Source organism: Nicotiana tabacum, chromosome 8, assembly GCF_000715075.1.
Source record: "Nicotiana tabacum cultivar K326 chromosome 8, ASM71507v2, whole genome shotgun sequence".
In the NCBI taxonomy this organism is placed as follows: domain Eukaryota; kingdom Viridiplantae; phylum Streptophyta; class Magnoliopsida; order Solanales; family Solanaceae; genus Nicotiana; species Nicotiana tabacum.
This window is the reverse complement of record NC_134087.1, coordinates 167,910,149-167,982,237: the sequence shown is the minus strand read 5'-3', so window position 1 is coordinate 167,982,237 and position 72,089 is coordinate 167,910,149. Positions and strand designations below refer to the sequence as shown.

General features: G+C 37.6%; 3 protein-coding genes and 1 long non-coding RNA gene across 4 annotated transcripts; all 4 read right to left on the bottom strand.

The window, feature by feature from the left end:
- Positions 1–15,099: 15,099 nt before the first annotated feature.
- LOC107770601 (putative anthocyanidin reductase) lies at positions 15,100–23,932 on the bottom strand. Its single transcript, XM_016589923.2, has 7 exons — positions 23,727–23,932; positions 17,287–17,454; positions 16,961–17,178; positions 16,532–16,691; positions 16,119–16,329; positions 15,874–16,029; positions 15,100–15,376 (listed from the first exon to the last, which is right to left on the bottom strand). Exons 1-7 carry the CDS (start codon positions 23,845–23,847, stop codon positions 15,313–15,315), a joined length of 1,098 nt encoding a protein of 365 aa, XP_016445409.2. The 5' UTR covers positions 23,848–23,932; the 3' UTR covers positions 15,100–15,312.
- A 7,988-nt stretch (positions 23,933–31,920) lies between these two features.
- Positions 31,921–37,243, bottom strand: LOC107825928 (uncharacterized). Its single transcript, XM_075220676.1, has 12 exons — positions 36,794–37,243; positions 36,445–36,660; positions 34,775–35,581; positions 34,211–34,510; positions 34,031–34,061; positions 33,725–33,934; positions 33,552–33,614; positions 33,040–33,460; positions 32,828–32,948; positions 32,442–32,739; positions 32,230–32,353; positions 31,921–32,131 (listed from the first exon to the last, which is right to left on the bottom strand). Exons 1-12 carry the CDS (start codon positions 37,241–37,243, stop codon positions 31,921–31,923), a joined length of 3,252 nt encoding a protein of 1,083 aa, XP_075076777.1.
- Positions 37,244–43,170: 5,927 nt separating this feature from the next.
- Positions 43,171–43,718, bottom strand: LOC142162591 (uncharacterized). The gene is made up of 3 exons (XM_075218847.1): positions 43,561–43,718; positions 43,422–43,475; positions 43,171–43,353 (listed from the first exon to the last, which is right to left on the bottom strand). The coding sequence occupies exons 1-3, from the start codon at positions 43,690–43,692 to the stop codon at positions 43,189–43,191; spliced, it is 351 nt and encodes a 116-aa protein (XP_075074948.1). The 5' UTR covers positions 43,693–43,718; the 3' UTR covers positions 43,171–43,188.
- Positions 43,719–44,489: 771 nt separating this feature from the next.
- On the bottom strand, positions 44,490–45,011 carry LOC142162590 (uncharacterized). Its single transcript, XR_012693821.1, has 3 exons — positions 44,972–45,011; positions 44,703–44,888; positions 44,490–44,623 (listed from the first exon to the last, which is right to left on the bottom strand). It is a non-coding gene; the product is annotated as an uncharacterized LOC142162590 (long non-coding RNA).
- Between the last annotated feature and the right edge of the window lie 27,078 nt (positions 45,012–72,089).

Genomic DNA, 72,089 nt, shown 5'->3' with positions numbered 1-72,089 from the left:
TTTGCTTGGTTACTATACATGAACTATAAATGCATTCTTGTTAATTCTAATTCCATAGGAATATATGCGTTAGATTAACTTGAATAGGCGAATTGTACTTCGGGAAAAGGCTACGAGCAATATTAACCCTGTCAACCAATAAACCAGATAAATTAATTAGACGATTTAAGTGAAAAATTCAACGGTATTGTTAGCTAACCCATAGCTCTAGAATATTCACTCACATTGAATTCGTCTCTATAATTCGCCAACTTGTTTTCTTTAATCTCTTAATTTACTACTCTAGATTAATTTTAGTTAAATATTTATACGTTAGGATTCGCTTGAATAAATTTAATTGTTTGGTTTAATTTAGTTGATAGTTAATCACAAGTCCCTGTGGGTACGATATCTGGACTTACAATCCTATATTACTTGTCGACCACGTATACTTGCGTGTGCGTTTGGGAGCAACAAGTTTTTGGCGCCGTTGCTGGGGACTTAGAAATTAACTATTCTACTAAATTAGACTTTTACTATTATCTTTGCAATTTTTTTTCTTTGTAAATATTTTTAATTTTATAACTATTTGATTGATTTTTCTCTTAGTGTGTTTCTAGTTCTCTCAGCATGACATTTGGAGATTAAGCATACAGAGATAAGGTTATTGATGAAGACGCATGGTTGACGGAAGATTTTTATGGCCCGTATTTTTAGGCTTGTCATGACCTAACATCTTGGAAGTCTGAATTTGAATATGGGAGTAAGGGTTGGTATTGTGATGAACATTACCGATTAAGAGAATATGCGCAACGACGTTGTTTGCTAACAACGTTGTTAAATGATTGGTCTAAGGAGAGAGTTGATCTTGCATAAGAAATTGACAGGTTTAGCTTGACTGTGCGGAACTTGGATGCAGATATGAGTGCAAAGGTTGATGCATGTAATGCCCAACAATTTAGTGATAAATTGTGTGAAGCTGAAAAAGATCTTCTAGACCAAATTGAGGAGCTAAAACGAAAATACCAATTATTAAACCAAAATATTATTAATGATGCCAAGGTTGACGAAGAGTGCAAAATTGAGGATATCAAAAATAATGCAATTTTGGAGTTAGGTAATATAGGACCTCATTCTAAACACTTTTCAACATTGTGTTTGGTTGGTGACATGGGAATTGATCCAGCCGAGCATATGGAGGACTCAATGGATGAGGAACACAGTGTTTATATTCTGAAATTTGCCACACTAAGAAAACAAAATGGCATTCCTCACTTAATGGCCAAGAAGTGCAAGATGCGATATCTATTTCTTGTTTCCTTTATTTTTACACCACCTCCCCAGGAATGTGACAGAAAAACTGATGCAAAATTGGGGGCACAATTCATATCTTCACAGCAGAAGGAAAAGTGGTGAAAGTGATGGCGTCGTGCTGCGACGTAAAATCAAGCGCTTGTTGAGAGACAACCCAATTTATTTTTATTTTTACTTTTATTTTTATTGTGTTATTATTTGTAGTGTTATTTTTTTTATTTTGTAGGAGTACGAGCATGAAGTCAAAACCAATAGGCATGTACAAAAGCGAGCAGGTGGTTGTAATTAAGTGTGAGATACCCGCACAAAGGATCATACCTGTGAGAAGTCTGAGTATCCCGTGAGCTGCTAATTCTTCGGCCTTTGGCCTACTAGGGAGTCTCTTTTACCCTGTTGTTATTTTCAGTGAGCATTGAGGACATTGCACAATTTTAAGTGTGGGGTGAGGAGATTGTCTAGGTGATTTTCTGTGCTATCTTAGCTTAATTGTAATACCCGTTCTTAGTATAGTAGTTTTTGTTAAAAAAATAAAAATAAAATCAGAAAATTGAGACTTTTCCTAATGATGGATTTTGTGGGCAGCTTTCTTAAGAGATTAAGGTCCAATAAAATAAAATAAATTCAAAACTATTTTCTTTTTTGTTCTAGTTAGTTTTAGTTAGTTAATAACCCCCCTTGTTTTTTCTTTGTGCATCGGTTCTTTACCAGGGGATATAACTTGAACCGGATTTTTTTTTTAGGATTAATTTTTTTTAGGAGTAGAAAAAGAGAGAGGAGAAAAACCTTTATGACTTGTTCGATACTAGCATATTTAGGCCCGAGCTTAAGTAGTTTTTTCCTCTGAGTGCTTAAGTAATGAATAAAATAGTAGACCTTCTCACCCCTAGGCTTAGTGTTGTGACTCTGTATATAACTTATGCTTATTTTGTTGTTCGCTATGACCATGTATGTCATAGAGTAGAATTGATCCATCTTGATTGATACATGTGCCATGTGTGGTGAGGATTTCTTACATATATTCCATGTTTTGCATCTTAGTCTAGAACTTGCCCTGCATGTTATTAAAGCGAAAAAAAGTGTTGCTCTATTTAGAAGATGATAATAGGCTTTCTTTGGTATGTCTTGTGAATTTAGCCTTTTCAGATATTGTACCACTAGTAAGCCCTTTGAGCCTGTAACCTTTTGTTTGGAAACCGTATTTTCGCCTTGATCCTTTTATTGAATCCCTAGTTTTTGCACCCTGCTTCCTTGAGCATTGTTTCTTAGACCGCGATATTAATTGATAAATTTGAAGAATGAGATGGTTAAGTGAAAAATGGTGACTAAAGATGGCTGAAAGGTAATGAAAAGGCTTTCTTGAGAAGGAATGTCACATAAAAAAAGAAAGAAAAAAGAGAACGAAAAACAATTGCTTTGAAAAAAAATGAAACGTTCTTGATGTGACGAAAATACTAGTGAAACAATTGACGAAGAGAGGGCTGAAAAATAATGTGAAGAGTTGAAAATAATGGGTGATGAAGTCTAAAAGTGCAAAATGCTTAGAGAAGTGTAAGTCACTATTATATAGTTCTCCTACCCGTCCCATAGCCAATATTACAACCCGTTAAAGTCCTATTTGATTCTATTCGAGCACACTTAATTAGTAGAGATGTACATAATGGGCAAGCCTATGGTTCTTTGTGCATACATGTGAATTTCTTTGTAAGTGCGAGAGTTGTTCTCTGATGCAAAGTCCTTAAATTATATTCATTCTTTGATTTGAGTGTATGGACTATTATTCTTGTGAGGGCACTTGTTTCATGATAGATAGGTGATGTTATTAGATTTATTTGATAGAATAGGTGAGCGAACTTAAATTTGGTAAGTTGGAGTCCCTCTCTGAAGTTAGGAGGTTACAAGTTTGTTGTTTGTTTGTGACTTGTATATCTTGCACGATGATGAGGAAGTGTATATCTAATGGTTTGAGTTGCTATAGGGCCTAATTGTTAATACCAATCGAAGTGGTGATATTTCTAGGCTTGATTTATTGAGAGTGGTTTTAATGTTTACTCGAGGACGAGCAAGAGTCTAAGTGTCGGGTGTTGATGTTCGGTCAAAAATGCATATATTTACCCATTGTTATCTCATATTCTAGTACTTTTAATCGTCATTTGAGTATTAGTTATATTATTCTGTGCTAAATATTATATTTTAACTGTATAGAAATAAAATGGTATGAAGATCAAGAAACTTGAAGCAAAATTAGATAAAACACAAAAGAAAAAGAAAGACAATTAAATGAATATAAAAAGGGGGGGACACCCTTTGGTCTTTCTCCCCCCAAGTGGAGACAACAAAGAGAATTTATAATTCAAGAGAAAGAACCAACGGAATTGAACGTGAAAACATTCTGTTTTCAGCGCTAGGACTGGCATTTGGCGCTGGCCTGGACGCTGGAGGCGAAAACTTTTCCTATTTCATTCGGGACAAGGTTATTTCGGCCCTAAACGGTCCCATTCGTATAAAAGGGGTTCTAAACCTAATTTGGAGCATATCGAACATGCTTTGAAGGAGAATTCACATGGGGCAACACACACCACGCTTGGAGGAGGCTTCTAACTAGTTTTTCTTCTCTTCTCTTCCTTTAATTTCATAGTTTCTTAGTTCTAGAGTTTTGGGTGCTACATGAATATTGTGGTTTGAAGCTTGAATTGTTTTTATTATTTTATCATATTGGTTTATTTATTCAATCTTGCGCTTAATTATTTGATTGTTTGATCACCAATTGAATACTATCTACGAATCTAGGATTGAACTCCGGAGAGAGAATTCTAGATTGCATATAAGATTGAGTAGAGCAAGATCTTAATTCTTATGGAGGGCAGATTTGCAGTTAGGATAGGAATATACCTAATCGCTTTGCTTGGTTACTATACATGAATTATCAATGCGTTCTTGTTAATTCTAATTCCATAGGAATATATGCGTTAGATTAGCTTGAATAGGGGAGTTGTACTTTGAGAGAAGGCTATGAGCAATATCAACCCTATCAACCAATAAACCAGATAAATTAATTAGACGATTTAAGTGGAAAAATCAACGGAATTGTTAGCTAACCCATAGCTCTAGAATATTCACTCACATTGAATTTGTCTCTATAATTCACCAACTTGTTTTCTTTAATCTCTTAATTTACTACTCTAGATTAATTTTAGTTAAATATTCATACGTTAGGATTCGCTTGAATAGATTAATTGTTTGGTTTAATTTAGTTGATAGTTAATCACAAGTCCCTGTGGGTACGATATCTGGACTTACAATCCTATATTACTTGTTGTCCACATATATTTGCATGTGTGAATGGGAGCAATAAAAAATCAGACACAAAAAAAGCCGCTAGAGTTTGGATGTGGTGCTTCGCCGCAATGTTACTACCATGGTGAACATCGGAGCTACGCCAGAACTCAAAAGAAGGTTACCGAAACTCGTTTTCTTATCAAATCTGGAACAAATCAAGGTTCACATGGAATTTTGGGTAATTGGATTTGGTATTACAAAGTGATAGTATTACATGGGACCCACTTACAAAATTTAATTTAGTTATGAAAATAAGAAAGAAGAAGTCTGATAAAAACCTCACGCGCCCAAATGTAACTAAATACGCGTAACTTGCCATGTCCCTGTACCACCCATGCCAGTTGGACCAGATCAGGTCCTAGAGGGGTTCATTGCCACCCTACTACTTCAAGATTCCCTAGTCCACATGGTTGCCCTTATGGAGAGTGTGGCCTAGTTCGGTGTGTTTCTTGTAGCACCGGCTGTCTCTCAGACTGGGGGAAGAGCCAGACTCCCACTACTCACACTCTGGAGTAGGTGGCTGACAGATATTAGACTCTAGCAGTTCCAACAGTTGGAGCAATTCAGCCCGTTATTGCTACATAGTCCGATGAGGGACTAGCTATGTCGATAGAGGGGTTAAAGAGGTTGGACAGGTTCACCAAGATATTTCCTATTCATTTTGGTGGTACACCTTCTATGGACCCCAGGATTTGTTGGACCGTTGCCATGAGGTATTGCACAATATTGGTTTAGTTGAGTCCAATGGAGTTGACTTTGCAGTATTTTAGATAACTGGTTTTGCCAAGAGATGGTGGCAGGAGTATGTTCGGGGTAGGACAACAGGTTCACCTTCTCTCACTTGGGCTCAGTTTTCACAGTTGTTCTTGGAGAAGTTCATTCATTTTACTTAGAGAGAGGATCTATGCAGCCAGTTTGAGCACCTACAGCATGGTAACATGACCGTCACCAGTACGAAACTAGATTTGTGGATCTATCATGCCATGGAGCTATCCCGATTCCTACTAAGAGGGAGAAGAAGAGGAGTTTTATAGATGGCCTTACTTTTGACATCATGCTACAGGTGACTAGAGAGACTGAGGATGATATTTCTTTCATACAAGTTATAGAGATTGCTAGGCGGATCGAGAGGATTCGTGGTCAGAATAGAGAGGCCGCATTAGAGAAGAGGCCTTGTCATTTCGGTGGTTTTAGTAGTGCCTCATCTGGAGGCAGAGATTCATTTGCAGAGGCCATTCTATTACCCGTTTAGTCAGCACTCTAGGTGTTCTCTTATTCCTTCAGATGGTCACGACGCGTATGGGTCTCGTTCAGAGCAGCCAATATTCAGCACACTTTCAGCTCCTATTAGTGCGCCATCGCTACAAAGTTACTACGATGGCCATTCGAGTCATCAAAGATCATCTCAGACTCAACAGTTACGCCAGCCGATGGGTTGTTTTGAGTGTAGTGACACAAGTCATATCAGGAGGTACTATCCTAGATTGAGGAGCAACAGAACACAACAATGTGAGTGTACCATGATTCCGGCATCGGTTGTTCCACCACATGCTTAGCCAGCTTTAGGCGGGGGCCAGGTAGTCGGATGTGGTGGTCAGGCTATTAGAGGTGAGGGCCAGCCAGTAAGAGGTCGTCCGAGAGGTAAAGGTCAGATTGGTGGGGCCTAGCCTTGTTGCTATACATTCCCAGTTAGTTCTGAGGTAGAGTCTTCTGATGCGGTCATCACATGTATTATTTCAGTTTGCCATAGAGATCCATCAATTTTATTTGATCCGAGATTTATTTATTCACATGTGTCATCCTATTTTGTTTCATATTTTGATATGTCTCATAATTTTTGAGTGCTCATGTTTATGTGTCTACTCTTGTTGTGGATTATCTTATAGTGGACCGGGTCTATCGTGCTTGTTTGGTCACTAGCGGGAGCTGTGAGACTAAGGTTGACCTTCTATTACTTAATAAGGTAGATTTTGATATGACTTTGGGCATGGATTAGTTGTCATTATACCACACTATCTTGGATTGTCATGCCAAAACTGTGATGTTGGCCATGCCGGGGTTGCCTCGATTGGAGTAGAGAGGAATCTTAGTCGCTCCATTAGTAGGGCCATTTCATATGTGAAGGCTCGTCATATGGTCGAGAAGGGGTATTCGGCGTACTTGGCTTATATCTATGATTGTAGTACTGAGGTGCTTTCCATGGATTCAGTACCGATTGTGCGAGAGTTACCAGAGGTGTCTCCAACAGATTTGTTGAGTATGCCACTCGACAGAGATATCGACTTTTGCATTGACTTAATTTCGGGCACTCAACCTATTTTAATTTCACTATACCATATGGCCCCAGCTGAGTTGAAAGAATAGAAGGAGCAGTTGTAAGATTTGCTTGATAAGAGATTCATTAGACATAATGTCTCTTATTGGGGTGCACCAGTTTTGTTTGTGAAGAAAAAATACGGATCAATGAGGATGTCCATAGATTATTGGCAATTAAACAAGGTCACTATCAAGAACAAATATCTATTGTCGAGGATTGATGACTTATTTGATCAACTTCAGGGTGCCAAAGTGTTTTCCAAGATTGACTTGATATTTGGCTACCATAAGGTGAAGATTAGGGCATTGGATGTCCCTAAGAGAACTTTACACACTCAGTATGGTCACTACGAGTTCTTGGTGATGTCATTTGGCTTGACTAATGCCCCACCAGCCTTTATGGATTTCATGAACCGGGTGTTCAAGCCTTATTTGGATTCCTTCGTGATTATCTTCATTAATGATATTTTGGTTTACTCCCGCAGTCGATAGGAGCATGAGCAACATCTCTAGATTGTGCTTCAGACTTTGAAGGATCGTCAATTATATGCCAAGTTTTCGAAGTGTGAGTTCTGGTTAGACTCAGTTGCCTTTTTGAGCCATGTAGTATCATTTGAGGGCATTAAGGTAGATCCTAAGAAGATGAGGCGGTGAGGATTTAGCCTAGACCTACTTCAACTATAGAGATTCGAAGTTTCTTGGGTTTGGCAGGTTATTAGCGCCGGTTCATGGAGGGATTTTCATCTATCTTAGCCCTATTGACCAAGTTGACCCAGAAGGATGCTCTTTTCAGATGGTCTGATGAGTGTGAGGTGAGCTTTTCTGAAGCTTAAGACTGCATTGATTACAACCCTAGTATTGGTCATTCCTACAGGTTCGAGATCTTATACTGTGTATTGTGATACATCGCATATTAGACTTGGTGCGGTGGTGAAATTAGGATAGTAGGGTGATTGCCTACATGTCTCATCAGTTGAAGGTTCATGATAAGAATTACCCGGTGCATGGTTTAGATTTGACAGACATTGTTCACATACTGAGGATTTTGAGGTACTATCAATAACGCGTTCCATGTGAGGTCTATACCGACCATCGGAGTCTCCAGCACCTGTTCAAGCAGAAAAACCTTAATTTGCGGCAGCGGAGATGGTTAGAGTTGTTGAATGTCTATGGTATCACCATATTATATCATCGGGGGAAGGCCAATGTGGTGACTGATGCATTGAGTAGGGAGGCTGAGAGCATGGGCATTTTGGCATATTTGCCGATAGTGGAGAGGCCACTAGCCATAGATGTTCAGGATTTGGCCAATTGGCTCGTGAGGTTGGATCTTTCGGAGCCTAGCCGAGTTCTTTCTTATGTTGTGTCCAATCATCATTGTTGGAGCGTATCAAGACTCACCAGTTTGATGATCCTCACTTGTTGGAGTTGAAAGACACAGTTCAGCAAGGTGGTGCCAAGAAGGTTGTATTGGCGATGATGGTGTTATCTGGCTTCAAGGCCGGATTTGTGTTCCGAATGTTGATGGGTTAAGAGAATTGATCCTTGAGGAGGCTCACAGTTCGCGCTATTCCATTCACCTAGGTGTCACGAAGATGTACTACGACTTGAAACAGAACTATTGGTGGCGGAGGATAAAGAAAGATATTATTGATCATGTCTACAATGTTTGAATTGTCAACATGTGAAGTACGCGTATCAAAAACTGGGTGGGTTGACTCAGAGATTAGAGATACCGGAGTGGAAGTGGGAGTGTATCACTATTTATATCCGGGAGATTATCCGCCTGCACGATGTGACTGTTTCCATCATTTCTAGCCGAGGCACGGAGCTCACATTGCAATTTTGGATAGCTGGCGTGAGTTGTGCATGCGGGTTGAGTACCATGTTTCATCCTCAAATAGACGGACAATCTGAGTGCACTAATCAAATATTGGAGGACATGTTGCGGGCATGCTCCATGGATTTCAGGGGTTAGTAGGACTAGTTTTTACCTTTAGTGGAGTTTGCCTACAACAACAACTATCAGTTGAGCATCCATATGGAGTCGTACGAGGCCTTATATGGGAGGCGATGTCGTTCGCTGATTGGTTGGTTTGAGTCTGGTGAGGCTAGATTGTTGGGCAATAATTTAGTCTGTGATGCTTTAGAGAATGTTAAGGTGATTTAGGAGCAACTTCGTACAGCTTAGTCCAAGTAAAAGAGTTATGCAGACTGGAAGGTTCGAGATGTGGCTTACATGGCAGACGAGAATCTTCTTCTCCGAGTGTTGGCTATGAAGGGCGTCATGCAGTTTGGGAAAAAGGGCAAGTTGATCCCGAGGTTTATTGGCCTGTATAAGATCTTGGAGATAGTTGGAGAGGTGCTTATAGGCTTTCATTGCCTCTTAGACTAGTAGGGCTACATCCGGTATTACACGTTTTCATGCTTCAGAAGTACCATGAGGATAGGTCACATATTTTGGACTTCAGCACTGTTCAACTTGATGGAAATATGACCTATGAGGAAGAGCCAGTAGCTATTCTAGACCGGTAGGTTCGTAAGCTGAGATCTAACAGTTTTCCTTCTATGAAAGTGTAATGGAGAGGTTAGCCGATTGAGGAGGCTACGTGGGAGTCCGAGTTCGATATTCGAAGTAGATACCCCCACATTTTTACCAGTTAAGGTACACTTTTATGTCTGTTCAAGGATGAACGTTTCTTTTAGAGATGGAGAATGTGACGATCCGATATGTCATTTGGAGTACTAGTCTTAATTTATGTGTTTCAAGACCTCTCATAGCTTCATATGATATTTATTGATTTGCATGAGTTGTCAATGTCACTTTTCAAAAAGCCTTTATGTGAATCATTGAAGAAAATATGATTTTTGACTTAAAATTAAGCTAGAGTTGACCATTGTCAATATTTTTGGTAAACAATATCAGATCAGTATTTTGACGTTTCTGGTAGGTTCGTATGATATTTTCGGACGTGTACGCATGTTTAGTTGGGGTCCCAAGTGACCCAAACGCATTTCGGCACATTATGTGAAAGTTGGCAAAAAAATGAGTTTTAAGTTGAAATCTTAAGTTTTGATGATCGATTCTTGTTATTTGATGTTATTTTGATGATTTGAGGTAGCGAGCAAGTTTGTATTATGTTATTACACTTGCGTGCATTCTCGGTTTAGAGCCCGAGGGGCTCGGGTTAGTTTTGGATGCTTTACGAACTGATTTAGAATTTGCTGGTGCCTAGCCATTTCTGGTGTCTAGTTGCTGGTATCGCATTTGCGAAAACCTGATCGCAATTGTGAGCCTAGCATTTGCAATGTCAGGCTCGCAAATGCAAAGTGGGAAATTGGGGGTTGGGTACGCATTTGCGAACAATTATTCGTTTTTGCGATCTTATTTGGGATCTCTTTTGCGGTCCTCGAGTCGTATTTGTGATATTGTTCTAGGTAGAGCAGCTTCGCATTTGCGAGGACGTGTCCTTCAGCAAATGCGAAGGTTTTGTCGCATTTGCAACTTATGTTTGTCTGATACACTGATCGTATTTGCGATCAGTATTTCACATTTGCGGACATCGTAATTATGAAAATAGTTCGCAATTGCGACATCTGCAGCTAGGTAAAAGATGGAAAAATCGAGGCTTAGCTTATTTTGTACTCGTTTCAATCCTAAGCTCTCTAAAGGCGATTTTTGAAGGACTTTTTCTTCCCAAATTCATTGGTAAACATCTTTAACTAGTTTTCAATCAATTTTAGTTAATTTCATGAATTTGTAACATCAAATCTATGAATTTCAAGATAGAAATTCGGGATTTTAGTTAGAATTTAAGAATTTTATAAAATTGAGATTTAGACCTCAAATTAAGTCGGATTTCGAAACAAATCACATATCCGGGCTTGGGATTGAATGAACAATCGCGATTTGGTCTGGATCTCAGATTTTCACAAAGCGAGACCGTGATTGACTTTGTTGACCTTTTTAATTTCATCAAAGATTGAACCTTTTTCATTCGTGGGTAGTATCTAAAGCTTAATTTAGATTGTTTGAATGATGTTTGACTAGATTTGGTTGGTTTGGCGGCTCTTTCTAAAGGAAAAACCGTTGTTGATTATTGATTTGGTTGCGAAAAGAAGTAAATATCGTGTTTAACTTGAATTAGAGGGAATTAGGACTTGTTGATCTATTTTCTACATGAACTTTTTGTGGGGACGACGTATATGACGAGTATATATGCGTTGTCATGGGTTAAAATATACGAGTTGAGCTATTTACCTTTATGTCATTATTTATACCATGTTATATCTCATTATTTGCCTTGATTTCTACATGTCATTACCCGTTATTTATGCCTTACTTGTTATTTATCATTTAACTCTTACTTGTTCCTGTTATTCATTCCATGATCAATATTTGCTTACCCGCTATATGCTTCTACCTGTATGAATAGGATATTTTCATTGTTTCATGCCTTTATTACCTTTATTTTAATTTTTGCACTTTATCATATTATACCCAATTGTGTGAGTCCCTTGCCTATTCTTGCGTTAATGACTTATCGAGTTTTGTGAATATGAGATATTGGTTGTTCTCTGTTGCACTCGTAGCTCCTTGGTGTTTTGTACGTGTTAGTACCATTTCCTGTTGGGATTTCGTAATTGGTTATATTGAGTTGTTTATGATAATGAATTGACATTGGAAATGGGTTGCGTGCCGCAACACCATGGAAATAAATTTATAATGGGAACGGGTTGCACTTCGCAAAAGATATTATGGTAATACTGGGATCAGGTTATGCGCCGCAATGGAATAGGATGTGTTGTAAAGTTTGTAGTTGTGGTGTTCTATTTCTGTACTGTGGCATGAAGATTTTGAGACATTATTCTGGGCCCTCTGTTAGTTGACCTTCGAGTCCCGTTCTTATGAGTTTATTAGTTTTCTCTATATTCCTGTTGCCTTATATTTATTACTTGTATAGGTTTTTAGTGAGTATTTTGTCATAGCCTCGTCACTATTTTGTCGAGGTTAGGCTCGACACTTACAGAGTACATGTGATCGATTGTACTCATACTATATTTTTGCACTTCTTGTGCAGATTCCGGTGTTGGTCCTAGTGGCGCATAGAGGAGATTGCTCGGATTCGACTCATTCAGGATACTTGAGGTAGAGCTGCACGACATTCACAATCCTTGAAGTCTCCTTCTACCATGTTTTACTGTTTATCTAGTTTCAGATAATTCTATTTCTTTTCAAACTATATTTGTAGTATTCTAGTCGCTCATGCACTTGTGACTGCAGATTTTTGGGATTAGTATAGACTGCGATACTTATGTATTTATTTCATGTATTTTTGAGTTTATCAATCGTTAATTATGATTATTCTTCTTTTGAATTATTAAAATAGGTTATTCTTTAGCTAACGTTGGCTTGCCCAGCAAGTGGATGTTAGATGCCATCACGACCCTGTGATTCAGATTTTGGGTTGTGATAATAAATTAGTCTAGGGATTATAATCCCAGGACTATAATCCCGGAATAATTTAGTCCTTGTACCAAATGACCCCTAAAAGTACATTTTCACTTTGATTTATCTATTTTAGCAGATTAAGAAAAATATGATCTCTTTTTCTTATTTTACCCTTATTATTAACAACTCATTCCCTAAATTATTTTTCAAGACTTTTTGAAATACCATCATTATTATGGATAAAATTGTAAAATATATACTTTTATTAATTTTTTCTTAAAGGGAGTGCAAAGTCACAAGTGGACAACTAAAATAAACGGAGGGAGTACAGAATATTGTAACTTAAATAATCATTTTCATAGTATTTTTCTTGATTTGATGTTTGTGATTGTTGCCCTAAAATACTCATGCAAGTATACATAATCGGCAAGTAATAAAGAGTGAGCATAACATCATTCCTATGAGGATTTGTGATCAACTATCAACTAAATTAAACTAAAACAATTATTCTATTCAAGTGATTTTTTTTAAAATGTGGTTATTTAACTAAAACAAATCTAGAGTAGTAAACTAACAAGTCAAAAATAATATTTCGGTAAGCTTAAAGACGAATTCAATGAAAGAAAATATTCTAGGGTTATGGGTCAGCTAACAATCCCATTGAGTTTCAGTTAATTTAACTAATTAACTTATCGGATATATTGATTGACAAGGTTAACATTACTTGTAATATTCTTCCGAAATACTACTCGTCTATTCAAGCTAAACTAACTAATCCTATATTTCTATGGAGTTAGAGTTATTAACAAAACATTAATAATTCATGTATAGTAATCAAGTAAGGCAATTAGGTATATTTCTATTCTAACCACGAATTCACTCCGGTGTCCATGTTCAAGAACTTGCTCTACTCATTCTTATATGCAATCTAGAATTCTCACTTTCAATCTTAGATTCGTAGATAGTATTTAATTGGTGATAAAAAAATCAAATACTTAAGCACATGATTGAATAAACAAACCAATGTAATAAAATAATAAGAATAATTTAAGTTTTATCTACAACATTCATGTAGTACCCACCCTAGAACTATAAACTATAAAACTAAAAGAAAGAGGAGAAAAAAAAACTAGTTGAAGACTTTCTCCAAGTGTGGTCTACATTCTTAATTAGGTTTAGAAATTCTTTTATACAAGTTAGGAGCGTATAGAACCAAAAAGATCTTCTCCAAACTGAAATGGGATAATTTCTAGAAGTCGGTGCCCCGGAGCCGCACCGCGCTAGCCTGGGCACTAGCCTCTTGAAAGTTCTGTCTCCAGTGCCACAGGTGGCGCCAAGCGTTTGTCTGGATGCTAAAATTCTACTTTGTCCATTTTTCTTTTTTCTTTTTTGCTTAAACTTGCACACGTATACTTTGCTTCACTCCCGGTTGATTCCTACACATTTGAAACACCCTAAATAAGATCAACTCATTGCAATACACATAAAACCTAAGTAGAATAAAATATGAGGCGATTTGCGTACAAAAAAAACATATACTTTTAGCCGAACATTAACACCACACACTTAACTTCTTGCATGTCCTCAAATAACTTAAAACTTCATCCATTGCCCTATGACTATAGTTGATACCAATAATAAATTCATTGCATACGCATTTCACACACACTTTCCAACTTTAACATGCCAAAGTGTAGTTAAACAATTTCAAAGCATTCAAACAACCTGCCTTTAACCACCACCTTACCTTAAAGACCAACTCATTGTCACTAAGCACTTTTGCTTTGTACACTCACCCTAACAAGAGAAATTTGATAACGTCACTTATTTGTCATGAGATCATGTGCCATTCACTCGCTTTCTCAAAGAATTCATGTGCCTTCAGAGGTCGTAACATAGATTTGCCTATAATGTAGGACTTGATTAATTTAAGCTCGCTCAAATCTAGGATCAAATAGAATTTTATGGGTTGTAATGTAACCTAAAGGATATGTAGGATAACATTGGGTAAAAATGACTAACCCTCCTAATCACTTTAAGAATATAACAATTAATTTGCGCACATACTTATCATAACCCACTTTAAACGTCATACTACAACACGTATCAAGGGTTGTCCTTTTTCTTTAAGAACTTCACATATCCGTAACTCAGCATCAAGAATAAAATATGATTGGAAAATGTGTTGTCTTTTTTTTTTCCTCTCTTTGTTTTTTTTTAAATTTAAATTTTGCTTTGTTGTGTCTCCGCCTTTTCTTTTTCCTTTTTTTTCTCTAACACTCTCCATATGATTGTAATTTTCACTGATGGTTCTTTGCTTGCACATGTGCAACTTTCTTCCTTTTTATGGTTTCAACTTAGAGCTACCCAGTCTCCTCCTTATTTTTCTAGCGCTTAGTCTTATAATTTAAGTGCTTTCAAAGATAAAAGTTTCACAAAATCAATTAAGAACAAAGAGAATAGGTTTGTAATGCGATTGTCAAAAGAAAATGTTTACATGCTCAAAAAGGCTACTATAGAAAATATTAACAATGGTAGGCAATTAAAGCTCAATGGGCTAATAAAAGAAATACCTACATCATCTCCTATGCTCAAGAAGACTTACTTATTTCGCTTCGTCCCACACACGAAAAAAGTTCTAGACTAGCGCAGAATAACACATAATACAACTTTAAACCTCTCAAACACATGTTGCACATGACTCAATTAGAACGATGTCATTCTAACTCTCAAGTCTAAGCAAGTAATAGTCACATAACGAAGTATTAAGCAACAAGTACTAGATGAACATACGAGTCAAGAATTGAGAGAATGTGTCACAAAAAATAACTATTCAAATTCCTAAGGCATCAGTGGTTTAAGGGGTTGTTTTAGTTAAATGAATATCAACCATTAGATTTAAAAGTCGGCAGGTGTCACGAAATTAAAGGTGCACCGCATGAACTGGACGGACGGTGTACTGGAGGCGAACTTGTTCCCCTGCAAATGGTTATGACAAAAAATTTACATGAGTATTAAATCTAAAAAAAAAAAGGTTTATCATAAATCACAAGTTTTTGTACTTAAAAATATAATATAAAATGTTTGAGAGATCGTTGCCGAAGTAAATACAGAATGATTTCCCAAATAATGATAGTGTCTATTAACACCAAAATTTGAACCAGGGCTTATAAGTAGCCACAGCGATAATCCTATACAACATGGCCACAGGAAGGGATTTTGTGCAAACAAACTACTTAAGATTACAATAAACTAGTGCATAAAGTTATTCATTTGCCAATCTGGCATTTTCAACAACTAGACAACAATTTTTAAGTTCTTAAGAATACAATATCTGTTGCTATATAGTAGTGTTGATAAGTGAAGTTTTAAATTTGAAGGAGTCGCGCTTTTACTGTTGTCTACAAGCAATCACGCAAAAACATCTAGATTACTTCAGGGTTAAATTCTCTGCTCTACAATGAAAAAATACTTACTTTTGAATAGAAGGTAAGAAGCCATTATCCATACAGCTACTAATTGTATCTCTTATGATATCGTCGATATTATACTTGAAAGAAAATCCCAGATCTCTCAATTTCTTTGAAGATATCTCGGAAGGCATCACCAAATCATGTCCTCCTCTTGCTTGCCTGAAACATTGAGAATTAGACAGTTACTTTAATGCAAAATCATTCACATTAACTGTAACTTTAATTTTCGGAAGAAATGGATAGATAACCTGTCTAAAGCAGGACTAGGATACTCTTTTGTAAGGTGATCGATAACTTGAGACATAGCCCAACTCCGGGCACAGCATATATATCGTCCTTCTGCTTTTGTGTTCTCCATCAGAAATATGTGAGCGCAACATATGTCCTCGATATGAGCTAATGCAATTGATCCCATTCTTGAGTTCACACCACTTAGTATAGCTAACAATTCAGGATCACCTATAAAAGTAAAAGGACTGAAAGCTAAGTGACAAAAATATATACATTAATGTTGAAGGGGTGTTTTTATCTGCATCTATTTGGTTTAATGTGAAAATGTATAAAGCAATTGTAAAGTTTATGTTGGACAAATGTAACCTGAACCAAAGATGTGACAAAATTCGTTTTAAATTAAAACAGGAAGAAAGGAGAGAAAGCAAACCTGTTATTGGTGACAAGAGAACTTGAATGCTTGAAGGAACTGTAGGAGTGAGGAACGGACCAGCTACAGTTGGTGTTATTATTGAAACCAAATCAATGCCATTTTCCTTTGCAAATTGGAATGCTGCCTCCTCCGTTAAAACCTTTACTAGTACATAAACCTACCAAAGACATTTTCCCATTACGAGCTACGATCGAAGTGCACTTAGTGTCATGATAAATAATTTAAACTAGTACTCCATCTGTTCCATTTTATATGATATCGTTTCCTTTTTAGTCTGACAAGAAAGAACATTATTTTTCTTTTAAACTTTCTGTTTTACTCTTAATGACATGCTCATAAAAACATAATGCTAGCACAAATTCTAAGAATACTCAGAAGTCTTTCTTTTATTTCTTAGTAGTCCGAGTATAGGGGAAAAAGAATTACCCAACCACTAGGTTTTGTGTGCTTAACATGTTGGACAGGTATCTTGCAAGATTCATCCACAAGAGGTGTCCAGTTTCCATAGCTGTCTCTGGCAGTCACTGTACTGATTGATGATGTGAAAACAACTCTTTTTATAGAGTTGGATTTCAAGCAGGATTTCAGAACATTCAAGGTACCCTGGATTGCTGGCTCTACGACATTTTCTTGAACATAGCTGTCTTCAAATTGAAACAAGCCAAGAAATTGAATACTTGTGTAGGCTTCAATTGATTTTGAACTACTTTGGGACTTACCAAAACAAATGATTTAGACAAGCATGTATTTACCAACATTTTCTGTGGCTTGTACTCCGAATTCCATGGGTGCAGCAACATGGAATAGACCACTGCAACCTCTCACTGCTTCGTCGAAGCTCCCTTCTTCTCTTAAATCAGCTTTGAACAATCTCAGCCGGTCATTGGCCCCGGGCAGCTTCATCAGATGTAATGACTTCTCTGAAAAGGTCAAGACCGAGGATTAATTTGCGATACTGGTTCCGAATGAACTCATATCAAACAAAGGCGAGCAGTTCATAATACAATTCTCTCTAACCCATGTTATCTAAATGGGGTTATTGCTCATTCAAATAAATGAATCATGAAATTTGAATGGCAACTTGGAATTGAAGAAATCTACAGGATATATCAGTTTTGAGAATTTAAGAGACAAAATACATTGTACTTTTTAAATTATGAGTTCAGAATTCAATATTTGTTAGTAAAATATTTTTAACGATTTTTCATATATTTATATTTTGTGTCGAGAATATTGAATTTAGTTGAACCATTAAGTGTAATCTGCATCCACCCAGATAGCTCTAACACATGTTTAGAGCTATCTTCGCACGCTACACGTACTATAGAATTTACAGGTCTCACGAATATGTCGTACACCATATTCTCATTTCTGTGAAGCAGTAAATTCCGTTTCACGAGTGTACTAAGAATGCTAAAATAAAGTGTCACACAGTTTGAGAAAAAACTACGAGCTGTTACGATCAGACCTTCATAATCATATTTAATACTCTTTCCATATTTTCTTTGTTAATTTAATTTGAATCAAATCTCACTATAGGTGGATCACGGCTTTTTAAGCCTTAGAGGTAGGTACTACACATTTTTGCCTTTCCAACCCAAAAGTTTGGCTTTCTGGCTTTGTTAAATCAAAGGGTTAATTTCAGGTATGATTACCTTAAATAATATAATTTGATGTAACAATAAAGTTAGATTTTTTTTTTTTTGGTCATATTAGTGTATGTGAACTTATCCACTATAAATCAATGTTTTTTTTTGTCTCTCACTCTCTCTCTCACACACACACATATATAACTAATAAAATTTTAACAAGTATCAAGTACAATGATTTAACGGCTAAAAGTTCTAAAGGCTGAACCCATCGGGTTTAAATCCATTATCCACCTCTAGTCATATTAAAGTAACTGAATTTTACAATGACAGTAAAGTCTCAATATTGATGCATAGTTGATTTTCGTTATATCAATGACAATAAAGTCTCAATAATCTTGTGCTTAATTATTTGATTGCTTGATCACCAATTAAATACTATCTACGAATCTAGAGTTGAACTCGAAAGTGGGAATTCCATATTGCTTATAGGATTGAGTATAGCAAGTTCTTGAACCTGGGAATCGGGGAATGGATTCGCGGTTAGGATAAACATATACCTAATTGCCTTGCTTGGTTGATTTACATGATAAATGCGTTCTTATTAGTTCTAATTCCACAGACATATAAGCGTTAGGTTAGCTTGAATAGGCGAGTAAGAACTCAACAGATTCTTATGAGCAGTATTAACCCTGTCAACCAGTAAACCAGATAAATTAATTAGTCAATTCAGTTTAAGAATACAATATGATTGTTAGATAGCCCATAACCCTAGATCGTTTTCATCACATTGATAACATAAAAATCTGTTATCCTTTTGTTCACTATTTGTTTTTCTTTATTTTAATTAGTTTAGATTCAAATACTTCTAGGTTTAATTCTTGTCTAGATAAGTAGGATAGTCTAATTTAGTTAATAGTTAATCACAAGTCCTCGTGTGTTCGACATCCGACTTTTAGTCACTTTATTACTTGACGACCGCGTATACTTGCGTGTGCGTTTGGCCGCAACAAGTTTTTGGCGTCGTTGCCGGTGACTTAGAAATTAACTATTTTTCTATATTAGACTTTTACTTTTATCTTTACAAATTTTGATTTTTTTTCTTCTCTTTTTGTAAATATTTTTTTTATAACAATTTTGATCTTTCTCTTAGTGTGTTCTAGTTCTCTCAACATGACATCTGGGGATGAAATATCCGGAGGTAAGGTTATTGATGAAGTTGCTTGGTTGACGGAAGACTTAGCTTTTATGGTTCGTCTTTTTGGGCTTGTCATGACCTGAACTCTGGGAGGTCTGAATTTGAATATAGGAGTAAGGGTTGGTATTGGGAGAATATTCACGATTAAGTGAATACGAGGAACGACATTATCTTCTAACAAAATTGGTGAGTGACTGGTCTAAGGAGAGAGTTGAACTTGCACAAGAAATTGACAGGTTTGTCTTGGCTGTGCGTAATTTAGATGCAGATTTGAGTGCAAAGGTTGATGCGTATAACACCCAACAATTTAATGATGAGTTGTGTGAAGCTAAAAAAAATTTCTAGACCAAATTGAGGAGCTAAAACGAGAATATCAATTATTAGACCATATTTTTCTTAAGGATGTCAATGTTTGGAAGAGCATTTTAGAGTCATATGAGGGAGTAGATAATGTTATATTTGAAAACTCTAGTGCATGTAAATATGAGGATATAAATAGTAATACAATTCCAATGTTGTGACGTGTTGGTCCTCATTCTAAACATTTTTCGACAATGTGTTTGGTTGATGACATGGAAATCGAGTCATCTGCGCCTTTGGAGGAGCCAATGGAAGAGGAACATGCTGCTTACATTCTTGGATTTGTTGTGCCAGAGAGAAAAAATTATATTCCTCATATAAAGGCCAAGAATTATAGACTGAAAAATTTATTACTTGACCTATTTATTTTTGTGTCCCCACCAAAGGAGCATAGACACAGACTGGATGCCATGTTAGAGGTACAATTCATAAGTTCGAGGTGGAGGCAGAAAGTGGTTCAAGTCGTGCCGCGACGTTAAATTAGGCACTTGTTAGGAGACAACCCAACTTTACTGCCTTATTTTATTTTTATCTTTATTATATTATTTTTGTAGTGTTTGTTTTGATTTTGTAGGATTATGAGCATAGGAAGCATAGCCATTGGAAGAGTGCAAAAGCGAGCTTGATGGTAAGAACTAAGTGTGGGCTGCCCACACAAAGGACCATGCCTGGGGGAAGTCTGAGTACCCCATGAGCCGCTATTGTTTCGGCCTTTGGCCCTTCAGGGAGTTTCTTGTCCACCTTCGTTATTATTTAGCTTTATTTGTGCACTGAGGACACTGTACTCTTTCAAGTGTGGGGTGAGAGAATTTCTCTATATAATTAGTAGTAGTATGTTAGAAAATATTAACTTCTTATTTTGATTTTAGCTTCTTATTTTTATTTTCGTAGTTGTGTAGTATTTTAGTAGCTTAATTTATTTTTTTATATTGTGGTAAAAAAATTTAGAAAAAATTTGGACTTTTCCAGACAATGGATCTGTTGGACAATTTTTTTGAGGGATTTAAGTCCGATTAAAAATACCAAAACGATTTTCTTTTATTTTTTTAAGTAGTTAGGTAGTATCTCGTAGTTTTTCTTTCGACACCAGTTCTTTTCCAAGGGTGTAGCTCAAATCGGGTATTCTAGTTTAGTGTTTCTTCTTTCTTAGGAGTAGGATAAGGGAGAAAACTGAGATTGCTCTGAGGTACCTATTGACATGTTTGGTGTTGGCAAGTTAAGTTATGGCGTGCACTCTGTCTTCCTGCATATATGATTTAAATTGTAATGCCCAAGTAAATTAAGTAGCCTACTCTTTGACGCCTTTTTCTCAGTTGATTGACTTGTATGCCACCGAGTGCATTGTTGCTTAAAAATTCTCAACTTGCTATGCTTGCCTGACTTAAGAGTCGCACAAAACCGTCTTGAGTGAGTCAAGTGCCATGTGTGTATAATGATTGTTGATATTCTGTGCTATCCTGTATAGTCTAGAACTTGCCCCGTGTGTTAATCAACGCGAAATCATTAAGTTATGCTAGTCTAGGATATGACATAGGTGTTTCTTGCTTGACCATAAAGGTGCTTGGCATTGACAAATAAAATCTTTCCATTGCTAGCTCATTTGAGCCTATAGACCATTTTCTTGGCGCCCACATTACAAGCCGTACTCCTACTTTGTTCTTAATTCAAGATTGTTGAACCTTTACCTCCTAAGACACTTAGTCGCTAAAAGAAGTAAGGTGAGAGATTGAGGAGCGGTGTTTGAGTGGAACCATGGAAGGGCTTTTATGGTGAACTAAAATTAGGAAAGAAGGGCACTAGTTTATGAACTTCAATGTATGGAGTGTGTGAAGAAAAAGAAAAAGAAAGTAAAAAAAAAAAGGAAATTTTTTGCAAGGAAAAGCAAATAAAAGTTCAAATAATGTAGAAAGATACACACCTCCTAATCCTTCTCACTCATGTTAGTGAATCCATAGAGGTGCTTGATTGCAAAGAGGGCTATGTTATATATGGTGTATGACAAGTGAATAAGTTGAAAAGAAATTGCGCTTGATTTGTGAGTGTAGTGTATTAAAGTGCTTAGGAGGGTTAGTCACTATACCTAAATGTATCCTACTGGTCCCTTAGCCTACATTACAACCTTAAAGTCCTAATTGATCCTAGATTTGACTCGCTTTGATTAGTAGAGATGACACTACGGACAAACTTATGGTACATCCACATGATGCACATAAATTCTTTACGAGGGCGAGTGAATGTTGTACAATTGTGTGATGTCCTTAATTTATGTTCAATGAAATATTTGAATGTGTGGACTACGTTGACATTCACTCTTTTGCTTGTGGTGAGGGCACATTGTCTCATGACGGACTGGTAATGTTGTACACTTTCTTTTGTTGGGTGAGTGTGTGAGTTGGGGATGCTTAGTGGTAACGAGTTGCCTCTTAAGGTAGGGTGATTGTGGAGAGGGTGCTTGAGTTGGTTGAATAACATTGAGTATACTTGGGCTAGTTTAAAAATAGTAAGAATGTGAAATTTGCGTGTTCATGCTTAATTGCCGATATCGATCATAGTCAAAAGGTAGAGTGTTTGATTGAATTAATTGTGAATTGCTCTTTCATAGTGATAAGTATATTTTGGGGGTGTTAATATAGTTCCATTGCTCGAGGACGAGCAAGAGTCTAAGTGTGGGGTGTTGATAATCGGCTTAATGTATGCATATTTTGATATATATCACCTCACATTTTGCTCATGTCTCAACTACTTGAGATGTTTAATATGACGATTTGTGCTAAATTGTGGTATTTCTATGTGTAGGAATCATTTGGATTCAATTTGGGACGAAATGGTGCGAATTGGAGCGAAATCGGGACAGAAAAGCAAAAAGTAAAATTTGAGGGCCACGGCCAGCGTGGGGCGCTGGCTGTGGCGCAATTTACAGCAGCTGAACTTTTTGAGCGCCAGGGCTAGTGCCCCATGCTGCCCTGGACGCTCAAAACGTGAACATGTCCTATTTCAATTGGGACTCAGTTATTTTGACCCCAAGATGCCCTCAACTCATATAAAAGTCAACCTAAACCTATTTTGGAGTAGAAGATGACGTTTTTTGAGAGGAAAACAAAAGCAAAGAGCCGGTGTAGAGGAGGACGTTTTTTGAGAGGAAAACACAAGAACAGAGCCGGTGTAGGGGCCGGAATTCATCAGATTCCATCATTCTTCTACCAAACTTAGTAATTTTTATGTTTCTTTGTATGATTTACTGTTTGGCTACCATGTCTATGTGGAGCTAAACTTCACGTTCTAGGGTTGTGGTTCTTCCATGACTATTGTTATTCGAATATTGATTATGATTTCTTAGTTTATCATATTGGTTTATTTATTCAATCTTTTGCTTAGTTATTTGATTGATTGATCACCAATTGAATACGATCTACGAATCTAGAGATGAACTCGAAAGTGAGAATTTCAGATGGATTCGCGGTTAGGATTGACATATACCTAATTGCCTTGCTTGGTTGATTTACAGGAATTATAAATGCATTCTTGTTAGTTCTAATTCCATAGACATATAGGCGTTAGGTTAGCTTGAATAGGCGAGTAAGAACTCGACAGATTCTTATGAGCAATATTAACCCTGTCAACCAGTAAACCAGATAAATTAATTAGTCAATTCAATTTAAGAATACAATATGATTGTTAGATAGCCCATAACCCTAGATCGTTTTCATCGCATTGATAACATAAAAATTTGCTATCCTTTTGTTCGAGTTTACTATTTGTTTTTCTTTATTTTAATTAGTTTAGATTCAAATACTTCTAGGTTTAATTCTTGTCTAGATAAGTAGGATAGTCTAATTTAGTTAATAGTTAATCACAAGTCCTTGTGTGTTCGACATTCGACTTTTAGTCACTTTATTACTTGACGATCGCGTATACTTGCGTGTGCGTTTGGCCGCAACAATCAAGTAAAATTTAATAATTTTACTATTATAATGAATAAAATTTACTATTGTTAAAATTTACTATTGTTATAGTGATCCTAAGAAGGAGCAGATCAGAAACGAACCTGGATGGCGCACAGTAGCATGGACCTTGCAACCCATTTGAAGGAGAGACCTAACCAACCATGAACCAATGAAGCCACTGCCTCCTGTTACACAATAACTCTTCAGCTTCTCCTCCTCCATGCTTTCTCTTAAGTACTCCTGTTACACATAGAATAGAGGAGTATTTAAGTAGGATCAAATATGGGTGCAGTAAAAAATTGGGAGGACAACTTTGTAAGTAGTGTTTGCTAGCTCCTTTGCTGTCTTTATACGGCTTTTATGTACTATTTAAGTGAGAAACAAACAATATCTTGTCTGGCCTTTCTTGGAAAGTCCCATTAACTCAGAATTTCTATCTCTTACATTCATATTTTAATTGTTTACCTACTCCCTTAGTCTTAAATATAATATATACGATGTGAAATGTACTAGTGCGTTTAATTCGAATTCGTAGGTCTATTATGGCATAAAGTGCACTCATAAAGGGTGGAAGTATCTCATATCATCCCACCACATTTGTCGGTAAAGCACATTGCGACTTAACAATATTCAATCTTTCTTAATGTTTTGTATGCTTCAATGCCCATCCTCTATGGAACAATACATAGACGAGCCTTTGATCTAACTCATTTTTATACAAAGAAATAAAAATTCAAAAATCGGAGGGTACGCTCTCCGCAAGATTTGCTCGGATTTTTTTTTCGGTCGTCATGATATCTTGAAACCTCTTTGCTTGTCGGTGCAAGAGTGAAAAAAGTGCTTCACGAAAGAATCGTATAACGCAGTTAAATGTTTTCTGTTGGGATTTTCGTTGTACAATATTTCACTGATATAATATTTAAGAAAAAAAAGAGTTTGACACAAAAAATATATTTAAATTTTGTAACCTTAAACATCATGAAACTGTTAGGTGTTAGCCATAATTTTATTACTATATTTGGTTTTCCTATTTGTTGAAGGAAATGGCAATATAATTACCTTAATTGAGTTTTCCTTTTTGTAGAAGAAAATTATAATTCTCCTATACTTGGCTAGTACTTTTTCTTGTAGGAAAAAGTTTGGACTTCTATAAATTGAGGATCCTTCCTTCTCATTCAGCAGCATCCACAATGTAGCCATATGGGGCTTGAGAGTAGTGTTTAGGGGGAGAACTTTACGGGACAAGTGTTAGTGTGTCACTTGTGTTTGCCTCTTCGTGAGGTTGTTCTCTCAATATTTGTACTCTCTTTTATTATAGTGGATTGCTCATCTTCGCACGTGGACGTAGGTCAGTTGACCGAAACACGTTAAATGTTTGTGTTTCGTTTGGTAGATTTCTCCTTTGTTGTCAGATTTATCGTCGTTGAAGTTTTGCTTTACTAGCTTCCGCATGACACCTAGTTTTTTCGGTCCTAACAAGTGGTAGCGAGGTTCAAGACGGGTTCATCTTGGCGGGTTCAGTTCTAGCCGCAACATATTTGACGATAATCGTAATTTTTTTCTGAGAAATTTGACCGGTGTGCTACGCACGTTGAGACAAACTTTGTGGTGGAGATTTGGAGATGCGACCTGTTGAAGGCTATGTGAAGAAGGTGGATCAAGTTTATTTTGTCAGAAAATTTCGGCCAACCGAGGTTTGTTAGGTGTTTGCCATAATTTTCTTACCATATTTGGTTTTCCTATTTGTTGAAGGAAAGGACAATATAATTACCTTAATTGGGTTTTCCTTTTTGTAGAAGGAAATTATAATTCTCCTATACTTGGCTAGTCCTTTTTCTTGTAGGAAAAAAGTTTGGACTTCTATAAATTGAGGATCATTCCTTCTCATTCAGCAACATCCACAATGTAGCCATATGGGTAGGGGTGGGCATAATACCGACCGAACCGAAAAAAATCGGCCGAACCGTGAATTTCGATTTTTCAGATTCGGTTTAATCGATTTTTCGATCGGTGCACGATTTTAAAATTATTGATTTTCGATTTTTCGGTGCGTTTTACGGTTTTTCTATTTCGGTTGTCGGTTAAACCGAAAAACCGAACTTTTCCAAAGTCATGTTTGAATTCTCACTTATCCTTTTTGCTTGGTTCGATGCGTTAACGTTGCAGAACTCTGGACCAAGAATATGTACGATTTATGTGCATTAATAATGGTTGAAGCAGCTTTTCCATCATATAAATATTGTTTCCGGCTATCTTCATCAAAACAAGAATTACATTAATTTGTTAAGTAGCGCTAGGATAGAGCATGCCCTCGTCTCTAACATGTTGTAAATATGCATGTCCACAGTAGACTTGAAAGTTATAAACCAATTACATATATGAAAGATACACGTCTATATCTTTCTGTTGTATGCCAAATATTTTGGACTTTTGGTATTTGAAAATTTACTGGTGTTCCATACTACTAGTGTTTGTGCCTAAACGCTATAATTGGTGAGGGGGAATGAATTGCCACAATACAGTGTATTGAATACACATTTTTTATAGGAGTCTTTAGACATTGCATTGTACATAATTATATAAGGACAGACTTCGTTGATCCTACGAGTCTACAACCGTTTGAAATCGAAAATATAAACCGGAAATAATCGAATCGAACTTTGAAAAAACCGCACCGAATCGTAAATACTTTGGTTTGATTTGGTTATTATTATTACAAAACCGAAAACCGAACCGTATTTTTATAATAACTGACCGAACCGACCGATACCCACCCCTACATATGGGGCTTGAGAGTAGTGTTTAGGGGGAGAACTTTACGGGACAAGTGTTAGTGTGTCACTTGTGTTTGCCTCTTCGTGAGGTTGTTCTCTCAATATTTGTACTCTCTTTTATTATAGTGGATTGCTCATCTCCGTTGTGAACATATGTTAGTTGACCGAACCACGTTAAATGTTTGTGTCTCTTTTGATAGATTTCTCTTTTGTTGTCGGACTTATCGTCGTTCAAGTCTGCTTTGCTAGCTTCCGCATGACACCTGATTTTTTCGGTCATAACAGAAACTTCTATAACTATAAATGCAAATTATTACAGTACAAAATTAAAATTAAATAGTTATTACATATAAAAAGAATATTTTTTTTTAAACAAATTAAAAAAGAAAAGAGCGTTATAGGAAAATAACTTTTTTTTATCGTGGAACAGGTGTCATACTTTCACTAGGTCTATACATAAATAAACTAAACAACAACACGAATTAAAAGGATTACTGTTCCCTCATGTGAGCACAGAGAGCAATTAATGGTTAGCTTTCATGTGTCATTTGGTAGTAAATCCATCATCTGTGTTGCCCGAGGCCCCCCGACAAACCCTCGCTCATTGATAGAGTCGAAATTTTTTATTTTGTGTCTTACACAAACACTAATTGTGTGAGGCCTTTTTTTTTTAGGGGAAAAGACAGAACTACTTATAAAAGTGAAATTATTTATCCTCTCCTACCCATTAAAGAATTCTACCCACTAAATAATTACAACTCCTACCCATTTAATAAATAAACGACAATAACAAAATAACTACCCACGCTTTTAATGCCTTACGTATAAAAACGCAGAAGTTGCTCAAAATTTCAGAAAATTAGCGCACAAACGTGGAAAAACGCAGAAGCTCTTCAAAATTTCAGAAAATTAGCGCACAAAATTGAGATTTCCACTGATCGAAGAGCAGTAAGTGTGAAAAAACAGATCGAAGATGCTGATTCGGGTTTTAATTTCGTTGTTCTCTTCAGATTTTGATTTTGCTGTTGGTTTGATTTTGATTTCGGAGCTAAACTTCTGAATTTTAGCTGAAAATTCTAATCTAGGTTTGGAGATCTGGAGATCTAGAGGTTTGATTTCGCTGTTGTTTTGTTGAAATTTCGAACACTGTTGAAATTTGCATTGTTGAGATTCAATTTTGGACATAAAAGTGATTATAACTTTAGAATCATGGAAAATATTCCAATTCTGCTGCAACATAGTGGAGAATGGGATGATAACAATAATTTCATAAATTTTCATGTTGATGCAATTCTAATAAAGACCTATTGGAAATTTGAACAACTTCTCAGAGAAATTGCAAAGCAACTGCAAAAGGACAGTAAAACAATAGTTATTCAGTATGCTATTGCTCAAGGATATCCACCAATTACAATTTGCAGCGATATGAGTGTTAGTGTTTATATGGAATTGAAAAAATCAAGTGCAGGGATGACAACACTTCCCCTGTGTGTGTCGTTTGCTAAAAACACTATAGCTGCAAGCACCTCCAGTTTCGATGTTGCTCCAATTTCACTAGAAATTGCACAATTTGAAAGCACTGATATGATTACTACGTTTGATGTGCAAGAAGGAGATGACGCCATTTTAGAACTTGATGATGCAAACATCATAACTGATCATTTTCATCAAAATGTTGAAAAAGGACAAATTTACGAAGACAAGAACCTGCTGGCTCTCGTTATGAAACAGTATGCTGTTAGAGAAAAATGTCAATATCGGGTTCATAAATCATGCCCAATAAGGTTCGTCTGCATGTTTTCAAGTAAAAAAACTATGTGTTACCTATATAGTATATAAGTATGCTAAATCAGTATACTATGAGAGTATGGAATTGTATTGGTCTGTCTGTGTTTTTTATCAGTGATACTGGTATAGTATATAAGTATGCTATATCAGTATACTATGCGAGTATATAACTGTATTGGTTTGTCTTTGTTATTATCAGTAAAACATAATACCAATATAGTATATATGTATGCTAAATCAGTATACTATGTGAGTATAGAATTGTGCTGCTTTGTCTATATTTTTTATCAGCAAAATATGATATTGATACAGTATATAAGTATACCAACAGAGTATACCATGTGAGTATATAATTGTACGGATTTTTGTGTGTGTGTTTTTATCAATAAAACATGATACATAACTGTATTTGTATTATAAACAGGTATATCCTTGAATGCGTGGATGAAAGATGCACTTGGAGACTTAAAGCATCAAGCCTGCGAGCATCAAATCTTTTCAAAGTGACAGATTTCAATTCTGTCCACATTTGTTTAACTGATAAGAGATTTTGTTCACAAAAGCAAGCTGTCTCAGCTTTTGTTGCAGTTGTGGTACAAGATAAACTTGTTGACCCGAAAATCATATATACACCAACAGATATCCAGAGAGACATCCAAAAAGCATATGGTATGGACTTAAGCTACATGCAAACATGAAGATCAAAAGAAAAAACAATACAATTATTGAGACGATCACCAAGTGAGTCATACAAGAAAATGCCAACATATCTTTATATGTTAGAGTACGCTAACCCAGGATCAGTGACACGACTACACACTGAAGGAGATGGGAGCTTCTTGTATGCATTCATAACTATATATGCATCGATTAGAGGATGAGTCTAATGTAGGCCAACAGTTGTAGTTGATGGAAGTTTTTTAAGTCAACATATAGAGGGACCATACTCACGGCTTCCACGCAAGACGCAGAGGGTAAGAATACAATCCAATTACATTCAGTTAAAGAAACAAAAAATATTTTCAAATATTTATGATACAAGTATACCAATAGAGTATATAGTTGTTTTGCTACACACCTGCACGTACCTATAACTATACTACTATATGAAATACTAAATTAATATTTTGTGTACAATCCAATTATATTCAGTTAAAGAAACAAAAAAAATATTTTCAAATATTATATAATACCAGTATGGTATACAAGTATACCAACAGAGTATATAGTTGTTTTGCTACACACCTGCACCTACCTATGACTATACTACTATATGAAATACTAAATTAATATAGTGTGTTGTAATTGATATTTTGTTCTTTAGGTTTACAGGACAAATTCTACCCCTCACATATGCAATTGTTGATTCGGAAAATGATGCATCGTGGGAATGGTTCTTCGTGCAGTTGAGAGAAACCTATGGACAAAGAGAGGGAATGTGCATTGTATCAGACAAGCATGATGCTATATGGAAAGCAACTTCAATTGTCTATCTAGAAGTCCCTCATTGTACATGTATGTTCCATCTGTGGAACAACATAAAGACAAACTTTAGGAAGAGCCAAAAACAAATCAAAGAAGTATATTTTGCTTTAGCAAGAGCATACACTGTTGAAGAATTCAACAGGCATATGGCAGAGTTAGAAGCTATTGATAGTATAGTGAAAACATACCTGATGGATATTGGATATGATAAATGGTCCCGGGCACATTCCAAGGCAAATAGAACCATGACCATGACATCGAATATTGCGGAATTAGTAAATGTAGCAAACAAGCACGCAAGAGACCTCCCTGTTGTGAATTTGCTTGACTTTATGACAACATTGATTCAAAAATGGAATTACACCAATCGGAAGGATGCAGTGGAATCATTTATGAAGATTGGTGCAAAGTATGAAAAAATATTGGCAGATAATACTATCTTATCACAGACGATGACGGTATGCATTTTCAAAATCATAAAAATACTGCATGTACTGTATTTTTACTTTTTTACCTTAGTGATTTCACTAAACAACTGAATATTGTTATTTAAAAAATACTATTACTTCATATAGCTAATGACTTTTCTTAATTAAAATTATACTAGGTGTTGCCATCAACTGAATTCTTACATTTAGTAATTGATGACCAAACAAGAAATGTGGTACGCCTACATGAAAGAAACTGCACTTCTGGGAGGTTTCAGCTAGACGATATTCCATGTCCACATGCAATGGCAGTTATACAAAAATTCCATATGGATTCATACAAGTATTGCTCGGATTACTACAACATAGACTACTTGCTGAAAACATATGAGATACCAGTAAATCCATTGCCTGATGAAACAACGTGGCAAATTTCAGAACATATCTCTTCGCAGGTGGTACTGCCACCAAAAGGAAAAATCAAACCAGGAAGACCTAAAAAGAAGAGAGGCATAGGAGGCTGGGAAGGAAATACAGTTACATGTGCACTATGCGGGAGAAAAGGACACAACCGGAGAACATGCCGAAATATTCCAAAGAGAGATTGATATAATGCTTCAATGTTTTTATACAACTCATATATTGTAGAATCATAGCATTTGAATAACAAAAAATAAAATGCATTTCTTGCACTGGGCATATATTTGGTATGATGATTATTTGCGAAAATTACTTTTTGGCAACAAATTTATATGGCTACTTGTATTTTCAATAAGAATCTGTTTATTTTCTATTTTAGTATATAAAAGTGGGATGCATTTACATCTAGTTGCTGCAGGAAAAAAATGCTAAAATATATCTGTGATACCCAAGTGGTATATCTGTATGCCTTATTGGTATATCTGTATACCTTATTAGTATCAAAATATGTGCAGAAATAGAAGTGGTGCACGCTTTGCAGCTCATGTCTGTATTGAACTATAACAAATTGGAAGCCATTTACATGCAGTTATTTGTGCATCATCAGGTACATTAATACAAGGTGATACCCAATGTTATATTTGTACACCTCGCTGGTATATAGTGGTATTGCACTAATATGGATAAAACAAAATATGCGCAGAAATATAAATGGTGCACCAGATACAATGTGATACCTAAAATGCGCACACTTTGCAACTCATGTCAGTACTTACATCTAGTTGCTGCAGGAAAAAAGATGAGTCAAATACAACATACCCAAATGGTATATCATTATACCTGATTGGTATATAGTTCTACTACACTAATACACCATCTATGCTAAAACTACAGATGAACATTAAAGCTTAGACCATCATCACATTCGAAAGCAGATCATTTAACTTCTGTCACAACTACTTTGTATGTTGCTGGAAGTGTTCACTTCATCTGCCCCTAATTTTCACTTGCTGAATCCATTAAACCTTACCCTCTGGCAAAGGCATGGACCTCGGCATCCTAATAAACTAACAACTTTATGGAAGAAGCCTAAGAAAAGCCTAATAAAACAAGCTGAAATAAGAAACAAAATCAGCAAATTTTCAGCATCAAGAGACATAACTAAACTGATAACCCCATGTACTTGAAGAAATCTATTACCACATATTTTGAACCAGAATAATTAAATATGACAAAAGAAACATTAGCAGCTGGAAATATTTTATAAAGGCACAAGTTTCCTACAGTCTTAAATCAGCAGAAGGTCATTTACTACTACTAATACCATACTTCACCAAAAACTATTAAAATCCTGCAAAGTTTTCATGATACAATTAACTAAAACCAAAAAGAGACCTATACTACTTCTTGCGTTTCTTTCCACGAGTCTTTTTAGGTGCTACTGGAGCCTCAGATTCACTTGATTCGCCATGCAACTGCTTGTTCCTCCCATAGTGCCACAACAATATACCAAACCTAGCTCGAAGACCATCCACATCAAAATTGGCAACAGGGATTGGAAGATCTTCAATAATATACTCTGCAAAGCAAGCAACATATACTCCACAATCTCTGAAATAAAACAAATAAATAGAATATAAAAATCAATTAGAAGTGAAAATGTTAATATGAATGAGGAAAACAAAGTAAAAAAAAGTAACTATTCTTACGAATTTTGCTGTGTTGGCAGATTTGTAATCAGTTCAATATCAAAAGGATCAATCAACTTCTTTCCCATGTGCAGACCATTTTCTACTACAATGTCACTTCTTTGGTTATAAAATTCAATACTAACTAGAAATAGGGGGATCAACACAGCATAAGCCTCTGCCACTTTATGAATAGCTTTTTTGTGCTTTCGATTACGTAGCGAGTCATATACATAAAAACATCTCTTGTGGAATGACACACACCCCAATATCCAATGCCAAATTAATTGGAAAAAGGACATGATCAACCTGGTGCCATGGAGTATTGCAATGCATCCTAAATCCTTTCATGTACTCCATGATATCGTCTGATCTATCAATCAAATGATCTTGTTTCCCACCTTTTACAAATTCTGTGAAAACCCTTTGAATGATATTATTAAAAAGAGTATCTGTAGTTGTGACTTTGATTGGCATATTAATTCCATATTTCGCCTTCTTCCTAAGATAGTAGAATATAATATTCAAGTGCTGCAAAAAAGAGAGGAAGAAAACATGACTACCACTAACAATATGAATGAACTACTACAACAACAAAAATAAAAAGCAGTACACATACCGAACTAGAGAGCGGCCTGCCAGAATAGTTTAAGGTATGGAAAAACGTCTTATCATCAATCTGTTCAACTTCAAAGTCAAAACAAGGCTCTAGCTTTTGATCACCAGGTAAATACACTTCCCTATTTCGTATAAAAGAAGATATGGATAAGAAATATAACAACAAACATTAAGAAAAAATGAAAACAAAAGTACATGGAAACGAATACGCACTCTCCCAATTGCATATTTGCTTCAACAAAGTTTGAGAATGCAGTCGTAAGCTTAAAATCAACCGTCTCTGAAATGTCATTTACAAATGGAAATCTTCCTTTGATAACCTTCGAGGATCCCCCAACTGCACTAACACCAGATTGCCAGTCATTCCTATACGGTGACTGTTTTACAGCTGCGGGGCGCCTTTTCCGTGTTAAAACTGCAGGAGTAGTTTCAACATCTGTTTGTATCTGAACAATATTTCTTGATACCGACTGATCAAGTTTAGACTTATTTACAGCACGAGTTGTCAGATCATTTCCAGATTGATTTACATTACGTCTCCCTCCTTGTGTAATGGAAGCAATTAGATCAAGTTGAGAATCAGTATATTCAAAATCAGAATCCAAGTGAAGATCACCCCCGTGTTGACATGGAGCTTAAATTAGAAAATGCTAGTGAATAAATAAATATACAAAGTTAAGAAATTTAGAAAAAAAGAATGAAAAGTTATATATAGAAGACATTACCAGAAGACAAATTCACATTACTTCCACCAACATCCACTTGACCAACACCATCAACCCGATATGCTAAACACATAAAAGTATTATCAGCATCACTACTTAAATAAAAAATAAAAAACTATCAAGAACCTATCATTTACATACTAACTACAGAATTAGTAACATCAACATCGTACCCTGTGGAGCAGTATTAGACTCAATAACAACATCTGCTCGTGTCTGTACAGGGATTCCTGATGGCAGCGGAGCAGGACCCGACTTTTTAATATCATGAGATGACTGCTTATATGTTTCTTGTTGTGTAATAGCGGTGATTTGATCAATTGCAGATGCAGATAGTTCAAAGTTAGAATCCAAGCCAAAATCATGCTCATTTACGAAGGGGGCTGAAAAAAGTTTTTAAAAAAAGGTTAGTCAATGCACAAATACATAGAGTTAAATAAATAAAAAAATAATCAAAAATTACATATACAACATTTTACCAGAACGCAAATCATCATCCTGTTGCTTGTGCTGAAAATGAGAAACTAACAATTTTAGTCTTATGTATATTACAAGAATACTATGTGCACTAAAAGTAAAGAATGGAATAGTATCCTATAAGCATATATTGCATCTTTGAACAATATACTATAGCATTATATTATATAAAAGATGAATACCGCTGAATTTCCCTCTGGTTTCACTGACTGCCTACCAATAGCTGCAAGCACCTCCTCAAACTTGTTCTCTACAAAAAGCTTCAAAGCTTGTAACTCCTTCATTACCTCAGCATTGGTAGGTTGGGAATCACCTCCAGTACTTTCAGGCATACTTTGTGTCTTTGGTAATTGAGTGCCAAAAACCTGAAAGCTATCGGGCTGGCTGGGTTGGCTGTCAGTGCACTCAACTTCAATTTCAAAGCTTAGACCACGCACATAAAATTGTTTCTTCTCATCATCAGTTGGGGTGATGTTCTTTAGCTGCAATTATTAAGCACACTAGTTAGAAATAGAAATGATAATAAAGTGTGAAAGAAAAAAGATCCATATTACCATATGATACCAATATAGTATACATGTATACCAACAGAGTATATCACTGAACTGGGATATAGTATACATGATACCAATATAGTATACATGTATACCAACAGAGTATATCACTAAACTGGGATATTGCTACAACTGTGACTAAACTAGTGTACCAAAATATTAAGAGAGGCAATAAAACTATGAGAAAATTACCTGCTTGCGTTGCAAGCTACACATTTGCAAAGCAACTCGCTCATTATGGATTTGACCCAAGACTACCCATTTCAAAATTCGTAGAAGTTTGTTGTTTCCAAGATGATCAGCAAAGTGACCATCCAAACTTGGGAAGCATTCATACAACCAAGTCTGTAAAGCCAACCGGAAGCCACCAAGTCTATAAAAAGAAGGCTTATCTTGAAACTTATTGGAACACGAGTCAATTGTAGCTTTATAAACATCTATACCCCAGGGATAATTATTAAAATTACCAGACTCAACCAAGTCAATGTAAGACCGTGAAATAGCCTTTGTTTTGAGTTGAGAAAATAAGAAGTTGTTGACAAAATACAGAACTGCTATCTTCAACGCATCATCATCCGTTTCCCATTTCTTCTTCTTAAAACAGTCTGCTAGTTGGGCAAATGTCACGGATGCAGTCTCAAAATATTTTGAAATCAACCTATTCTCTGCTATGCTCTCTATACTTGTATAACCCTTACATTTCAACCCAGTAACAAGTGCAAATTCACCCAAGCCAAACCGCAACCTAGAATCATTCACTACAAACCGCATCTCATTTTTAACCTCATGATGTACTTCTCTCATAAGCGAATGGTGCATAACACGAATCTGCACAATCATTGGTGGTAGATCCAAAAAATAGCCAAAGCATGTTTTCTTAAACAGTCGAAGTTGCCGCTTTGATAAATTCGCTTTCAATTGATGAATAACATGGCAATTGGTATCCCAATCAACCTTTGGTTTATAATCTAAGTCAATAGGCACAAGGAAATCCCAACACTACAAAACATGTTCATATAAAATAATTTCAAAAATAGAATTCACTTAAAATGCAACTAAACCAACTAAAAATATCACAACTACCATACGATACCAACACGACATATAATTATACCAGCAGGGTATACAATTATACTGACTAATTTCTGGCAACTACAAATGACTATACTACTATTACATAACAGATAGGAATAAAGAGAAAAAGCAAAAAGGAATGCAGCTATAAAGTATTTTCAAGATACTGTACGATACTACTATTATTAAAGGAAAAACAAATAGCGAAGACAGCTAAAAATAGATCCAGAAGCATATGATAGTATATAGCTATACTAACAGGGTAAATAGTTGTACGGGGTTGTTCCAACAACTGTCTATAACTATAAAAACTATCACATAACACACATACACTATGTCTATAGGCACAAAACTTCTATGGGAAACATCATGTGTGCTATTGCCACTGCAACAAAACACCAGTTACGCAACAATCGGATAAAGAACATAAATGTAATTTTTTAGAAGAACTATGTCAAATAGCATTGCCTCCCCCTTCCAGACTCAAGTACTATGTCAATCATGTAACTGAGTACCTGACATCTTTTTTGTATACTACTTAGCACCAATTCAACAAATCATTTTCATTAGAAAATAAGTCAATCATGTCCTAACTTATTACTTAAGGTTAAGGGATTCTTCAGATGTTTCAAAAGGGACAATGGGTGTTATTCAGAAAACGCCCCATACATGATCACTCTACCTCGATGCCTGCCTATAATCAATGCCAGTGGTGGGGCTTCTGCACATTGACTCCATCCACACCATGCCACCTATAAAGAAAAGCTCATTCTGCACACATAACTTACACGGTCCCATTCCTTCCATACTTGCTTCTCCCCACCACTATCAACTGGCCTAAACACTAGATCACGTACAAAATCATCTAATGCAAAGTGAAAATCAGAAATAACACAGAGCAGCTCTGGCTTCAATAAATTTGGTTGACAACAACAACTACTGATTGACAACACTAGTGAATCAACGACCATTTTTTTAAACCTCAAGCAGAACATTAATTTAATCTGTCTATTTAATTCAAAAAATTAACACAACTGACTATAACTATAATATAATACAAAAGCATAATAAGAAATCAAAAAATAACAATGTACTATACATTAAAAATCGCAAAGATCATAATTGTAAGAAAATTACCTTCTTGGGTGCGACACCAATTTTTCTCTTCTTTAATTGAGAATCATCGCTACAATCAACATCTACTGGTTGAGTCTCTGTTTCAGGCACGAATTCACGTCGGCTTCCCCCTAACTCAGAATCCTCAACAACTTTACCTTTTCCCTTATCAGTCACAGGAACATCTCCTATGACTGGTTCGGAATTTGTGTCGGGTAATGACAGGTAGGGAGTTTCATCGACTGACGCGACATTAATATTTTTGCCTTTTCCACCCTCTAATTCTACATTTTCAGTTGTGTTTTCAACATAACTACTGCTAGGGTTACGACTAAGTGGAGACTGAGAATCAGAAAATAAGAAAAAACTAGGCCCAGACATGGCTGAGGCAACGGATTCAGCAACTACTTCTTTTGAAGAATGATATTGTCCAAAGCGCCACCATCTACGCGCACAACTCTTCCGACCCATAGAGAAAACAACAACCCATAGACATTGATTCACAAAAGTACAAAGGAAAACATAAAAATCCTATGATTTTGAAAACCCACTTTCACTAAAATGTACTTTCAGAAGCAAAAAATTCACCAAAGCAAAAATGTCACCCAAAATTAGGTACTAGACGAAGAGATAGAATGGAATCGGAAGAAAAAAATTACAACTCGAATGTGTTTCACTTTTGCGTTCTCATCTGTTGGCTATGGAGTTATGGAAAGTGTACTTTGTTAACTGATAGAGAAAGAAGGAAAACGTGGGAATAATGGGCAGAGTGGGCTGGATCGAAGATAAGGGAGAGATGGGTAGATTGGGCCGGGGCCGGGTAAATAGATTGGGCCGACTGGGTAGGCAGGGTAAATAGTTTGGGGATGGGTATTAAAAGGTAAATAGTTTGGGCCTAATAGGTATAAAGTGAGATTTTTTTTTTAATCTTATAATTGTGTGGATCCTAAAATTTTATGGACCCAGATATGTAAGATGTAGGTTCACAAATATATGAGATAAAAAGAGGTCACACACTTGATACCAGTTGTGTGAGACACAAAATAAAATCACTCGATATAGTCGATTCAAAATTTAATATTTTATGAGTTCTGATTAGAACGGCTATCTTAAATATTATTTTCTTTATTTAAAAAAGAATGAATATGTTATTATTTGGTGAGTCAAAGAAAGTTTATTTTGATCATATTATTTGTAAGTAGTTTTTAAATATTTTGAATTGCTGCCTATTATGATTTATATTAGTTTTTATATAATTTTTAAATATATAAATTTTATTTAAAAAATTAAAGAATCTATGTTCAAATTTACGTCGAAAATTAGTCAATTTGACCCTCGTACTCCAAAAAAAGATTCAAACAAATTAAAATAGAAGAACTAATAACTAAGTCCTAAATTTACATTTTATATATATTTAATAAATTTCTTTAACATATATACATGAGTTGGGCCAAAGGTATAAGGTTGTGCGAAACACCATCCGCCCTTGCTCTTTGATGTTTTAAAGTTCCTTTCTAATTTCTTTATTTTTCTGGAGTATTCTAACAAACTTTATGATTTCTCTCCTTTGTTGTCGCATCATAATAACTAACTTCATGATTTTGGTAGTACATTGTTGCATCATGCATTAAAGAATAACTTTGTCATTGATTGTTACTCCAAATAAGGAGTTTAATGATCAAAAGCTACTCTGATCTTTGTAAGATCAGATATGGTATAATCACATTTTTTTCCAATTTAAAAATTGTTAATTTTTTTAATCTTTTTCTTTCCTTTTTCAAATTATATGATAAATATGTTGTTCTTGAAGGTGTCCATCAAAGAGTGCGGAACCAAAATGTGGTTTATTTTTACTCAAAATACTCAAATAAGTATAAAAAAAAAAGTTACCAAACTATATATAACGCCACAAATAGTGGCGCTATACAGTAACGTTAACTGCACCGTTACTGTATAGCGCCACTATTTGTGGCGTTATACTGACACACCTTACATAGCGCCATTAATAGTAGCGCTATATGCCTTATTACCTGACCCCACCAATAATTTCTAGGTTCAATAATTTAAATGCGTATAAAGCCACTTTTTGTGGCGCTATATACAAAAAAAAAATAACCCGGCTAGCCATTTTCTATATAAACATCGTAGAATCGCCACAACTTCATTCAAATTTTTTTTAACTCTTGTTGGTTTCTATTGTTGTTAAATTCTCCAGCATTTTTTCATTATGTCTGAAGAACGTAGAATAAGAGTATCATTATATTGGGGGGGGGGGTGAGGTTGTGATGGAGAATAACTCTGTGGGCTACAGTTTACCTGCTAAGTGTAATGTTAAATTGCCACTTTCAATGGAGTACGAAACATTGATATCGTTGTTATGCAAAAAAATGAGTGTGAGAAAACGTTCAGTGATACTCAAAGTAACCGGAAGATATCCGTATTCTGTTACGCCGCAAGGGGTTGCTTTTTATTCAGAGTTTAACATCGATGATGATGACACTTTGAGTGATTTCTTGAGGACTCCGGACGAATGCCGGGAATTTCTTGTAATCACAATGTTGGAGATGTACGTGAAGGTCGAAGACGTTCCAAAAAATGAGGTTGTGCATAGTAGAGATAACCTCCAGTCATCGGGTGGTTATTCTGGATCAGTTTTTGCCGGACATGTTCCAGATGAAAGAATTTTTCTTGATTTAAATTTATCACCGTCGGCGAATGAGCAGCGAGAAAATAATTTATACCCTGCTTTCCATAATTCACAAGAAGAGTGGTAAACTTCAATTTTCATTTTTTGTTAATTATGTATATTTTTGCGTATTGAATTAATTTTAACGCTCATTTATTTAATAGGGGGTACCGGCCGGATATGAATTTTACAAGTGGCCCATCCGGTAATCATCACCTAACTGAAAACGTCCATCATGGAATGTCATCACATTACAACTTGTAAGTGAAAAGCTACAACCATATATAAAGCATTTATTAATTTAGTAGCTTATATTTTTGTTGAAATGTGCAGTGAAAACGAGCAAGTTGAACTACCCGTACTCACTCAATTGCCCGAAAATGACATATTACATCAAGATCTGGCAGATGAACAGAGTGAGGAAGAGAACATCGATTACGATAACAATGTCGATGAATCGGGAGACGAGACACCATTTGCTCGTGAGGATGGTGATGGAGAGGTCGACGAGGAAGGACCCGATGTGAAGAGAGCCCCCCATAGACGAAAAGTGAACGAGTCTGAAGTGCCGTTTCATTCAAGGGAGATTCCTTATATTGATAACTTGCCAGCCGTGCCGGATGTGGAAGATCTCACAAGGGATTTTGATGAAATCCGGACAGCAATGTGGGATGAGTCTAGACCAACGGTGCTTGCAAAGGGGATGCTTTTTCCTGATAAAGCACGCGTAAGCAGGGCTTGTAAAATGCACAATGTTAAAGAGTGTCGTGAGATGCAGGTATCGGAGTCAAGTCCGACGGTATACAAGGCTATTTGCCGCAGGTGGTTTTGGCCATGTAATTGGATGTTGCGTGCGTCGAAGAAGAAAACAGGTATGTGGAAAGTGGGTAAATACATTCCCACCCACACATGCGAAATGGACACTTTCAACGGGAATCACTTCAACTTGGATATTGACTTGATATCTCTTGTACTTATTCCGCACATCGAAGCGTCCATAAGGTATAGAATCAAAGAGTGCATTACAGCAGTCTACCAGGAATATGGCCACACAATTACTAAAAGAAAGGCATATCTTGGGCGCAAAAGAGCGTTTGAAATAGTCTATGGTAACTGGGATAAGTCATTTGCAGATCTGCCTAGCTACATGGCTGCACTGCAGCACTTTAACCCCGGAACAATTATTGAATGGAAGCTTGAGCGGAGTCCGGGTAAACCAGAATATATATTCAATTACGTGTTCTGGGCGTTTAAGCCAGCAATTGATGGTTTTCCGTATTGCCGGCCCGTAATATCCATAGATGGAACTCATGTCTATGGAAAGTACGATATCAAGCTATTGATAGCAGTGGCAGTGGATGCTAATGGACAGATATTTCCTCTAGCCTTTGCTATTTGTGCAAATGAAAGCACAGAGACGTGGACAATATTTTTGAACCACTTGAAAGAGCACGTTGTCAAACATCGTTCAGGTATTTGTCTAATATCTGATCGGCACGGGGGTATATTAAGTTCTGTGGAGAACCTTCCTGCTTGGCAAGAACCTTATGCATACCACCGTTACTGTGTGAGGCACTTTAAGGCCAATTTCAAGAAGGCACATCCCAAAAAAGATCTACATGATTTGATGTGGATGGCAGCAACAGACCACCAACAACATAAATTCCGGAGGCATATGGATTCTATCAGGCAAGAAGACGATGCAGCATATCGTTGGTTAATGCGACATGATCCTGAAAAGTGGACGTTGCATGCAGATGGTGGCAGACGCTGGGGAATTCTTACTACAAACGTGTCAGAATCCTTCAACGGGTTATTAAAGTCGGCAAGAGGATGCCCGTCACAGCCATGGTGCGTATGTCGTTCAAGCATATGGCGAAGAGGTTTGTACAACGGTCTGCAGCTGCAACGGAATTGATGGAAAGGGGTGTTGAATTTATGCCAGTGCCTATGAAGAGATTAGAGAAATACAGACGGCGAGCACATTGGCATTCCTTTTTGCAATATGATAACGAACGAGGTATTTTTGAAGTTCGCACCGCTATCCATAATAATCAGGGTAATAATGTACATACTGTAAATGAATCCACAAGGTTATGCTCATGTGGGAAATGGTCAATCTACCACATGCCTTGTTCACATGCCATCAAGTGTTTTCAACGTGTTGGTTATGTGGAGACCAACTATATTGATCAACAATATAGTGTTTCCAAATACCTAAACACATATAGTGGTCAGTTGCAACCAGTGGGTTCTGAGCATTACTGGGCCCCAGAACTATTTAAAATGGTGTGTAACAAGTCCTATTTGCGTAAAAGACAGGTGCAGAAGAGAACGCGTATACGGAACCAAATGGATGTTAGTGATATCGTATATGCACGCAAATATGGTATATGCTCGCAAACAGGCCACGACCGTAGAAAATGTCCTTTGGGTGACAACAATAATCAAGCTCAAGGCGGGTGTTCTTCTATTGTACCTAACTACCCATGAGTTCATGTTGTAATAATTAGTTGTTATGTATACGATTTAAGTATTTATGAAATAATATTTTCTTGTTTGTTATTTATGATTTGTACTTTCCCTTTTTACCTATTTAAATAATAATTTAATATAATTATCGGTATATTTATTATGTGTGTTGTCTTGTCGCTATCACGATATTTAATACACAAAATATACATATGGCGCTATGTGTGTCTTGTCTTGTCGAACTGAAAAAGCTGAAAATATCATGATATGGCGCCATTAGATATGTGTGACCGGCTGACATAAAGTCGTCTCGTCAACATCATGATATGGCGCCATTAGATATGGCGCTATCTAATATAGCGCCATTAGATATGGCGCTATATGTGTCTTGTTTAGCCTATAAATAATGGGGTCATTGTAGTTATTTTGTGTGCTAAAAATTTCCCCCAAGAAATATTTCATTAAAAGTAAGTAAGGTTTTTATTATAAGCAAATAGTTCACAAATGGCTCAACCTGGTCGTCCACCAATTTGCTTATGTGGAAAACCATGCATGATGGATTGTGGGTGGGAAGGTGCTAACGTTGGACGCCGCTATTGGTGCTGTATGAACAAGTTGTACAAGCAACCCGACGAACCTACTTGTGAATTTGATGAATGGGCTGAGGAACCATTTTATCAAGAAAGCTACAGGGATAGATTACAGGAATTTCATAATATGTTGTTATACCAGCATAGAATACAAAATGAGGGAGATAGAATTATTACAGAAATGAGGGAGAAACTGAAGGAGGTGGAAGATAAAAAATGGAGAGCAGAATGGAATTGTGAAGCACACAAGGAACGCAACGAAAAATATAAACGGGAACTTGCGGAGGTGAAGGCGAGAGTGAAAGAGTTAGAAGAAGAAAAAGAACAAATGGAAGAACGATTTAAGTGGTTGGAGCGAAGAATAAATGACAACTGAGGATGGAGCATTGACGTGTATGTGTTTAGTGTCATTTTCATATGTCATGTATTTTTATTATGTTGGCTTGTTATGTTTGTGTTTGTGTTGTAGTAATGTTTTCCTTGTTTGTTGTACTAAATTTTATTTTAATTTAAGTGGAAGTTAAGTTTAAGTTGTTGTGTTACTATACCAAATACTATAAAACGAAATGAGAACTAAAAAAAAGTAACTGTCATATTCGACTAAATATTGTTGTTAATGTATACAAAAATATTATTTACACCAAAAAACAAAAATATGGAAGACCGAATCAATGTGTCCCGCATCCGGTGTGTCTCAAAGTAGCCGTTGGCCTGAGGCGCATCCCCTGCCGCCCGGGTACGCTATCAGGATCATCATCATCAAGTCGTCTCCTTATGGCCGGATGCGGCACAGGATGACATGTATCGGTGGTGCTGTCAGGTCCAGTAGAAGGCTACATAATAATATCAAACTTAGTATAGAAAACTACATAACAATTCACAAAAATTTATATTGTCTTACCATAATCGTGTCTGGATCCTGAATGTAGTCATCTGTCGCAGCATCGCATGAAGCCTAAAAAAGTAAATTAATAAAGTTAAAACAAAATAAATAAGTTATAGTAAAAACAGTAATAAAATTAATACTAATAAACTCATACCTGCGCATGTGATGAGCTGCCATAACTCAGTCGGTGCCCACTATCAAAATCTCGGATCGGTCGAGACTCATCAGTGGTAGACGGGCCAGGGAAATATCTACCCAACTCCACTCCTTGAAAATCCGAGCCCATGATCAAGAATTGACCCGATGGGGTCACCTGCGATGTCCCTAGAGTGTCATAAATGCCAAGGCTATAAGACGGCATGTCGGTCTCATGCATGCCACCTCCCATATCAGCAGCAACATCATCAGCAGGAGCCTCAAAGCCCCCTTGCTGGGGACCTCCTCTCCGCCCACGACCACGTCGTCCAACACCAGCAGGTCGTCGTGGAGCAGCAGCAGCTCGTCGGCCACCACCCCGTGGCATACCACGACCTTGCTGGTATGTGGCTGGGTCAACATAATCTGGCTGGTGTGCCAAACACTGATCCGATCGGCCTCGCTGCAGTGTCTGGGCAACCATATCCATTAAGCGACGACTATAGTCCTGCATGATCACAGGGTCGTGGACATAACTCTGCATCTGCTGCCCCATACGATATACGGTATGCAATCCAATCGCCTGCACAAAAGTTTTTAATATAAACTACGTATTTGACTAGAAATTACTATTAATGTAATTGATAATAACAGAAAACATACCAGAGCCTCATGTCTCCCGGCGTATGAGACGTACCGACCATCTACCTGATGAACTGGGTTCCCGATAAAAAGTTGGGAAACAGTGCGGTACCATGCCATATAAACTTCGATAGGAAAGTGTTGCGGAGCTGGGGTCAAGTCCCCTCGGCTGTCCCAAATACCCAACTGCGCTGTCAGCCACTCAATAAATGTGTGTCCACTCTCATCCTATCATCCCTCTCATAATGTAAAGGATCCCATGCAGGCTGAGTCGGTATAGACTGCGGAAATCCAAACTGATGAAATACTCGCTCTGAGGCATGATGCTCAACAATATCGAGGCACGTGAGAGGGACGGAAGCCCTCCAAATATGGCGACCGTGCGTGCAATACGCTGGCAGGGTACCTATCAGCTCTTCGTTGTACGGCGTCCAGATGAACTATCAAATAATAACACAAACCGTTAGTATGCGCAACACCTAGTTAAACAATAATTGGTAAGTTTAGTTAGATATTCACCTGTGCATCCTCCAGAAAATCCAACACATCCCTACAGAAGGGGAGATTATGATGGCCATGATACTCTCGTGCAAGTCTACGACGCAATACCCACCTACAAGCTAGAGGGAGATCAGGAATATGTACATTAGCCGGTAGCTGTGGTAGAGGTGGCCGAAGTTGCAGAAATCGCTCCCACACCCAAACCTAAAACAGAAAGTTGACGTAAAGATTAACTATAACTAGGTAGAATTGGAACTAAACGACAAATTATTTGAATAAGTTATCACCTGTAGAAGTGGCAGAAAGCCAGAAACGTCTCTCTGTGTGCCCATGGATGCCCGACACATCTGCCTGTACAAAAAAGATAGGACAGCACCACCCCAGCTGTAGCTGACTGTATCATCAAAGTCCGCAATATGATGCAGAAAACGAAGGCTCACTAGGTTCCCCGAAGTGTTCGGGAACAAGACCCCCCAAATAGAAGGAGCAACAACAGCCTCGTATATTGCTCCACATCCACCTCCGCTGAGTCGTCGGTGATAGTATCGTGGATCTGCACCAAGTGGTCTCTAATGGGGACCAACTGCATACGACTGCTCCCAATTGCTACATCTGGGTCCTCGGACCTGAAGCCCGTGAGCCTGTGCAGCATATCCATATATGAAGCCCGGTTAAAATATCTCATGTTCCCAGGCAGTAAAACTGGCAAGCCATCGGTGGACAGGCCATATAAAATCTCGACGTCCTGGAGTGTGATGGTGGCTTCGCCGATGGGCAGATGGAAAGTGTGCGTCTCCGGTCGCCACCGCTCAATCAACGCCGTGATCAAAGCATAGTCGAGCTGTATCCGGCCAATGCTAATGATCCTATATAATCCCATCTCCTCCAGGTGATAGACCACACGGGGAGTAGTCAAAAACTCCCACAATAAATCCACTCTCCTGCCCCGAAAAGTCTGCGTAAGCAACTCTCCCCCCCATATATGCTCGGATCTATGCTGGGGCTGTAGGGGTAGTAGCTCCGACGTCCGAGGGCCGGGATGTATAGGTGAATCCATGTCGTCAACTGCAAATTCATAATTTTTAATAACTATCATTAAAATTTATGTGTGTTTTTTATAATTTAAATTCATATTTTTTTAACAACTTAATTGTAAAAATTATATATATACTTATGAGTTTCGTGCTAGATTTTCTGAGGCCCAGTGGTACCAAACTATCATTAATAATTTTATGTTTTTTTAATAATTTTTATTCATATTTTTTAATAACTTAATTGTAAAAATTATATATATATATATATATATATATATATATATATATATATATATAATTTTTATAATTATGGGTTTCGTGCTAGATTTTCTGAAGCTCAGTGGTACCAAACTATCATTAATAATTTTATGTTTTTTTAATAATTTTTATTCATATTTATTTAATAACTAAATTGTAAAAATAATATATATATTATAATTATGGGTTTCGTGCTAGATTTTCTGAGGCCCAGTAGTACCAAATTATCATTAATAATTTTATGTTTTTTTTTATAATTTTTATTCATATTTTTTAATAAATTAATTGTAAGAATTATATATATAATTATGGGTTTCGTGCTAGAATATAAGATAATTAAACAATTACTACACAATACTACGCTACAAGGCTCTACATTTTACTACGCTAAAAGGGTCTACGTTTTACTACGCTAAAAAGGTCTACGTTTTACTACGCTAAAAAAATATACATTTTACTACGCTAAAAAATAATCTAAACTAAATGGCATAAAAACACATAAATCTACATGAGGATATTAACAAACACATTTTTTAGACTAATTTACATATTTTTTATACAACACTAAAATTAAATCCGGATAAAATTTAACATGCTAGTTTTGAAAAAAATAAACACAAATCGAAATAGAACACATACAAATCAAGTAATATGCATTGTTATAAAAGTTTCAACTTAAAATAAATCGAAATACCTCGATTTAGAATTTTCGAAATGTAGATAGATCGAAATTTTGACTCCGGAAGAGTGAATCCACAATAACACGAAGCTCTACTCGACAGTGGGACCACAAATATTAAACTTTTATGTGACGGGGGGACCCAAAATTTTTTTTTTTAAAAAAATGGGGGCAGAATCGGTGGTGGTGGTGGGTGGGGACCAGAAATGAGAAATGAGGGAGATGGAACGAAGAAGAAGAAGATGGAGGATTTGTATTAAGGGGTATAGCGCCACTATTAATGGCGCTATGTGTTCAGGTAATAAGGCGTATAGCGCCACTATTAATGGCGCTATGTAAGGTTTGTCAGTATAATGCCACTAATAGTGGCGCTATACAGTAACAGTACAGTTAACGTTACTGTATAGCACCACCATTAGTGGCGTTATATATAGTTTGGTAACTTTTTTTTTACACTTATTTGCATATTTTGAGTAAAAATAAACCATATTTTGGTTCTGCACTCGTCCATCAAACGGGGAATTCTCTGGTCGAAAGTTCAAAAAATAAAAGAGTTTATATACAATCAAAAAGAGCAAAAGACATTTTCCTAAAATTAAGCAGTAAATGTATAACCACTTCTGGAAAGAGCAATGTACTTAATGTCAATATATATGTCAAATCATCAATTATCATATAGTGTCTAGCATGAGAAATATACATCTCTATGCTTACATGTCAAATGTACATGTCAAATTATGAATGGCACATTACCATTTAGCATGCGGAAAAATACATCTCTATGTCGACATGCCAAGTACGCATGTCAAATGAATGATTTCATGGTGATATTCCCACGTACTCTCACCCTCAAACATATCTGTCTCAAATGTCCACTTCATAACACACAAAAAATCACTCCGTACTGTACGGGTGCGTGGCTCATAAGCCCCTCACCAAAGCACGTGTATATATATCATTACGTCTGCGCTCACTGCTGGTATGTCAGGCTCCGAAGGAGCATATCCTGCCCGAGCGCTAATCAAAAGCCTATAAAGACTGTTGCGGCGTGCAGCCCGATCCACAATAATAAATAAGCCAATAAGGCCTGTTGTGTGTGCAACCCAATCCACAATAATAATAATAGCAATAAAGCCAGTATGGCCTGCTGTGGCGTCTAACCCGATCCATAATAACACTCTCAACTTGGATCTACGGCCCATCTCAGTCATCAACTTCTCAAATCTCAAGGGCTCACAATCTCATACCATTCAGCCCAACAACTCCATATATGGTAAAGCAATGATAACATGCGACGTAACGATGAATAATGAACAGAGACTGAGATATAATATGCAAATGATGACTCATGATCGAGTGTATAATTATAGTTAAATCAGATAACCCACAACAAAATTAATGGTCTCATCAAGTAGCCATATAGCCTAAATATGATTTCTAGCATGAATCCTAGCTCAGTTACTCTAACAAGTAGGAAAAACACAGATACAACAAGACATGATTGCAACGTAGTCCAAAAGTCAATCCAGATCATGATTTTCTCGGTGCACGTCCCCACGCCTGTCACCTAGCATGTGCGCCACCCTAACACATCACAAATAACATGGTTCCTAGGGATAAGTACCCTCAATTCTAAGTTTAGAAATGTTACTTACCTCGAATAAGCCAATCAAATACCGAATAAGCCAAATAATACTCTACAAATGTCATCCCGCGTGTATCAACCTTCAAACGACTTAAAACTAGTCAAAATCTACTCAAAAATATCAAATAATATCATAGGAGATAAACCCAATCGATAAAGGTCGAATCTTTAATTAAAAACTCTAAGTCAACCAAAAAGTCAAACCCAAGACCGCACCCTGGAACCCGATGAAACTCACAAATTCCGATAATTCATTCAATTATGAGTCCAACCATACTAATTTCACTCAAATCTGACTCCGAATCGATGTTCAAAACTCAAAAATTTACTTTAGGAAAGTTTAGACAAAACCCCCTAATTTCTCTTTAAAATTCATAATCCAAATGCCAAAAAAGAAGATAGATTCATGAAATATAATCAAAATCGAGTAAAAAAATACTTACCCCAATCAAAATTGGGAAAATCCCCTCCAAAATCACACAAATCCGAACTCCAAAACCATATAAGGAAAAATGACTAAATTCCGAAACAAGTAAAATAATGCAGCAACTGTTATAGCTTGAATCAGACCCTAGATGACCCTGAAACTCACATTTGATAAACCCAACATAATTTTTACGAGATTACATCCAAGATAGACTTTTGAATCACTCAATTTAGCCTTAAAATAAGAGATATATGATGTTTTGAAATTTTAAAGGAGGTTTGAAAATTTAAGGGATAAAAATGACATTTTCGTAATTATTTTACACCAGAAAATCAGCAGCAAAAGAATCTTCATTTTAGCATCCAAAACTCATTCAAAACCTCCCGCACAAAAGTTATATATCTATGAATTTCAATCATAAAATACATTACGAACCTGCTCGCGCACTCAAAATACCGAAAAGAGGTTATCTTGATTCGATATTGACCATGGTCAAACTCCAAATCCTGTTAAGTTTCTCAACCAATGATGCAAAATACACCAGAGCCCCTCAGGACCCCATCCAATCATACCAACAAGTACAAATATATTATCTAAACTTATCCAAATCCTCAAAACATCCACGGGAACATCACAACAAAGAATCGAGGCTCAAACGGAATAGAATTTCTCTTAAGTTATTAAATCTTCATTCTTTTAAAAGAGTGTCCGAATCACACTTAATCACTTCAGATTACTTTCAAATTTTGCACACAAGTTCAATTCAACTATATAGACCAATGCAAAGTCTCGGAACACCAATCGGAGTCCAATAACATCAAAGTCAACTCTTGGTCAAACTTATGAACTCTTAAGTTCTTTAAATTGCTAACTTTCGACAAATAGTGTCATATCCTTTTAGGAACCTCCAACCGAATCCGAATATATGCACAAGTTTAAAATCATCATACGAACCTATCGGAACCATAAAACTCGATTCCGAGTCCGTTTACCCAAAAGTCAAACCTTGGTCATCTCTTCCAACTTAAAGCTTCCAAATCGAGAGTCATTCTTCCAAATCAATCCCGAATCACTCGAAAATTAAAACCGACCATACACACAAATCATAATACATCATATGAAAATATTCAAAGTCTCAAATCACCAAACGAAACATAAAGCTCAAAATGACCGATCGAATTGTTAAAGGCCGCGGGCGATTGGTTGGATGAGATAGGCACATATATACTTGTCAATTGGCGCCACCATGGTGCTCGACGGGAGAAATAAGTACGAAACCCATTAAAAACACGTTTGTTGTCTTGTAATTTACTTTATTTATAAATGTTGCATTCAATCCTTTTTTTTCTTTCGAAACTCCAAATAGGTTAAAGTATCAACTTTTTTACTTTGTTTGCTCCCTTCCGTATCATATTTTTTTTATGAAATACTAATAAGCAAGTGCTCTACCTAACAGGAAAATAGTTATTATAATTAATCAACACATCATGCGGCATATGCTCTTTAGTTTGCCAGTCTATACCCTACATCGGTTTTTTAATTATCCAGTGTAGTTGAAACTGATTGATAAATTAGTCTGCCTGAGTATGCTCGCCAAGAGGATTAAATTATATTACCAAAAGGTTCTTCAATTTCATATATTGAATCATTATATTATCTTTGGATTTGGGCTCTGTGCTACTCCGCCTGTACTTGCATTCCCCGAACACAGGGCATTTGCATTTTTGGGATCACACGTGAAGCTATACCTACTTTGCAAAAAAAAATTACAAGTTTATCCATTTTAGAATTAACTTCATACTTATCGGTTAGAAGTTGAAGTAAAAACAATTCATCTGAAGTGCAATGCACTTAAGGCCAATTAAGTCTAAAGTACAAAAATTGCACTTAAGACGCTCTTAAACCCAAATAGATCTGAAGTATAACAAATATTTTCATGCACTTAAGACCAAATATATCTGAAGTGCAACCAATGTTTTTATGTACTTAAGGCTCAATAGGTCCGAAGTGCAAATTTCCTAGAAACAAAAACTTATTTTTCAAATTTCAACAATCCGACATACGATTCGACACCTAAATCTACTCCAAATGAGCTCAAATTTGAAACATAACCTCCAAATATCATAAAAAATAAACCTCAATCATCAATTTATCAATATAACAACAAATCTAAATTAAAGGTTATATACGACTCCAGAATAGAGTTTTGATGGTTCCGATAGCTTCATATTATAATTTTAGACTTAGGCGTATATCCGGATGTTGATTTGGCGCTTTTCGGTAGAAGTTGGAAAATTAAAGGTTTGGAAGGTTGACAGGTTTCATTGATGGTTGACTTTATTGATATTGGGCTCCGATTATGGTTCCGGGAGTTGGCATAGGTCAATCGTGTCATTTGGGACTTGTATGAAAAATTTGAGCTCATTCAGAGTTAGTTTGATATGATTCGGCATTAGTTTTAGAAGTTGAACGTTCTTTCAATAGGCTTGGATTGGGGTGAGATTAGTAGATCTGATGTTGTTTGATGTGATTTAAGTCCTTGAGTATGTTTTTAATGTGTTTTGGGACTTGATGGTATGTTCTAATGGGGTCCCGGGGGCCTTGGGTGTGATTCTGATTAATTCGGATTCCTTTTGGACTTAGGAAGTTTGCTGAAGAAAACTGAGTTCTAGTGTCATCGCACCTGCGGTGGGCTTGGCCGCAGGCGCGGCTGGGGATCACAGAAGCGAAGGAGGCTGGCCAAGGGAAAGTCGCAGGTGCGGACACTTGGGTCAGGTGCGCACGTGCAAAAATGGCGACTTCTCCGTAGATGCGGGATTTGGACTAGGGTGAGGGACCACATGTGCGGTGACTATTGTGCAGGAGCAGACACGTGGATGCGCCATGGGTCCGCAGATGCACGTTTTGTCCACAAAAGCAAAATTTCCTGATCCTTAGTGGAAGCCGCATCTGCGATGTATTTTTCGCAGATGCAGAGTCGTAGAAGCGACCAATTGTCCGCATGTGTAGAATCTCTGGGCAGAAACTGAGAAGATCGAGGGTTTTATTTCATTTTCCATATTGTGAGTTAGAGAGCTTGGTTTTGGAGGAGATTTTCAAGGATTGTATTGGGGTAAGTATTTTTGACTCGATTTTGTACATTAATCATGATTCCATCATTATTTTTATTATTTTATTAGAGATTTGAGTTGGAGAAATTGAGGATTTTTGTGAAACTTTCCTAAACTATAAATTGAGGACTTGGAAGTCGATTTGAGGCCGAAATTGGATAATTTTAGTTTGGTTGGACTTATATCGGAATGGGTGTTCAGATTTTGTAAGTTTGGTCATGTTCTGAGGTGCGGGCCTGGGGTTGACTTTTTGATTTTTGTTAAGGATTGCAACTTTATTTTCTGGAATTGCTGCCTATGGCTTGTATTTATGGTATTACGTTATTTTGGCTATATTCGAGCCGTTCGGAGCTGGAATTTCATGAGAAAGGCTTATTAGTGGATTGATTTAGCTTGTTTGAGGTAAATATCTTGCTAACTTTGTGTGGAGAAAATACCCCTTAGGACATGTTGATTTGTGTTATTTGGACTATGTGAAAGACACGTACACGAGGTGATGTGTGTGTACACGGGTTTATATGTGGTATTATGAACAATTTAAACTGTTAGACTCTTTCATGCATTTAATTAGAAATTCTAATATCTTGTTATATTTTCCATTGTTAAATTTCTCTCGCATGCTTTACTTGATGTTGTTATCACATGCTCTACCCCTTATTGTCAAGCATGCTCTTATATGCCTTAATTGCCTCTCTTATTGTCATATTACCTCCTTTATTGTTGAGTTATTCTTATTTGAAATTGTTGACTATTGAGATATCTTTCCTTGTAGAGTAATTCTCACTCATTTTATTATTATTGAGATTTTTGATCGCATTGTGGTTGAGCCGTGGGCTATATGTTGTGATAACTTTGGTATTGTTGATTTTGGCAAGTTGTGGCATATGGGCACTTGTGGTGCGATTTGTTATTGTGTTGTGATATTGATGCACATGCGGAGGTATAAGGATATGGGTTAATATGCATGCAACAACATAACATGGGAATTTATATGCATGTTGCTAGTAAGGGAATTACTTGAAGCCACACAACAACATAAGGGAGCTAAAATGCATGTAGCTATTTTGGAAAACTATTTTCAAAAATATCTTAATGTAAGGCTCACGTGTTGGTACAAGGAAAGGTTGTGATTTTGAATTATAAAATGTGGATACGAAGCGGTACCTCGATTATGATTCTACTTGTAGAGTCTTGCGAATCGGTATGGAGATATCTGTACTTATCTTCGAGAGGCTAAGGAATTGTTAGGAAAATTCCGCTTCTTTGATTCCTTATCATGTGAATTTGTTGATTTTGAAATCTGAGTCTTTGTCTCTCTATTCTCTCACAGATGGTGAGGACATGCACTGTTGCATCCAATGATCAGACACCTGCCCCCTATCCTGCTTGAGCCATGAGAGGCCGGGGCCGGGGCCAGGGCAGGGGCCGGGGAAGAGGCCGAGGATGAGCACATGGTGCAGCCAAAGCTCCTGTCTGGACAAGGACCGATGAGTCACCAGTAGCTCCGGTTGGGGGACAAATACCCGAGACGTCGGTTGTTGCCCCTAGACTTTAGGAGATCCTAGCACAGTTCTTGAGCATGTTCGGCACTTTAGCTCAGGCGGGATTGATTCCCCTTGCACTAGCTACATCTCAGGCTAGGGGAAAAGCTTAGACTCCTACAACCCATACTTTAGAGCAACGATCCATGTTGATCAGGTCCCGGGGGTTATACCAGCGCAACCTGTTATTCCAGTTCAGCCTGAGGTCAGGCCAACGACGTCTGAGGAGGAGTAGAGGAAACTTGAGAGGTTCAAAAAGTATAATCCTCCTACTTTCAGTGTACAACTACCGAGGATGCGCAGGGCTTTCTAGAGAAGTGCCACCATAATCTTCATACCATGGGTATTGTGGAGGTGAGCGGAGTTGCTTTTACTACATTTCAACTATCAGAAGCAATGTATCAGTAGTGGCAGGCTTACGAGGAGGGTAGGCCAGCTCATGCAACCCTACTCACTTGGGCTCAGTTTTTAAAGATGTTTTTGAGAGAGTTTGTTCCCAGAACCTTCGGGATGCATGGTGCACAGAGTTTGAGCAGCTACATCAGGGGACTATGATAGTGTTAGAGTATGATATCAGATTCAGTGAGTTGTCCTGACATACACCTACCTTGGTTTGTACAATAAGAGAACAATTCTACAAATTCATCGATGGGCTCAACTATGGTATTAGATTCAGCATAGATGGAGAGTTGGAGACAGACACTTTGTATCAGCAGGTGGTAGAGATCGCATGGAGGTTAGAGGGTATGAAGGGCCGAGAGAGAGAGAGGACAGGAAGGCCAAGAGGCCTCGAGGTACTGGGGGATTTAGTGGTGGCCACGCAGTAGCTACGACCCATCATGGTAGAGGATATGTGAGTCGACCAATTCCTTCAGCACTTCCAGCTAGTGCTCCGGTTATTTCTAGGCCTCAGATTGCCCACTATGCATAGCCACTTTCTAGTGCACCTTCCACACGGGATGCTTTCAGTGGTCAGTCCAGCCGACCAGGCCAGAGTCAGTTTCAGCAGCCATACCCACCGAGAGCTTGTTTTGAGTGTAGCGATACTAGACACATGGTGAGGGACTTTCTTAGACTTAGGAGGGATGCACCTCCACCCACTACACAGGCTCCACTGATTCTACATAGTCCACATGCCATGGTTGCTACTCTAGTTGCTGCCCCACCTGCACCACCAGCTAGGGGTGGAGGTCAGGCAGACGCCCTAGAGGGAGAGGCCATGCTCGTTTCTATGCTTTTCCTAGTAGGACGAAGGCTACCACTTCAAATGCTGTCATCACAGGTATTGTTCCAGTCTGTCACAGGGATGCCTCAGTTTTATTTGATCCGGTATCCACTTGCTCATATGTGTCATCTTACTTTACTTCATATTTAGACATATCACGTGATTCTTTGAGTGCTCCCATATATGTGTCCACGCCTGTGGCAGATTCTAATATTGTAGATCATATTTATTGGTAGTGTCTAGTTACTATTGGTGGTTATGAGACCAAAGCTGATCTATTGCTACTCAATATGGTAGACTTTTATGTGATCTTGGACATGGACTGGTTGTCTCCCTATCATGCTATTTTGTACTGTCATGCCAAGACCGTGACATTGGCTATGCTAGGGTTGCTACAGTTGGAATGGAGGGGCACATTGGATTATATTCCTAGCAGGGTTGTGTCCTTTCTAAAGGCACGACGAATAGTTGAGAAGGGATGTAATGCATACCTAGCCTTTGTGAGAGACGTCGGTTGATGTGTCCTCAGTTTTATTTGATCCGGGCCCATCATGGTAGAGGATATGTGAGTCGACCAGTTCCTTCAGCACTTCCAGCTACTAGTAGTGCTCCAGTTATTTCTAGGCCTCAGGTTGCCCACTATGCACAACCACTTTCTAGTGCACCTCCCACATGGGGTGCTTTTAGTGGTCAGTCCAACCGACCATTCCAGAGTCAGTTTTAGCAGCCAAGCTCACCGAGAGCTTGTTTTGAGTGCAGCGATACCAAACACATGGTGAGGGACTTTCCTAGACTTAGGAGGGGTGCACCTCCACAGATTTCACAGGCTCCACGGATTCCATAGGGTCCACAGAGTTCACAAGCCATGGTTGCTGCTCCAGTTGCCACTCCACCTGTACCACCAGCTAGGGATGGAGGTTAGGCAGGTAGAGGTCACCCTAGAGGGAGAGGCCAGACTCGTTTCTATGCTTTTCCGGGTAGGACGAAGGCTGTTGCTTCATATGCTGTCATCACATGTATTGTTACAGTTTGTCGCAGGGATGCCTCAGTTTTATTGATCCGGGCTCCACTTACTTATATGTGTCATCTTACTTTGCTTCGTTTTTAGATATATTACGTAATTCTTTGAGTGCTCCCGTATATGTGTCCACACATTTGGGAGATTCTATTGTTGTAGACCATGTTTATTGGTAGTGCCTAGTTACTATTGGTGGTTATGAGACCAGAGTTGATTTATTTCTACTCAAAATGGTAGACTTTTATGTGATCTTGGTCATGGACTGGTTGCCACCTTATCATGCTATTTTGTATTGTCATGCCAAGACCATGGCATTGGCTATGCTAGGGTTTCCGTGGTTGGAGTGGAGGGGTACATTGGATTATATTCCTAGCAGGGTTGTGTCCTTTCTAAAGGTACGAAAATGGTTGAGAAGGGGTGTGATGCACACCTAGACTTTGTGAGAAGTGTCAGTTGATGAGTGGTGATTTTATCACTTATTTTTGGTCCCTTTTGCTTTAGTTTTTACATTCGTTAACTATAATATGAGGTTGTTTATGGTGTGTATTGCTCGATTTTTAGGTAAGTGATATCTTGAAGAGAATTGAAATCAAATAAAGTGAAATTGTGCAAAAAGAGTAAAAGAAGTGAAAATATTTCCAGTGGAATCGCATCTGCATAGAAAGGTCCGCATCGGCGGTCTCGCATCTACGAGAAAAGGTCCATATCTACGAAAGAAGGCCTGCGAGGAAGAACTCGCATCTGCGATTGATGAACCACATCTGTGGTCGCACTTTTGCGCAAAATTTGCGACTCACTCATGCGTCCTTTTTGTTCGCTTCTGCGGTATAGACATTTTCCAACAAAAATTGCTTCTGTGAGTAGGTATTCGCTTCTACGGTACTGCACCTGCAATGATTGTTTTGCAGGTGCGGCCGATGGGCTTCAGACCTGGGTAACTTAGGCATTTCACACTTTCTCCATTCCAAACTCACAAATACACGACCTAGCTTATTGGAAACACATCCTTGGCTTATGTTTCAGTCTTTTGACTAGAGAAGACAAGGTTTGGAGCTAGGTTTCTTGCACACATACTTGAGTCTTAAAGATTTAAAGCTTTTGGTTGAGAATTTCTTACCCATTTATGTTCATCTCTTCATTTCCTCTCTTTATATTGAATATCTAAGTGTGTAGTATTTTTTCCAACATTTGAATCTTGTTTATAGGAATATTCATATTTAAAGTGTGGATTAAATATCTTGTTGTGCTTATGTATTGAACATTTTTATTTATATTGAAGTGAGTTATTATTTCTTTAATTATTCTTGTTCTTTAATGTTTCCAAAGGGATTAGCTAACCCTATGACTCTCCCATTAACTTCAGATTAATTTTGGAAAAGATAATTTGGATTGGGAAAGATTAATTAACAAGCACTTGGGCGTTAACCCTGACTTTATAGATTCTAACTAGGGATAGGATAGAACTACTTGTAGTCATATTCGGGTGTGTTTAACCTCTTAATTGTTTTAGGTATAATTCAATTAGGAAGTCTTGTTAGTCTTTGGGAGAAGCTAATAAAGAATTATTACCATAGGCTAATTAACATAAACTTGCTCATATTTGTAAAATCATAAAATACATTGGATCGTTACTTGAGTGTAATTCCTCATGTATCCATTCTTGTAGCCATTGATCATTTTACTTGCTTTCTAGGTTAGTTTATATTTTTGCATTTAGATATAATATTTCTCAAAAACCCTTTCTAAGTGTTTGGCATAGCATAACAAGTGATAATTCTCTTACACGCCTAATCGCCTACATACTGTTCTCTATGGGAATTGAACCCAACTCATAGTTGGGTATATTATATTGCATGAAACCGTGTCTATTTATTTTTTAGTAGTGGTTTTGGACGTCATCAAAATTGGCGCCGTTGTTGGGGAACAATTTGACGTATTTAGGTTGTTTGAGAAGTAAGTGTACGTGCTTTGGCCCAAACTTGTGAATATTTGTGTAATTATTTTTCTTATCTTTGTTTAATTTTCATGTTTTTTTCTTGATCATTTATTGTCTATTTTCTTAGTTTTGAAAAATGGCATCTTGTAATGAAAATTAGTCGGGTGGTAGTTGTTCATACTTTGATGACCCTTGTCCTCATTATGGAGGACCACACTCATGGCAAAATTGTTTAAATTCTCCCGAGGGCGGATTGTGTGCACAATCTCAAACGCATGAGTATAGTATATGTGATAAGTGTGGTGGTCAAAATGGTCATTGACCTAATTGTGCTTATTTGAACTTCCCTTCCCCGAACCCCCGCTATGATGATTCTACTTTTTGTGATGAACATTATAGGGATATGGAAGTGGAAGAAGTTGAGCATAATTAGAGAGTTCAAATTTAGGATGGAATGCCTACTTGAAGGAGGAAATAAAAAGCAAAAGGCCTTGGATGAGCTTTTGGAAAATAGTCTCCAAAATAATTTGGCGCTTGAGAGGTTGGACATACAAATGGGAGATATGCTTGAAGCTTTAGAGGTCTAAAAAGCCTCAGAAGTGAATGATTTTCAAGAACCTTCCTTAGAGGTTAAAGCCGAAAATCCTTATTTGGCACTTGATCATAACCAAGAAGAACTCTCAAATGCTCAAAATGAGAGAGGGATGCTCATGTTGGAGACCATTCTTGAAAATGAGGAAAAGCACAACTTGGCACGCGAAGACTTGAAACAAGTACTAACTCAAAATGATAAGAATATCCACACCCTGGAAGATCAAATGAAAATATTGGTTGAGACTCACTATGCCCACCAACTTGAGAGTGTGAAAGAGGTCAAGAAGAGTCCAACTTCGAGGAAGAAAGTGATCTTTATTTTGAGGAATCAAGAATTAAACTTCCGCCAACCGACTCCATGCTTGTTGGTGATGCCGAGAAAAAAAAATAGAATTAGAGTCAACCGGTGTAGTTGAAAATATGGTTGAATTTGACTCTAGTTCGGAGGACCAAGAGGATGTCAAAATTCGGAAAGAATTACAATTTGGAGGCTTGATGTCACATTCCAAGCATTTCTAAACATTGGAATTATATGGTGATATGAGAATTGAACTACATGAGTCAATGAGGGATTGTGAAGAGGAGAGGCAAGGGCCATACATCTTACAATTTGAAGATACAAGAAGGCAAAATGACATTCCTCACATGGAGGCCAAGAAATGCAAAATGAAGCAAATGACATATGGCTTGATCATCTACTTACCAACCCCCCGTGGCTCGTGATCACAAACTTGATTCCAAGTTAGGTCCAGTTCATATCTTCCAAGTGGCGAGAAAGTGGTAAAGTTGATTCACGTCGTGCCACGACGTTAAATGTTGCGCTTAGTGGGAGGCAACCCATCGTTTTTCAAAATTTTTAGTTGTTTTTGAAAATTTCTTTTATAGAATATTTTATTATGTTATTTTTGACTAATCTTTAAAGTTTCCGATTTTTTGGAATTGAATTGAGGAGTTTTAGGTGTTGGAATAAACCAAAACAGAGGCTACCTAGTTTGTGTATCAGTCATTTGGTGTAACCGCATCTGCGGAACTTTTCTCGCAGATGCATCCTCGTAGAAGCGTCATATGGAGTACAGATCCAAAATATTCGCAAAAGCAGTTCCCCAGCCGCAGAAGCGTAGCCGCAGAAGCATAGCCGCAGAAGCGGTCATAAACGTGCAGAAGCGGCCCACCGGGTGAATTTTAAAAGACCAAAGTCTTTCATTAGGTAAGACTCTAACCTTTTTACCAAAAACTCTAACTCCTCTCACCTCTCACACAATTTACTGGTCTCACATTCTACTGCTTGCACACAAGGAAACACAGGTACCATCTTCAGTTCTCTCTTCTAATTTTATTTTTATCTTCTTCTTCGTCTCTGATTTTCCCTGGACGAACCCCCACAGTCCCGCTTTCCCCTCTCTATTTATGTTAGTTTTTGGGGTGAGTAAATTGGTTGCGAGTTTGCTTATGTGTGCTGTTGTTGTTGAAAAATATTTGGGGAAATCTGAGTACCTAATTTGTTTAAAGAAGCATGACTTCTCTTTGCTCGTTAAATGTTCGATAATTTGTCCAAGAGAATTTTGGTTGCGACGTGCCTTAAAATCAAATTTAATCAAGTCGTATAATCATTTAGTGCACTAATTTAGAAGTCTTGAGTATTAATTTTGTGCTAAAATCATGTTTAGAAGTGAGAGAAATCGACAGTTGCTGGGTTTTTTGAAACCCCTAATGTACACCGCAAAAGTGGGAAATGTACCGCAGATGCGGCCTTGCACCTCGAACTTTAGTCTGCAGTAACTATTCGCAAAAGCGCATGAAATTCCGCAGAAGCGGAATCACACCTGCGATAGTTTTCCGCAGGTGCGGTGACTGGGCAGTTATTGCAAAAATAGTAGCTCTGCAACTTTGGCTTGCTGGGCCCGTTTGGCTTGGTTCTCTGGCCTAAATGCATTGTTTTGAATTGCTTAACATCATTCTACTGCCCAACTAACTTTGTTTTGATTTTTAGGTACTTTAAGTTTCAAAAATGGACCCAAACACAAATGAAAAAGGGCACTTAATCATAAAATTGAGGAAAAGGCTGTGGAGGAACAATTTTTCACTGATCGCTTCATTTCTGCTGATTGTCATCGCGGATATTATGACAACCTTCTTACGAAGAAGGTCGTACTTGAAAAGGGAATCTTCGAGGTTAAATTGGCCGTGCTACTTCTAAATTTTTATGGTCGTCTGTAGACCACCATCTAGTCTTGTTTTATGCCTACTCCATGTGAGGCCAATGATGAGTAGGTTCGTGAATTTTACACAAACCTTAAGTGTACAAACTTCAACAACCCACAACTCACCATAATAGGCAAAATAATAAGGTTTTGGAATTGAGCAGATCAATGATTTTTAGGGCTTCCAGACCATCCACTTGAGCCGGTACGAGAAAAAGGTCATTGCTTAAATTGAGATTGGCTAGTTTCTAAACTTTATCCCGCATACAAGAGAGAAAAGTGGGCCAACAAGAGAAAGGGTTTGAAATCCGTCGACTTCATAGCTGAGGCTAAGATGTGGTTTTATATCATCTGCAACAGAGTCTCGCCTTATGGCAATGTTTCAAATGTTTCATATGGTAGGGGCCTGATGATCGCATGCATACATGATGGCATTCATTTGAATGTCGGCTAGTATATCATTCAGGAGCTGAAAGAGTACCTTCTAGAAGACAATCCAGGCTTGATGTTCCCTTCATTGGTTACAAAGTTATGCCAACAGGCAAACGTTGATGTGCATAACACTGATCATTGGTTACCGGCCGACAAACCCTTTCATCTGTTGAGATTAAACGAGCGAGGGTAGTGCAGTAAAGAGTAAGAAGAGGAAAATCACCACAGTTGCCGGATCAGAATCCTCCTCACATGCAGCACTGCCTGAGGGACCATTTAGGATGCTGAACTCCCAGCTTGTCTCCATTCGTCCCTTAGTATCACAACTCCCTAGTGGCCCTCACACTCCTAGCCTAGGCATGATTATTGTACTAAAAAAGACATGAAGACATACCTGGAGGCCTAGAAAAAGCAGACAGCGTCTTAGCAGAAGTTAGCAGCTTTTGTTAGCAGGCTCGAGGCAGCCTATGGCAATATGGCCAAGGCACATGTAAATCTTCAAGCAGACTTCAAGAAGGAGAAAGAGATAAATAAGAAGAAAGGCAAGTTCATGGTAAAGAAGTGGAGAGGCATCAAGTCCATCTTCAAATGGGGGCAGCCGAACATGAAGATACCGGTCGAGGACAAAGATGATAATGAAGAGTATTCATTCTTGTCTAATGTTGTTGATGCTGGTACTGATGATACCGATGATGATGAGGCCTAGATCTCTACACAACAGTGATGAGCCTTTTCCCGCAGTCTGCTAGTCTGATGCAGACCTCAAGGAGACCCTCAAACTACTTTTATTTTATTCTGATATTATGCAGTAAGGACACTGTAGTGTTTTTAGTTGGGGGTGGCTTTAAGGAGTATACTTTATTTGTACTTTGATTCTTTACTCATACCCTTTCCGGGCTTATGCTTTTGTATGGATATTGTGTGCCCTTGTCAGGCTTGTTTTACTATTGTTTATCATGTGCTCTTGCCGGGCATAGTTTGTGATTGGTGATATATTTTTAGATTAGGCACTTTTGTTATTCTATTTTATTTTTATTCCTTTAGTATTAGTTGCTTTTGTTAGTTAGTAGTTTATTTCCTTAGTAGTAATATACTTTATAATAAATTTTCTTGGGTTTTCTTTATGCTACGGTTCTTTCCCGAGGAATATTTTTGTGTTGAACCGGGTGACTTTTTCCTATGATGGATGGCGTGAAAACTTTCTTAAGGGAATTAATCTTGTTTTGTCATGTGGAGACTTTTGGATTGTTTGGTACTAATAAAATTAGTCTCTTGTATGTGAAGTGTAAATTAATAAAATCCCTCCGATTTTTGGTTGTAAATTGAAAAAGTAAGTTGCATGGGGAAGAATAATTTTTGTGACAACTTTTTGGCTCATTTTGTGACTTTTTGCCCACTAGTTGGCATGATATTGCTCGAATTGTTCTTATTAAAAAGTGAAATTGACCTGTCCTGATTAGTTCATGTGCCATGTGTGTTAGTTTTTGTTAAAATAATTCTTGTGTTTACTTTTATCATCTAGAACTTGCCCGGTTGGTCTTTCAATACTAATGTTAATTATGTTTGGTTGGAGGGATGACCTTAGGAATTCTTTGTGATCTTTGAAAAAGACTCTTTAGCCTTTCGAGCCTGCCGTTGCATAAATTTTATCACTAATTAACCCTATTTGAGCCTTTAAACTTTTATGTGGCTAACACATTACAAACCTTTATCCCGTTGGTGAAATAATTCCCTCTTTTAAACCTATCCCTCCTTGAATGTTAAGAATGAGGCTAAAAGACTAAGTTGGGGGTGTTGGTATTAATTGGGAAATGGTGCAGATGTACATTGTGTGTAGAAGCATATACCTCAAAGGGTTTTATATGAAGATACTCAAGCTCCAAAAGAAAAGTAAAAGAAAATATTTGTATAGATATATAAAAAAATTAAGTCTTGAGAAAAGTAGAGAGGTACTTTAAGGTGATTCTAAGTTGGTAGCTAGAGGTCAATAAGGACTATGTGGTTTAATAAGAAGTAAAGTGCAAAAAGAAAGACAAATGTGAGTAGTGTTCAAGAAGTGTGTATTCACTTGTATACCAAATGCTTATAATACCCTTCCCTAAGCCTACATTACAAGCTTAAAAGTCCTTATTGAATCTCCAAACAAATGTTCTTGAATAGGAAACGAATTAGCATAAGGACAAGCTTATGGCATGATATTTTGTAACACTTGAAATTCTTTGTTGAGAGTAAGTGTCTTTGTGCAATTTTTCCCTTGTGTTTTTGTTGTAAATATGGTGGTTTTGGGACTTTCTTTCTTGCGAGGGGACATGGATTATGATGGATTGGTGATATTGATATATTCCAAATTGAGTAAATTGAGCATATGAAGTAGACTAGTGCTTTTGAGTCACTTCTTGAGGCTTGGTTGCTGTCACTTGATAAGTTTGAAACCCCATTGCATTCTTGAGATTGAGTTTTAAATGAGTGATTTATTTGGTTGATATTCACATACTTGAGCCTAATTATTAGTACCAACCAAAGCCATAAGTGTGATGCTTAATTGGAAAATATGATTTGGAAATGATAGCGATGCTTTAAATGGTAGAGCCTTATTGAATTTTTGGTTTTGATTTGCTTGACGACAAGTAAAAATTTAAGTTGGGGGTGTTGATGAGTGGTGATTTTATCACTTATTTTGGTCCCTTTTGCTTTAGTTATTGCATCCGTTAATTATAATATGAGGTTGTATGTCTTGAAGAGAGTTGAAATCAAATGAAATAAAATTGTGCCAAAAGAGTAAAAGAAGTGAAAATATTTCCAATGGAATCGCATCGAGACGCAGAAAGGTCGGCATCGGTGGTCTCGCATCTGCAATTGATGAACCGTATCTGTGATCGCGCTTTTGCACTTGTAGACCGCTTCTACGTCCGTTTGTCCGCTTCTGCGGTATGGACATTTTCTACCAAAAATTGCTTTTGCGAGCAAGTATTCACTTTTGCGGTACCGCACCTGCAGGGATTGTTCAGCAGGTGCAGACGACGGGCTTCAGACCTGGGCAACTTAGGCATTTCACATTTTCTCCATTCCAAACCCACAAATACACGACCTAGCTTATTGGAAACACATCTTTGGCTTAGTTCCAGTCTCTTGACTAGAAAAGACAAGTTTTGGAGCTAGGGTTCTTGCACACACACTTGGGTCTTGAAGATTTGAAACTTTTGGTTGAGAATTTCTTACCTATTTATGTTTATCTCTTCATTTCCTTGCTTTGTATTAAATATCTAAGTGTGTAGTATTTTTTCCAACACTTGAATCTTGTTTATGGGAATATTCATATTTAAAAGGCGGATTAAATATTTTGTTGTGCTTATGTATTGAACATTTTATTTGTATTGAAGTGAGTTATTGTTTCTTTAATTATTCTTGTTCTTTAAGGTTTCCAAAGGGATTAGATAACCCTAGGACTCGCCCATTAACTTTGGATTAATTTTAGAAAAGATAATTTGATGTTAGCAAAGATTGATTAACAAGAACTTGAGGCGTTAACCCTCACTTTACAGATTCTACCTAGGGATAGGATAGAACTACTTGTAGCCATATTCGGGTGTGCTTAACCTCTTAATTGTTTTAAGGATAATTCAATTAGGAAGTCTTGTTAGTGTTTGGAAGAAGCTAATAAAGAATTATTACCCGAGACTAATTAACATAAATTCGCTCATATTTGTAAAATTGTAAAATATATTGGTTCGTTATTTGAGTATAATTTTCCGTGTATCCATGCTTGAAGCCATTGGTCATTTTACTTGCTTTCTAGGTTAGTTTATATTTTTGTATTTAGATATAAATATTTCTCAAATACCCTTTCTAAGTGTTTGGCTTGGCATAACAAGTGATAATTCTCTTACACGCCTACATATTGTTCTCTGTGAGATTTGACCCCGACTCATAGTTAGGTATATTATATTGCATGCGACCGTGTCCATTTACTTTTTATTAATGGATTTGGACGTCATCATCAGTGTTGATACTCCTACCGTTGAGTTAGTTCTGGTAGTGAGAGATTACCTAGACATATTTTTAGCAGACCTACCGGGCATGCCGCCTAATGGGGATATTAATTTTGGTATTGATTTTGTGCCGGGCACTCAACCCATTTCTATTATCGTATGGCACACGTGGAGTTGAAGGAATTGAAAGAGCAGCTTCAGGAGTTACTTAATAAGGGTTTCATCCGGCCAAATGTCTCACCTTGGGGTGCTCCAGTTTTGTTCGTGAAGAAGAAAGATGGTTCTATGCGGATGTGTATTGATTATCGATAGTTGAACAAAGTCACAGTCAAGAATAAATATCCATTACTGCACATTGATGACTTATTTGACTAGCTACGTGGTGCTAGAGTGTTCTTAAATATTGATTTGAGGCCAGGGTATCATCAGTTGAAGATCGAGACTCAGATATCTCGAAGACTGCTTTCAGGACTCGGTATGGTCACTACGAATTTCTAGTGATGTCATTTGGGCTCACCAACACCCCAACAACATTTATGCACCTGATAAATAGTGTATTCCATCCATATCTTTATTCTTTCGTCATCATATTCATTGACGACATCTTGGTGTACTCTTGCAGCTAAGAGGACCATGAGCAGCATTTAAGGATCGTGCTCTGAACCTTGAGGGAGATGAAGTTGTATGCAAAATTCTCAAAGTGCGAATTCTGGCTTGATACGGTGGCATTTTTGGGTCATGTGGTGTCTAGTGAGGGGATCAAGGTAGATCCAAAGAAGATTGAGGCAGTTCAGAGTTGGCCTAAACTATTTTCAGCTACTGAGATTTGGAGTTTCCTTGGTTTGGCTGGATATTATTGCCATTTTGTGGAGGATTTCTCGTCCATTGCTGCACCTTTGACCAGATTGACCCAGAAGGGTGCTCTATTCAAGTGGTCCGACGAGCGTGAGGAGAACTTTCCGAACCTCAAGACTGTCTTGACCACAGCTCCAGTTCTAGTTTTGCCTTCACAATCGGGTTCATACACGGTTTATTGTGATGCTTCGCGGATTGGTATTGAGTGTGTTTTGATACAAGAGGGTAGAGTGATTGCTTATGCTTCACGCTGGTTGAAGTCCCATGAGAAGAACTACCCTGTTCATGATCTAGAGTTGGTAGTTATTGTTCACGCATTGAAGATTTGGAGGCATTATCTCTACGACATGTCTTGTGAGGTATTCACATATTATCGGAGTCTGCAGCACTTGTTTAAGCAAAAGGACCTGAACTTGAGGTAGCAGAGGTGGTTAGAGCTGTTGAAAGACTATGATATCACTATTCTGTATCATCCCGGGAAAGACCAATATGGTGGCCCATGCCTTGAGTAGGAAGGTAGAGAGTATGGGTAGACTTATATATATTCCAGTTGGTGAGAGATCATTAGCATTGGATGTCCAGACGTTGTCCAATCAGTTTGTGGGATTGGATATTTCGAAGCCCCGTCGGTTTCTAGCTTGCATGGTTTCTTGGCCTTCTTTATATGAGCGCATCAAAGAGCATCAGTATGATGACCCCCATTTGCTTGTCCTTAAGAAAACGGTACACAACGGCGATGCCAAGGAGGTTTCTATTAGAGATGATGGGGTGTTGAGAATATAGGGTCAGATTTATGTGCCCAATGTAGATGGGTTGAGTGAGTTGATTCTTGAGGAGACTAACAGTTTGCGGTATTCTATTCATCCGGGTGCCACGAGGATGTATCAAGATTTGAGGCAATACTATTGGTGGATAAGGATGAAGAAAGATATCGTGGAGTATGTGGCTCGATGCTTGAACTGTTAGCAGGTGTACGAGCATTAGAGGTCGGGCAGTTTGCTTCAGAGAATTAAGATTCCCGAGTGGAAATGGGAGCGTGTTACCATGGATTTTGTTGTTGGGCTTCCATAAACTTTGAAGAAATTTGACTCAGTGTGGGTTATTGTGGATAGGCTGACCAAGTCTGGACATTTCATTCCAGTTGTGACTACCTATTCTTCGGAGCAGATAGCTCAGATACAACGTGAGTTAGGCATACGGGTTGAGTTGAGTACAACATTTCACCCCCAGAAGGACAGGAGGTCCGAGCACACAATTCATATCTTAGAGGATATGCTATGTTCCTCTGTTATGAATTTCAGGGGTTCATAGGATCAGTTCTTGCCACTCGCAGAGTTTGCATACAATAACAACTACCAATCGAATATTCAGATGGCTCCTTATGAGGCCCTATATGGAAGGGGGTTCCGTTCTCCAGATGGTTGGTTTGAGCAGGGTGAGGCTAGGTTGTTGGGCACTGATTTGGTTCGGGGTGACTTGGAGAAAGTCAAGTTGATTCAGGATCGGCTTCACGCAGTACAGTCTAGGCAGAAGAGTTATGTAGATCGGAAGGTTCGTGATGTAGCATTTATGTTGGGAGAGAGGGTTTGCTGCAAGTTTCACCCATGATGGGTGTGATGAGATTCGGGAATAAGGGCAATTTGATCCCTAGGTATTGATAGGGTCCAACCCTACACCACTACAGAGTGGCAAGAGTGGTCGATGCAGCTTTTACCCGAGAAGGTCGGGATCGAATCCTCAGGGAGCTAATACAATGTTTGGAGTTGGATTCCTATCTAATTTAGCAGTGTGTAGTGCTCGTGATTACACTTCCAATCATGTTTGTTTGTTTGCTACTTCTAATTTTATACTAATGATGTGCGAAAATAAGCTAAACATATATGTTTGTAGGGTTTTCTAAATGGGTAAAGAGGCACTAGGGAAATGACTTACTCCTAGGTGAGTATCTAACGAGATCTAGAACTTAGGGCAATAATGTTATAGTTGGGATCATGATATAGTCAATACACGAAGTTACTCACTCTACACCTCTTGGTAGTAAGAGTGACCTTGCCCTAATTGGCTTTCTCAAGCCCAATTGGGTGTTCAATTTGTGCAAGCAATGTTGGCTCAAGTCGGGTATTACTATCTCTAGGTTTAACCCTTTAATTGGGGCTATCAATCTCTTGAATACACCCCAATTTTTTGTTGGCCTGAAATTCCTAGACTTAGTCTCTCTTTCTCAAGAAGAGCCTAAGTAAAAAAGGCACAAATTAGTGTTTGCAACCACTAATTCAACATAGAAAGCAAATAACAATCACCCATAAACATCTAAGCCCTAAAATAAAAGATCCATTAAATATCCACACTAGGGTTGAGCCACAACCCTAGCTAATGGGTTTAGCTACTCATAATTGAAGAAGAAATCATAGATTGAGATGAATAATAATCCATAAATTGTAATTACAAGATAAGATACTAAGATTAATTACTAAGTAAGCTACAAAATTACTCAAAATGGGCAAAAGTCACCGTTCACGTGCTCACTACTGATAAGATGACCTAAAAATCTAGAAAGAAAGTATTTATATACAGCTAAATTTTTCGGACAAAAATGCACCTGACGGAGGTACCACTAACATCGAAAAATGGACCGTTACAGCGGTGAGGCTACCGCGACTGCAGTAAATTAACCGCGGACCGCGGTCTTCACCTTTTGCTCAAACTCCAGGCTCTCTGAATCTCTCCACCGCGAGTCACAAAAAAAGGACCGCTATCGCAGTAGGGGTACCGCAGTCACATAAAATCATTGTGGACCGCGGTAACTTGAAATGCCTCAATTGGTATCTCTCTGAACCTTGTCACTGCGGACCGTAGTAAAAGGACCGCGGTTGCGGTGAGTCTTCTGCGGCCGCGGTGGATTTTCCGTTGTAGCACTACTTTGACTTGGTTTTGAACTTGTGCAGGTTTCACTCCTTTTTGAGCTGGTTATGACATCCTTTGTCTCCTTTTGACCAAACACTGCAAACAAGCACAACAAGTTAGCTTTTGGGGAATACTTGTACACATTTTAGTTCGATACTCAAGCAAAAAGGAGCATAAACTAGACTAGAATTTCTAGTTATCAACTCCCCCAAACTTAAGCTTTTGCTTGTCCTCAAGCAAACAAAGTAATTCCCACCTCCTCAAGATAATAGAAAGAAAAATTCAGCTATTCTAAAGTAACTTCATCAAGAATGAATTGGGACTAACAATTACCCTCAACTCAAATGCATTATCAACACTACACAACCTTTTAGCAGCATGGCTATAGCGCGACACAAAAGCATCAAGAGTTGACTCAACTCATCAAGGAAACTCTTTCTGTTACATTGGTCGCTGTGGAACCCAAACTCATACTCCTCAACTCTCCATAAGCAAACCTCACTTTTAGATTGTAGCACTCAGAATGAGGATTGTAGAAAACATACCCATCTCTCTCAAAGGAAGGTCACAAGTCCGGCTCTAAGTACCATAAGCTTGCCCCTTATATGAGTCACCACTAATATAAGCTCACCCAACTCAAGATCATATAGGGATTTTGTGAGAATGTAATGAAGGTTTTTGGTTCAGGGTAGGATATATTGGTCTAAGAATGTTTCACATTTCCTTAAGCACTTCATTTGCTTCATTTTGGCACACATTTTCTTGACTCTTTGAGTCCTTTACTTCTTCTTTAGGGGCTAGAGAGACGCATTGTCACTCTTTCTTGTTTATTTTGAATCTTTTTCTCCTTTCTAATCTTTCCATTCCCTTCATTTTTTTTTGTTTTGCTTTCGTTGAATCCCTTCATTTCTTCTACATTGTTCATTTTCTTTTTGAATCTTTGGCTTTTCTTTCTTTTTCTTTTTCTTTTTCTTTGCCTTTCCTTCTCTTCATTTTGTACCTTTTATCACTTTTGCATTCCTCGTCTCTCCCCCAAACTTATGCTTTTGCCTTGTGCTAAGGAAAGATAGGGTGCCAAGAGAGGATCATTTTAGAACGAATAAAGGTTTGTATCATGAGTTATTGAAAGAATAAGGGATAAGGCTCAACGGGGTTGACTAGGGATATCATCATTGGAGGGCTATAGATGTTTTCAAGTTTCAATTGGGATCAAGGAGAGACTATAATCACTTCTCAAGTCGAGCTACACTTAGGATTTTGCCTAGACAAATATCCAGGGAAAGTTCTAGACTCATTGGCACGAGACTTGGACTTGCAAATCAATACCTCACCACACAAGCTATCGAATTGCTAAAGAAACAGAGTCATGGGCCCACAACAACCTTAACTAAGATTTGAGCAACACAAATGGTTCCTAGAAACCACTCGATGATTGTTTAGCCAACACAAGAGTCTCAAGGTCACAACTATCACCATCCTATACACAACAATTTATTTTTAACCATAAGGTCAAAGGTAAATGTGTTAGGCCCAAGTGAAGCTTTGCCTGAGGCACCATTACTTACTAACTACTATTTACAAAAAAACAAAAAAAATAGACTCAAATCCTTAAGAAGATTGTCATGCCATCCATCATCGGGAAGAGCCACCCGGTTCACACAAACTCCACCTTTAGAAAGAACCATGACATTAAGAAAATCAAAGGCTTATTGATCATTGAAACTTGAAAAATAAGAAGCTACAAACCGAAAAAGAAGCTATCAAATGAAATAAAAATCTCTACTATTAAGGAAATTGCAAAAGAAGCTATGAAGTAAAATGCGGAAAGTAAATTGAATATGTACAAAGGGGGGGAGGGGGGTTTAGATGAATATACATAAGAAGGGATGAATATATACATGAGAGTAACTTTATATACATACCAAACTAGAACAATAACGGAAAGTAAAATAAAAGGTAAAGATATATACATACTCTTGTATTATCATTATTACACATACCAATTGTGAAAAATAAGCATAACGAAAGACAATAGTGTCATAATTACAGTCCAACTATCAAATCAAACTACCAAATCAAAAATCAAAGTAGAGCCACCCCCTCAAATGAAAGCTAGCATTGTCCTCAATGCTAACTAACCAAAAATAATCTAAAAGAAAGAAAGATAGAGAGTTAAGAAAACTCCCTATGAATCCTTCGTCTGCATGGGGTCCTGTGGTAGCACGGGATCCGGCTAGGCACCTGGATCAGCTGTCCCGAGAGCCTGTGGTTGGGCACCTGGATCAGCTGTCCCGGGAGCCTGTAGTCTTCCAACTCAATCTCAACATCGTCCACCTGGGGGATCATCCTTCTCCTCTTTGGAGCTGTCTCAAGCTCCTGCTCCGGAACCTGCTCTGTCGCAGCTGTTGGAGGCTGATCATGCAATAGTAGCTCCAAAGGCAAATGATTAGCTACTTTCATCTTCTCCACCTCGCCCCTCAATTCCTTGACCGACTCCTTCGATGCCCGTGTATGCTTCAACTTCTTTGTGTATTTGCTCAGCTCCTTCAATGTTTTCCCTTGTTCAGCAAGAGCATCCATTATCAGCTTTTGGTTATCAAGGAGCTTCTTCTGGTTGTCCAAAAGCTCCTTGAGAGTCTCCTCTACCAGAGCTGGCACCTGTGGCTGCGAGGGCACTGACTGCGTTGCCACTGAACTAGAAAGTGCAGTCAGCTTAGAAGTTGCTACCTGTATCCAGTTGTTGATATTGGAGAGTGTTTGGTTTAATTTGTGGGCAGTCAATGGGTATGATGAGGAGGATGGAATATCTGGAGTGGAAATAGATGGTCCAGAGGCAATCTCTGGTGTATTTGTGGGAGGATGAGAAGAAGTGACTACTACTGGCTCTTCATACTGGCCAGTAAAAGTAGTGGCTTTGCCTTTAGGATCTTTAGCTTTGGGGTTGTCATCAACCTTGAGGATGTACCAGAAAAAGGGCATCTTGGGTTTCACCTTCACGTCAAAGTTCCTTTTCCCCATATCCTGGTCTTCCAAATACATTGTAATGAAATTTGGGAAGGGGTATGATCTGTCACCCTTAGTGACCACCTTAGTGATCACCCTAGACATGACATTCACGACATTGATCGGGAACCCCGCCATAATAGCAGCCACTAATATCGCCTGGGAGACCGGCATGGAGTTTTCATAGGTAGTGGGGTCCAGCCTTCTGCATACAAAAGTCTCCCACCCCTTCGCATTAAAGTTTAGGGTTTTCCTCAAAATTGAAACTCCTGATGCCAACCATGCTGGGGTGGTGCCAGGTAGAGCCAGATATGATGCCAACCATGGATGGGCTGCCTCATCAAGTGCCAACTTTTCCAAGTACAATGATTCATCTTCCTCATTAAAGCCCAGATACTCATTTATTGTCTTCCCATCAAACTTTACTTTCAAGTTCCGCACTTTAGTCACTCTGGTATCCCTCTTGAAGTGGGAGGCATTGGCGTAAAACTTTTTGTCTAAGTGCTCGTTTGCCTCTGACACTCTGCTGGTGAAGTAATTCCACCTCACTCGTT

Excerpts from the sequence above, each read along its gene's own strand:
- LOC107770601 (XM_016589923.2), bottom strand. The coding sequence starts at position 23,847 with ATGGAGGAGGAGAAGCTGAAGAGTTATTGTGTAACAGGAGGCAGTGGC. Across the intron at positions 16,692-16,960 it reads ACACAAAACCTAGTGGTTGG|GTTTATGTACTAGTAAAGGT; the intron begins GTAATTCTTTTT and ends TGTCTTTGGTAG. Across the intron at positions 16,330-16,531 it reads TCTCTTGTCACCAATAACAG|GTGATCCTGAATTGTTAGCT; the intron begins GTTTGCTTTCTC and ends TTACTTTTATAG.
- LOC142162591 (XM_075218847.1), bottom strand. The coding sequence starts at position 43,692 with ATGGGCTCGGATTTTCAAGGAGTGGAGTTGGGTAGATATTTCCCTGGC. Across the intron at positions 43,476-43,560 it reads GCAGCTCATCACATGCGCAG|GCTTCATGCGATGCTGCGAC; the intron begins GTATGAGTTTAT and ends TTACTTTTTTAG. Across the intron at positions 43,354-43,421 it reads AGGATCCAGACACGATTATG|CCTTCTACTGGACCTGACAG; the intron begins GTAAGACAATAT and ends ATTATTATGTAG.
- LOC107825928 (XM_075220676.1), bottom strand. The coding sequence starts at position 37,243 with ATGGGTCGGAAGAGTTGTGCGCGTAGATGGTGGCGCTTTGGACAATAT. Across the intron at positions 33,615-33,724 it reads GTCTAATACTGCTCCACAGG|CATATCGGGTTGATGGTGTT; the intron begins GTACGATGTTGA and ends TTATGTGTTTAG. Across the intron at positions 32,949-33,039 it reads GCAAATATGCAATTGGGAGA|GGAAGTGTATTTACCTGGTG; the intron begins GTGCGTATTCGT and ends TATACGAAATAG.